At 44.6% G+C, this 71,562-nt stretch overlaps 1 protein-coding gene across 1 annotated transcript; it reads left to right on the top strand.

Annotated features, from left to right (window-relative positions):
* Positions 1–42,930: 42,930 nt before the first annotated feature.
* Positions 42,931–58,554, top strand: ENO1 (enolase 1). Its single transcript, XM_004385135.2, has 12 exons — positions 42,931–43,055; positions 45,656–45,749; positions 48,190–48,285; positions 49,647–49,705; positions 51,638–51,707; positions 52,056–52,189; positions 52,688–52,910; positions 54,071–54,268; positions 55,100–55,301; positions 56,023–56,131; positions 56,480–56,538; positions 58,136–58,554. The coding sequence occupies exons 2-12, from the start codon at positions 45,665–45,667 to the stop codon at positions 58,203–58,205; spliced, it is 1,305 nt and encodes a 434-aa protein (XP_004385192.1). The 5' UTR covers positions 42,931–43,055; positions 45,656–45,664; the 3' UTR covers positions 58,206–58,554.
* Positions 58,555–71,562: the final 13,008 nt, after the last annotated feature.

Genomic DNA, 71,562 nt, shown 5'->3' with positions numbered 1-71,562 from the left:
AAATGTTAGAGAGGCTGCAGGGAGACTGGAACTCTTCTGCACTGCTGGTGGGAATGCAAAATGATACAACCATTTTGGAAAATGATATGGCACCTCCTTACAAAGCTAGAAATAGAAATATCATATGATCCAGCAATCCTACTTCTAGGAATATATCCTAGAGAAACAAGAGCTGTCACACGAATAGACATATGCACACCCATGTTCACTGCAGCATTATTCACAATAGCAAAAAGATAGAAACAACCTAATTGCCCATCAACAGATGAATGGATAAACAAACTATGGTACATACACACAATGGAATACTATGCAAGAATGAACAATGATGAATCTGCGAAACAGTTCACAACATGGATGAATCTGGAGGGCATTACACTGAATGAAATAAGTCAATCACAAAAGGACAAATACTGTATGAGACCACTGTTATAAAAACTTGAGAAAATGTATCAAAGCAATCTTTGATGGTTACAAGGGAGGGGAAGGGTAGGGAGGGAAAAACATTAACTAGACAATAGATAGGTGATAACTTTGGTGAAGGGTAAGACAGTAAACAATACTGGGGAAGTCAGCACAATTTGACCAAGGCAAGGTCATGGAAGCTTCATAGACACATCCAAACTCCCTAAGAGACTGAATTACTGGGCTTAGGGCTGGGGATCGTGGTCTTGGGGGACATCTAGCTCAACTGGCATAACATAGTTTATAAAGAAAATGTTCTATACCCTACTTTGGTGAGTAGTGTCTGGGGTCTTAAAAGCTTGTGAGCAGCCATCTAAGATACTCCCAGGGTCCCACCCCATCTGGAGCAAGAGAGAATGAAGAAAACCAAACAAACAAGGGAAAGATTAGTTCAAAGGACTAATGGACCGCAACTACCACATCCTCCAGCCTCCTCCAGAATGAGTCCAGCACAACTAGATGGTGACCGGCTACCACCACTGTCATGGATTGAATTGTGTTCCCAAAAAGATGTGTATCAATTTGGTCAGGCCATGATTCCCAGTGTTGTGTGATTGTCCACCATTTTGTCATCTGATGTGATTTTGCTATGTGTTGTAAATCCTATCACTATGATGTTAATGAGATGGATTAGCGGCAGTTATGTTGATGAGCTCTACAAGATTAAATTGTGTCTTAACTCAATTTCTTTTGAGATATGAAAGAGAGAAGCAAGTAGAGAGACAGGGGGACCTCATACCACCAAGAAAGCAGCACCAGGAGAAGAACACGTCCTTTGGACCTGAGGTTCCTGTGCTGAGAAACTCCTAAACCAGGGGAAGATTGATGACAAGGACCTTCCTCCAGAGCCAACAGAGACAGAAACCCTTCCCCAAGAACTGATGCCCTGAATTTGTAGCCTACTGGACTCTGAGAGGATAAATTTTTCTTTGTTAAAACCATCCACTTGTGGTATTTCTGTTATAGCAGCACTAGATAACTAAGACAACCACTGACTACTCTGACAGGGATCACAATAGGGGGTCCCAGACAGAGCTGGACTAAAACGTAGAACAAAATTCTAACTCACAAAAAAAGACCAGACTTACTGGTCTGACAGAGACTGGAGAAACCTCAAGAGTATGGCCCCCAGACACCCTTTTAACTCTGTACTCAATCACTTCTGAGGTTCACCCTTCAGCCAAAGGTTAGACAGGCGTATAAAACAAACAATAACACATGTAGTTCAACCATGTATGCAAGACTAAATGGGCACACCAGCCCAGGGGCAAGGATGAGAAGGCAGGAGGGGACAAGAAAGCTGGGTGAATGGAAACGGGAAGCCCAAAGTCCAGAAGGGGAGAGTGTTGACACGTCGTGGGGTTGGCAACCAATGTCATAAAACAATATATGTATTAATTGTTTAATAAGAAATTAATTTACTCTGTAAACTTTCACCTAAAGCACAATTAAAAAAAAAAAAAACAGATAACCTGATTGGCTTGAAAAACAAAAAATTAAATAAAGAAAATAAACCAATGAAAACTCTGTGGATCACAAGGAACCTATCTCCAAGCGATCATAGGGGTGGCATAAGACTGAGCAGTGCTTTGTTTAGTTTTGATGGAGTTGCCTGGGACGGATTACCCAATAAACAAGGTAGGTGAAATAGTGCACTGCAGATTAGTAAGTAAGCACAAGTAAGCCCGTGTGTACCTTGCTTAATGTAAACATTTGCGTACCTTTCTTATTGGTTAATCCTCCCTGGCTGTTGTCATTAGTCAGGGGCCGACTCCACAGCAGCTGACAGCAACAAGTACGCCTAATCACCCAAGTAAGGGGAAGCTGAAATTCTCAATGACAGGAATGATTTACTTGTTTATCTTCAAACATCAGTAGTAGAAACCTCACAGATAAAATTCTGTAGTTTATTTTCTAAATGTAGCTATATTCTAGAAATAATCTTTAAATTAATTTCATGTAGAGAGAGATTTAACAAAATGAATAATATGGGATTAGTTATTTCCATGGAGTGTTTGTATGTAATAAAAGAATAGTTGCTTTTATGGATGATATATGATCCTACTCATTTTCACTTGAGAATTTCAATATTTAACCTGAGGACAAGATGTAAAACGAGACCAAGAGAAAAAGACAGAACTTTGTAATCACAGAATCATTGGTAATAAAGTCAAATTGCATCTCTGTTTTAAAAGCACACCTAATTCTGCTTAAAACTATTGTTTATAATGTTCTAAGGTTATGCTTTTAATGATGTACATGAAAATAGTTCGCAAAAGTTGGAAATTAATAAAAATCAAACTTGGTCTTGAAAAGAAATGCAAAAGTGTAAAATTAAATATTGAACTATGTTGTAGTGCTAAGCGTTGAGTATTGCAAGCTTGAAGAAATTTCTCTTACAAGGAAAATAAAACAGATGAGGGTACAGATCTAGAAAGAATTCTTACAGACTGAAGAGATTTAGGTGAAAAGAAACCATTGAGAGGGGATCCTCAAAGGCTGCAGAGATTTGGCTGAAAACTTCTTGGACGTCCTTGTCAAAAGCTGAAATTAGGTATTTCCAGAATTAGCGTTCCTCATCTTGTCTACAATCTATCCAGATCAAAAGCATCATCACAAGATAGCCAGCTGGGCAAAGTTATTAAGCCTATAATTCCTATATTGACTGATTGTCCAATTAACTAATAAATGTATTTGATTTAACAAAAAAAAAGTAAAAGGGTACAAAACAGACACACAGAAATTAAAAATCTTTAAATTTTTCCACTTCAGCAAAAGCAGACTAGCTTCTTTTATACCAACCCCCTCACCAAGAAAATTTAGAAATGCTCGACATACATACAAAATATTTTTTAATCTCTTTGAAGGCCTTAGAGAACCCCAGGCGGTGACATATAAAAAGGATAAAATATCACACAGGTTGGGTTTGTCCCAGGTATACAAAGCTGGTTTAACATTTGAAAATCAATGTAATGAAAAAAATATTAAAATAATTTCAACGTATGCAGAAAATTCAAATGATAGTATTCATCATCCAAAAAAAGGAAATAAAAATCCACCCCTGATTTAAAAAAAAAACTCTTAGGAAACTAGGAGAAAAGGGGGATTTCCTTAATTTAATTAAGATAGCTACAAAAATCTACAGCAAACATCATACTTAAAGGAGAAATTTTGAACATTTCACCTTGATATTAGACAAGATACTAGGATGCCTGCTACCATCACTTGTATTAACATTTTCCTGGAGGTCTTGCCCAGTGCAGTAAAGGGAGAAAGGTTTACGGATTGAAAAAGAAGAAATAAAACTGTCTTATTCACAGGTAACATAATTGGGTACACAGAAAGTCCAAAAAGATCAATAAATAAATTACTACAATTAAAAAGTGAGTATACAAAGTTGATATATACGAGGTAATAGACAAAACATAATCGGATTTCTATATAATTGTTGCTGTTGTTGTTAGGTGCTGTCAAATCAGTTCCAACTCATAGCAACCCTATGCACAACAGAACAAAACACTGCCCGGTCCTGTGCCGTCCTCACAATTGTTGTTATGCTTGAGCCCATTGTTGCAGCTACTATGTCAATCCATCTCCTTGAGGGTCTTCCTCTTTTTCACTGATCTCTACCAAGCGTGATGTCCTTCTCCAGGGACTGGTTCTTCCTGATAACATGTCGAAAGCATGTGACACAAAGTCTTGCCATCCTTGCTTCTAAGGAGCATTCTGGTTGGACTTCTTCCAAGACAGATTTGTTCATTCTTCTCTAGCAGTCCATGGTATATTCAATATTCTTCGTCAACACTATAGTTCAAAGGCATCAATTCTTCTTTGGCCTTCCTTATTCATTGTCCAGCTTTCACATACATATGAGGCAACTGAGAATACCACGGCTTGCGTGAGGTGCACCTTAGTCCTCAAAGTGACAGCTTTGCTTTTCAACACTTTAAAGAGGTCTTTTGCAGCAGATTTGCCCAGTGCAATACATCCTTTGATTTCTTGACTACAGTTTCCATGGCAGTTGATTGTGGATCCAAGTAAAATGAAATCCTTGACAACTTCAATCTTCTCCATTTATCATGAGGTTGCTTACTGGTCCAGTTGTGAGGATTTTTGTTTTCTTTATGTTGAAGTGCAATCCATACTGAAGGCTGTAGGTTTTGATCTTCATCAGTAAGTGCTTCAAGTCCTCTTCACTTTCAGCAAGCAAGGTTGTGTCTCTGCATATAGCAGGTTGTTAACGAGTCTTCCTCCAATCCTGATGGCGCATTCTTCTTCATATAGTCCAGCTTCTCAGATTATTTGCTATATAATAGTGACAATGATTAAAAATGAAATTTTAATTGTTTTATTTTAAAGTTGATATCATTTGGAAAAACTCTGTACTATCTGTAATTTTCCATAAATTTAAAACTATTCTAAAATAAAAAATATATGCATATATATATATATAGAGAGAGAGAGAGAGAGAGAGCGAGCCTTGGTGATAAAATATATTTAAAATATATGTATATATATCACTTTACAATGCTATCAGAAAAGATCAAGTGCCTATGAATAACTCCAATGAAAGATTACTTAGAGAAATTAAAGGCCTCAATAAATGAAGGAATTGGCAAGAATTTCTCAAAGAGGATTGCAAGGAGTTGAAATCCCTTGCAGTAAATATTTGGCCTTTGTTCCTGGTTCCTGAGAGCTGGACCACACCTGAGGCCAATGAGTAGGGGCTGATGGACCAAGAGGGATCACCTGGGGGATGATGCTAACCAAGCCTCAGGAGGCATGATGTGATCTATCATGGCCACATGGTGAAGACAATAAAAGGCCTTGGAAGACTGAGGCTACTGGAGCTTCCTGGGTGGTAAGGGTAAACACTTGCTCTCAGGAGGGGAAGTGTGTCCCCTGGGGACATGAAAGCTTTGTGCTGGGACCCCACCTGGACCTTGCCTTTTGTGTTTTTATCCTTTTTTTCTGTTATAGTTCCCTGGATTGTAAATTGTTCCAGAGAATTATCGAATCTAAGAAACAGAGGAGGAGCCATTACTCACTGACCTAGCCCCGGGTGAATGGGGATGAGAGAGAAAGGGCTGCATGGGGCAGCTAGGGGCTAGACTGACCAGGGAAGGGAAGCTGACATTTCCGCAGGACACAGGCAGTGCATGGAGTAGGATTTATTATTCACCACACATTTGGTGTCAGAGATCGGTAATCTCAGCCTCCCTGGACTGGTTTCTACGTGGGTGCTGTGAGCAGGGTCAGCTAGAGGAAACCACCTTTTTTCACTCCACACGCTACTAGCCTCATCTAACCCAACAACTCACTTGATGGGATACCTGCAATGGCCTCCACCTGGTCTCCTGCTCCTACTCTGTCCCCTTTAGTCTATTCTCCACCAGGCATCTAGAAGTTTCCTTCTCAAACATGAGTCACATCATGCACTGCTTGCTCAAAGCCATCTAATAGCTCCCATCCCACTCCGAGTAACCTTGAGTCTTCACCATGGCCTTGAAGACTATACTACCTGCCCCACTTTCTCTCCATCATCATCTCCTTTTGCTCCACCCTCATCTCACTGAGTCCTGGTGGTGCTGACCTCCTGCTGTTCCTTAAGCCAAGCAAATCAGTTCCCACCACAGGGCCTTTGCACCTGCTCTTCCTCTTGCTTGGAATGCTCTTTCCCCAGATATCCACATGGCTCTCTCCTCCTCTCATTCAGGTCACTGTTCAAGGGACATCTTTTGACAGACGTTTTCTCTAACCACTCATTCTAAAACACCACCTGACAGTCTTGGTCTTTCCTATTTCTTTCTGAGCTTCGTTTCTGAAGAATGGCCAGATCTTCTTAAGCTCTGAGTCTGTGATCTTTGCTCTGCAATAGAAGTGGTGGCGTTAAGGATGGGAAGAACTGGGTGTGTTCTCAAAGTAAAAGCCTATCCTCCCTTTACTCCTGGGTTCGCTCAGACGCTGGGCTGCTGCTTGACACCATTGCTTGTTAAATTGCCCATAGAAATAAAAAAAAAATTTTTTTAAAGATCTTATCCAAATTTGTGGATATTTTCTTCTGTTTTTATCCCCTTGACTCCAATTTTTCTTAAGCCCAGATTTTAACAGTTTCACCTTTATGAATGTGAATAGGCTTTTTTAAAAACCATTGAAATCCTCATAACTTACAGACAAACCCACCCTTGACTATAAATGACTCTGGTATCCTCTGAAGTGTTAGCTTTAACCTGTCAAGAGCCCCAGTTTGCTTTCTGCTTAATTCATCGACCTCCCTTTTTAATCTAAAGAAAAAGCACGTTAATGATGTTATTTTCACAGATGAATTCCCACAGCCAAGAGGAATAATCAAAGGTGCTGATTTGTATATTCAGGCCTCTCTGAACCACCCCAGCATAAGGAGGGAACCAAGAATATCTTTATCAATGAGAAAATACTAACCTCAGAAGTTGGTATAGCTGATAATTCCATAATCATACTGAACTCTAAAGTGTGATCAACTGTATTCAGGACAATTAACAAGAAAATTACTCTCTAGGGAAATAAATCACCACCCGTCTGTTAGTTTGTTATACTGTGATGACTTGTGTGTTGCTGTGATACTAGCAGCTATGCCACTGATATTTCAAATTACCAGCAGGGTCACCCATAGTGGACAGGTTTCTGTGGAGCTTCCAGACTAAAACAGACTAGGAGGAAAGGCCTGGTGATCTACTTCTGCAAATTAGCCAATGAAAACCTTATGAATCACAACAGAACATTGTCTGATTTGCTTGCTTTGGACACGTCATCAGGAAGGATCACTTGCTAGAGAAGGACATCATGCTTGGTGAAGTAGAGGGCCACCCAGACCCCCGGTGAGATGGACTGGCACTGTAGCCACAATGAAGGACTCAAATACCCTAGCTATCGTGAAGATGATGCAGGACTGGGCAACACTTCATTCTGTTCTATATAAAGTCATCATGAGTCGAAATCCACTCGATAGCTATTTATCTGTCTATAGTGAAATGAAAAGACAAATCATTGGAAAATAAGACAGTGATGCTGAGCATCTGTCTTAGTCATCTAGTGCTGCTGTAACAGAAATACTACAAGTGGATGGCTTTAACAAAGAGAATTTTATTTCCTCACAGTGAAGTAGGCTAAAAGTCCAAATTCAGGGCGTCAGCTCCAGGAGAAGGCTTTCTATGTCGGCCTTCTTCTCATCAGTGTTCCCCCGGACTAGGAGCTTCTCCACAGAGAGACCCCAGGTCCAAAGGATGCGCTCTGCTCCTGGCACTGCTTTCTTAGTGGTATAAGATCTCCACGTCTCTCTGCTCACTTGTCTCTTTTATATCTCAAGAAACTGCCTCAGGACACAGTCCAGTCTTGTAGATCGAGTCTTGCCTCACTAACACAACTGCTGCCCATCCTCCCTCATTAACATCATAGAGGCAGGATTTACAACATATAGGAAAATCACATAATACCGGGAATCATGGCCCAGCCAAATCGATACACACATTTTTGGGGGGACATGGTTCAATCCATGACAGCATCTGCCTACTAGTCCTGACTTTTATTTTATTGTGGTGAAAATATTCGTAACAAAACATCAATTCAACAATTTCTACATGTATAATTCAGTGATTATGTTCATCGTGTTGTGCAACCATCACCACTAGCCTTTTCCAAATTATGCCACCACCATTAACCTCAACTCAATGGCCCCTAAGCGAAAACTCACCCTTTCCTCCTATCTCCCTCCCCTGGAAACCACTAATAATCTTTGGTTTCAGTATATTTGCTTACTTCATATAAGTGAGATTATACAGTATTTGTCCTTTTGTGCTACTCGTCCTGATTTTAATTTGCCAGGTTAGCAGGTCCTGAGCTTGGCTGCTAACCAAAAGGTTGGCAGTTTGAATCCACCAGCCCTTCCTTGAAAACCGTATGGGGCAGTTCTATTCTGTCCTATAGGGTCACTATGAGTTTGGAGTCAACGCAACGGCAACGAGTTTGGTTTTGGGGGGTTTTCTGTTTGTTTGTTTTTTGTACTGTCTGAGGCCAAAGGGTTACAGGTCATTCACCTTTCTTGGCCAGAATTCTTGAGAAGCATCCCAAGAGCACCTGATTTTATATTTTGATTTTCATCCAGTAACTGCTGCTCCATTGAAATACTCTAGAAAATACAAAGAAGTTAGCGCTGTGCTGTTGCTTATCTTCAATTGCCTACACTTTGCTCTTCAATGTCTTGCTTGCACAAACAAAACGATTTGTGAACGGCTGGTTACTTGCTCCCTGCCCTCTGCACAGGCGCAAAGAGAACCATCGCTATACTAAATGAAGCTGCTTTCCTCCGGGTGCGCAGTTTTTCCACCTGAAACAAACGTTGTGCACTCATGACATCCAGTGGTCAGAAAAAGTACCGTGCAGATTTCTTACTTCTATTTTTTTTATTTCACACAAGCTCTTCCAGGGCGTAATCGCAGAGAGTTGGTTGGTAGAGGGCTGAGGGGTGGAAAGGTAAGAGAGCAGCAGGAAAGAGGAATGACCTTGGTGTGTCCCCACTACAATATCAAGTAGAGTGCACGCTGACCTGGGGAAACTCCTCTGATAGATGAGAAGAGGCCCATAAAATGTTGTTTGGATATTCAGAAAACCCCATTTCACAGGTCATCGAGTACTTGCCATCACATCAACTCAGACTCACGGCGACCCCACTTGTGTCAGAGTAGAACTGTGCTACACAGTGTTTTTGATGGCTGAAGTAGACTGCCAGGACTTTCTTCCAAGGCGCCTCTGGGTGGACTTGAACTGCCAGCCTTTCTGTTAGTAGCTGAGCGTGTTAACTGTTTGCACCAGTCAGGGACTCTGACAGATTTTTAGACTCCTTGAAATTGATAGAGAAAGAATTTCATTTAGGCCAGGACCAAATTTTCTCAAATAAACCGTTGGTTCCCTCCACCCACCTCCCCAGCAGTTTCCATCATTCATGTGTGTCTGACTTGTTAGCCCAGTACCCATGGGAATGAACGCAAAGAAGGATGAGATTAAAGAACCCATTCAGGGGAAAGTTAATTTGCTGAAGCATTCTCTATTGACATTTGTTGAACTTGCGATGACGGCTCAGCAAACAGAAATTCTTGCCCCAAATCTTTGCTGTGAACTCTGTCATAGCATTTTACTGGAAAATTTCCTCCAGACCGAGAATGAATTTGGACAGCCAGTGTGAATTAATTAAGCTGAAAAGAGCTCTCAAAACAATGGCTTCTCTGATGTGTTTCCATTCAGATCTTCCAGGTCACTAATTTGTGGTGTTTTCTTTAAAGGAAAAAACAGTGAGGAGTGTATTTGTTGTGGTGCCCCTCTGCAATAAAATAGCCTTGATTTGACATCCATGGAGATGCTATTTGGCATAAAGGAATGTTCCAGAAAATTCGAGCTGACTCCTTTAAACCCTCATTATAAATATGTTAACCATTTTGGACAAAAAGCTTTATAAAATGGAATGCTCAGTTTCCTGCCATCTTAAACAGAAGATGCTGAACATGATTACAAACATTTTATTTGTTGGACTGAGTTTGAGCTACAACCCAGTGGTCTCCTCAAGATCTAAGAGTTTGGGCAGGGTGTTCTAGTGTCTGTAATTTACTTTAAAATTCTTGCACATGCTCTGTATAAGTGAGTTAGGGTTTTTTGTTGGCTTGTTTTTTTGAGGGGGGAAGTAGGTTTTTTTAAATTATTTTTTAATGTTTTCCCCCAACATCTCGAGGCAGGTTTTAGGGAGCTGAATTCCTTTGGTGAATCAGGATGCACCGGAATAGATGAGTCCAAGTTAGTTAGTTTCAACCTGGAATCCCTGGGTGGGGCAGATGGATAACACACTTGGCTGCTTACTGAAAGTCTGGTGGTTCAAGTCCACCCAGAGGCACCCTGGAAGCAAAGCCTGGGCCTCTGCTTCCGAATAAAACCCTCCATTAAAACCTGAAGGGGCACAGTTCTACTCTGACACGCATGGGGTAGCCTCGAAGGACGTGGGGAAGGATTTTTGTCACTGGCCTCCACCCAGAAAGTCAGTGGCCTCCTGCTGCTGGAATATTGTTGCCTTCTCTGACCACACCTTTTGTGCAAAGGGCCGTGAGAGCACCTGCAAGGGCAGAGAGCTCCCCTGGGCTCACAGTCTGCAGGGCTGCCCTGTTCGACAGTCTTGCACCTGCTTGCCTGTTTGATCTAGCAGATGGCAGAACTCCGTCCGAGATTTGCTTTCTGTGTTGGGGCAGGCACCCATACCCTGCCCTATTCCTTTATTTCTTTCTAGCATTTGTGCATCTGCGTGTGTGTGTGTGTGTGTGTGTGTGTTAAAATACACATAACAACTTTACCATTGTAACCATTTTAAAGTGTACAATTCAGTGGCATTAAGTATACTCATAATGTTGTGTAGCCATCACTACTATCTATTTTCAGGCCTTTTTTATGACCCCAAACAGAAACTCTATATCCATTAAACAACAACTCCCCATCCTGCCCTGCCCCCAGCCTCTGATAACCTCTACTTTCTGACTCTATGAATTTGCCTATTCTAGATACCTCGTAGAGGTCCCTGGGTGGTGCAAATGGTTTGCGCTGGACTACTAACCTAAAGGTTGGCAGTTCAAAACCACCCAGCAGCACTATGGAAAAAAAGATCTATTCCATAGAGATTACAGCCAAGAAAACCCTGTGGAGCAGTTCTACTCCATAACACATTGGGTTGCCATGAGTTAGAATTGACTCGACAGCAACAGGTTTGGTTTATTTGGTTTAGATCCCTCATGTAAGTGGAATTGTCAATATTTATCCTCTTGCATCTGGCTTGTTACACTTAGCATAATTATCTTCAAGTTTCATCCAGGTTGTAGCATGCATCAGAACTTCATCCCTTTTTATGTCTGCATAATATTGCATTGTGTATCCGTACTACATTTTGTTTATCCATTCCTGTTGATGGACACTTGGGTTGTTTCCACCTTACATCTATTGTGAGTAGCGCTGCTATGAACAATTGATGTACAAGTATCTGTCTGAGTCCCTATTTTCAATTTTTGGGGGGCACATACCTAATAGTGGAATAAAGTAATTCCATTTTTAACTTTTTGAGGAGCCACCTAACCGAGAACTTTTTCACCACTCCAAATGGAAATCCAATACCCATTAAGTAGTCACTCCTCATCCCCCCCGCCGTTCCCAAGCCCTTGGCAACCACTTGTTGTTAGCCGCTGTCAAGTGAACCCCAACTCATGGCAACTCCATGCATAATGGGAAAAAATGCTCCCTGGTTCTGCACCATCCCCATGATTGGTTGTGAGTCAGACCACTGTGATCCATAGCATTTTCATTGGCTGATTTTTGGAAATAGATTTCCAGGCCTTTTTCCTAGCCCTACCTATTTCTAACCACTGGAGGTGACTGATATTTATCACCCCAAATCCTCCCAGTTATGGACCCTAATAATTGTGAACAGCACTTTGCCAAATCCTGATTCGTGTTCTGCTTCTAGGGATTTTCTGCATTTCCTGCAAAGTTGACAGTCACCTCTCCTGATAGCGTGCTTGCTCCTAGCGGCCTCCAATCCTCGGCCCCTTCCAGTGTTGCTTCTGATCTCCCGTGGACTAGAAATGCAGACAGCCAAGCTTGTTGGAGGTATGTCTAAATTAAGAATAAATGAGCTCTGGGAAGGGGGGCCTGCCTTTTCTGTGAACTCTAGCACACAATTTTTTGGCCTCTTTTTTTGTCTGATTGACCTTTTGTTGACATCTAGTTCCTGTCCAAGAAAATGGAAGTAAAAAGGTCAAGAAAGAAATGGAGCAAAAAACTGAAAGCTGCAACTGGCCAATAAACAGATATTCAAGAATGATTACCTTTTCTCTAATACTACTACTAATAATAATAATAAAAGGAGCCCTGGTGGTGCAGTGGTTAAGAGTTCAGCTACTAACCAAAAGGTCGGCAGTTCAAATCCACCAGCTGCTCTTGGAAACCCTATGGGGCAGTTCTACTCTGTCCTATAGGGTCGCTATGAGTAGGAATTGACTCGAGGGCAACGGGTTTGGTTTTGGTTTTTTTGGTGGCTCAACGGTTAAGGGTTTGACTGCCAACTGAAAAGTTGGTGATTTGAACCCATCCAATGGCTCCTTGGGAGAAAGACCTGGCGATCTGCTTCCATAAAGATGATAGCCAAGAAAATCCTACAGGGCAGTTCTCCTTTGTCACATGGGGTCACTATGAGGCTAAATCGACCCCATGGCACAACAACAACAATAATTATAGCAGCTACTTTTATTGAGCGTCTATACTAATAGCCAGGCCCTGTGCCAGGGGCATTACACACATTTTATCTCTCATCCTTGAAACAGCCCTGAAAGGTAGGGCATTATTGTACCCATTTTACAGATGAGCAAGCTAAGGCTCAGAGGCATTAAGTAACTTCCTCAAGCAACACAGAGGTATCAGTGGCAGCGCCAAGTGTAGTTGTTAATGTGGTCATACCCAAATCCGCCTTCTGAGCAGGAATTTCTCTGGCTGCTGACGGCTCACAGCTGTGTGCTTCATTGATCCAATGTTAGGATCAGCCTGCCCTCAGGGGGAAGCTCCACCAATGACTGGCTGATGCATAGATGTGAAGGCCCAAGCTTCTTGTCTCAATTTGGGACCAGAGTTTTTCCGCAGGATTGGCCTCAGTTGCAGCCACATTGGGGTCGACTTCTCCTTCTGTGCAGATCTGTCCCCTCTCTGCCTTAAGGCATCTCTCCAGAGAGACTCCACAGACAACCTTCTGCAGTGTTTCAAGGGAACCCAGTCTAGCCTTGAGCACTGTGCTCTTTTAAAGAACTATCTGTATGGGATCAAACAGCAACTCAGAAGTTTAGATAGGAAACTTGTGGGGCAGTGAGTTTATGTTCACGGGGAGGAGCAGTTGGGAAAAGGATAATGAGAATGGTGTACAACCTGAAGAATGCAATCAACGTCACTGAATTGTACATGTAGAAATTGTTGAATTGGTGTGTTTTGCTGTCTATATTTTCAACAACAATTTTTAAAAAGGAAAAAAAAGAGAACCCAGTCTGAGACTCCAGGACTCAACTCAGTCTCCAAAGCCCATGCTCTGGAAACTTCTCCCTCTTTGTGGGGCTGGCCTCTACAAATTTGCTACACTGCATCTCTCTGCCAGGTTAGGTCACAAGCAGGGGAGGAATATGTTCTGTGGGAAGCTGGGCAGGTGTTTCTCATCTGGAAACCAGGTATCAAATCATCCTTCATGTGCACCCAAGAGGGGATGGTGCCCTGCATCTCTGACCCTTTGCTCTTTAGAATCTGGAAAATATGAGTTCATTAAGAGAGCAAATGTAGGGTGTATGTTATCTGCATTTTTAGGACACACACATAAAGCAATCAACAAGAATAATATTGGGATGATTTCTGAAGAGTCCTCCAGGTAATAAAATGTATTTTTAAACTACTCATGAAAAATGGCAAGAATCTCTCATAGAATCCCAACTTTCTGGAGCCATTGAGGCTGGATGAACCCCTGAAACTATTGCCCTCAGATAATCTGTAAACCATAAACCAAAAATATCCACTGAAGTCTTCTTAAAACCAGTCAACAGTTTGGCTTAATTAGTAAAGACTGTCTGCCTTGAGCATTGTGCTGTTTTAAAGAACTGTCTAGATGGGATCAAACTGACAATAGCAACTCAGAAGATCAGATAGGAACCTTAGGGGGCAGTGAGCTTAATGGGGGAGGAACAATTCAGAAAATAAATAATGGCAAGAATCTTCGAGACCTGAATCACACTGAGTTTGTGCCACTTTCCATCAGCCAAACTTCAGAGATTGCAACAGCTGAGTTCTCAGTCAACCAGCCAGCAGGCCAGGGTCACCAGAGGAGCCACCCTGATGCAGTCAAGGCCCCTGGGTTAGCACAGCCACCCTCCCAGCATGAGACCCACTCAAGACACCATGTTTATGTAGAAGCTAACTTGAGAGGTCTTTCTGTGCTAGCAAAGACATTACAGACTTTCTTCTTCTTGTGGCTGTTGTGAATAGCCGTCAAGTCAGCCCTCAACCTGTGGCAACCCCATCCACAACAGAATGAAATGTTGCCCAGTCTTGCGCCATGCCCATGACCAGTTGCAGATTAAACTATTGTGACCCATAGGGTTTTTATTGGCTGTCTTCGAAAGTAGTTCTTCCTAGTCTGTCTTAGTCTGGAAGCTCTGCTGAAACCTGTTCAGCATCATAGCAATACACAAGTCTCCACTGACAGATGGGCAGTGCCTGTGCATGAGGTGCATGTCAAGAATCGAACCCAAGTCTCCTGCATGGAAGGCAAGAATTCTGCCACTGTATCACCTTCTAATGGAAGAATGAGGCATCTAATGAATGAAAACAATCCTATTCACCAAAATTTGAACTTTCTGCCCAAGGTGGTCTGCAGCCACTGTACACTTTATTCCCGGTATCCCGCTGGCTCAATTACATAAGGTTTCTTCTGCGTGATCAAAGGGACTTTTGGAAACATGTCCTGTCCTGTCCTTAACACCCAACTGGGGAAGACAAAGCAAAAGAGACTGAAGAAAGTGGATTGCTTTATTTCCTCAGGAGCCCTGGGGCAACTCTTCCCAGCAAGAAAACTAATCCTAAAACAAGCCCTTCCCGACAGATAGTAGGATGGTTGCACAACATGGCAAACATAGTTAATGTCACTGAATGGTGCATGTGAAAAATGTTGAATGAATTCTCATGAAACCCAGACTTTCTGGGGCCATTAGGCTGCATGAATCCTGAAACTATTGCCCTCAGATAATCTTTAAACCTTAAACCAAAAATATGCCCTGAAGTCTTCATTAAACCAAACAATAGTTTAACTTAATTAGTAAAGACTGTGCCTTGAACATTATGCTCTTTTAAAGAACTGCCTACATAGGATCAAACTGACAACAACTTGAAAGGTTAGATAGAAAGCTTGAGGGGCAGTGAGTTTATGTTAACGGGGCAGGAACAGTTGGGAAAAAGAGGGTGAGAATGCGTGCACAACTTGAAGAATGCGATCAATGTCACTGAATTGTACAAGTAGAAATTGTTGAATTGGTGTATGTTTTGCTGGGTATATTTTTTATCAACAATGAAAAAATGTTGAAATGACAAATGTTCTGTCATATACATATATTTATATAGTAATATATATATAAATATATATAGACATATGACCACAATTTAAAAAAAATACCATTTCCCACAAAAGAGGAAATAGCTCAGGTCAAACAGAGTGGACCCTCCTGAGTGCCACTGGGGGTCCACCTAGAAGGAGACTTATAACCCAGTGGAGCATGAAGGAAGGGAAGATAAAAACCCAGCTGGATCTCGTCGCCAGCTGCTTCAGCTCCATCTTCTGCTACACTCTTCTCACATCTGCCCCAGGGACACACAGGATATTGCCCCTTTTGCTCAGGTTACCCTTTATTGGACCCAGGCAAACGTGTGGGCTCCAAAAATTGTATACTACCAGTTATACATGTTTGTTGTAAAAAACAAAATTAAATTAAATGACATAAATAAAATGTTGTTGTTGTTAGTTGCTGTCAAGTAAGCACCAACTCACGGTGACCCCATGTACAACAGAACAAAACGTTGCTTGGTCCTGCGCCGTCTTCACAATCGTTGATAGGCTCGAGTCCATTGTTATGGCCACCCTGTATTTTCAGTGGTTTCCAACGTAGGAGGCTCATCTTCCAGCACAATATCGGACCATATTCTGTTGTGATCTGTAGGGCTTTCATTGGTTAATTTTCGAAAGTAGATCACCAGGTCTTTCTTTCTAGTCTGTCTTAGTCTGAAAGCTTCACCCATGTATAACTCAGCTGGTATTTGAAATACCGGTGTCATAGCTTCCAGCATCATAGCAACAGGTAAGCCACTATAGTACAACAAACTGACAGATGGGTTGTGGTCATTAAATGACATGAAATAAAATAAATTAAATAAGTAAATGAATAAATAAAATATACTAACCATGTGTAGTAAATCCCTCCATTTCCCTTCCACACTTAGCCCGCTCCCCAGAGGTAGCCACTGTTAACCATGTGGTATGTGTCCTTCTATTCTCTTGATACACAAACATACACACACACAATTGGGTTCATATTATGCATATGAATCCAGCATTGATGTTTTCCACTTAATATATTATGGACACCTTTACATGTTGTACATATGTCATAAATTACCTCATTCTTTTAATTATTGAAATATATTCCATTTTATGTATGTACTTTAATATATTTCTTTTTCAACTAGTTGTTGTCGTTAATTATAGAAGCAATACACACAAGTGATAAAACGAAATTCAAACACAGAAGTATGAATTGGAAAGTTAGTTTACCTCCCTCAGCCCCCCGCCCTATTCCTCAGAGGTAGCCACTACTAACAGTTTCTGGTGGGTTCCATTATTGCTTTAAATTATATCTCTATTATTTCTTTGGTTTATCAGTTTGAGACATCAGGGAAAGATAAAGAAACAGCACATTCCCATCCTTCTACGTCTGTTCTCCACCTTGGCACGCTCTCTCCCTTGTCTCAGCCAACTCCACAGCTTTAAATATCGCCTCTCAGATTTCTGTCTCTAGCCTGATCTCTCCTCCTAACTCTTAAGTCTTGTAATTCCAACCTTCTCAACATCCCCACCTGAATGTCTGATACCCTGAACCCTGTCGCTGTCTAGACGATTCTGACACGTAACCACCTTATAGGACAACGTAGAACTGCCCATACGGTTTCTGAGGAGCAGCTGGTGGATTTGAACTGACAACCTTTTGGTTAGCAGCCGAGCTCTTAACCACTGTACCAGGTGCCTCCAACCTGCCACCTCCCCCATTTCCAATTCCCTGCCCTCCAAACCTTTTCCATCTCACCAAATGAATGCTATCACCACCTTCAGTAATTCACACTAGTCATCCGATCTATCAGTAAATTCTGTTAGCTCTACCTCCAAAGCTGCATTCTGAATCCAACCACTGCTTATTGTATTCTTGGCTACAATCCTAGTCCAGGGCACCAGTGTCTTTCTCCTGAACACAACCAGGCACCTTGTCACCACTCCTATTCGCTATAACCAACCAGCTGCCATCAACTCATCTCTGACTTGTGGCAACCTCGTGTGTATCAGAGTAGAACTATGCTCCATAAGGTCTTCAATGGCTGATTTTTCGGAAGTAGACCTCCAGGCCTTTCTTCTGAAGTGCCTCTGGGTAGACTGGAACCTCCAGCCTTTCAACTAGCAGCCAAGCTTGTTAACCGTTTCTACCACCCAGGGACTTCATTCGACCCAGGGAAATCATTTTAAAGGTAAATCCTATTACACATCCCTCCTTAAAATCATGCAACGGCTTCCCATTAGAAACAGAATAAAATCAGACTCCTTACCATGGCCTACAAGACCTTATATGATCCGATCCTTATCTACCTCTCCTCCCTAGACTCCTTGAGTCAGTTGTGTCCTCCAGGGGGAGGGGCAGGATTGGGCAGAGCGAACCTCAGGTCATGGTGTACAGCCAACAGCCTCAGCTAACCCAGTGGGGAGCTCTGGAGCAAATGTGGCCCATCAGTGCCATCCCATTGGGCAGAGATGGCCAGGCTCTGCCATTGCTTGGGGCTGCCTGAAAGATCATGGCCTTAGCTCAAAAGCTGGAGGCTGTCAACTGAAAGTACTCGTTGCAACTGAATGACAAGTTCTTTCTTGAAAGGCAATCCAAGGGGCCCACCTCCATGATTCATGCTTATCTTGTGCCTCTCTCCCCCTTACTCACATTGATCCAGTCACGCTGGCTTCCTTTCATCCCTTGATGATGTCGAAATTAGAAAACACAGGAAGATAGCAGGAAATCAGTTCACAGAGGAAATGGGGGGTTCGGGGAACAGTACATGCTACAGTGCCTTGTAGGCCATGGTAAAACTTTTGGCTTTTCCTCTGAGTCATTCGGGAGACCTTTGGTGGGTTACTGACAGACTGGATTACCTGTGTAAACAGAGGACAACCATGGTCTGAAGATCTGACTAACTGAAGCACTGTGGCCACTGTGCAGAAAACAGGTTGTAGGGGGCAAGGGCGGAGCAATTGGGGCAGTTAACAAGCAATTACAGTAACACAGGCGAGAGACGGCCTGGCTTCCTGTTGTAAAGAACAGGAAGCGGAGAGAATTGTTTGGAGAAATATAAGGAACCTGAATCTGTTCTGAACTAGAGCCAACAGGAGTTGCTGATGAATTGGACATGGAATATGAGAGAAAAAGGAGTTGGTTGACCCCCAGCCTTTTTGTTTATTTTTTGTTTGTCTGTTTTTAATACCAGAACATTTATTGCATAACTAAATGTTGAAATCAAGATAAACTGGATGTTGCAACAGCTTCCCTCTTGGGTTTAGGGGTTGTTCCTTCATGGAATCCATGCTTAAATCTGTAGTATACAGTTTTAGGCATCTCATTCAACCAGGCTCAGCAAAAAAGAAGAAGGCCCTCAACGAGATGGATTGACACAGTGGCTGCAATAATGGGCTCGAGCATAACAACAATTGTGAGGATGGCACAGGACTGGGCAGTATTTTGTTCTGTTGTACACAGGGTCACTGTGGGTTGTAACCAACTCAACGGCACCTAACAACCTGACAACCTAATTCAGCCAGTACCAGTAGTATTTCATCTTTTAGCCTTGTCATTGTCTTGAGCTTAGCAGGGTATCCACATTTGCCACAGGTCAACTTCTGATGATAGTAGGCCTTAGAGCCACAACATGCGATAAGATGCACAATGTTGTGCATCTTATTACAACCCTTCCGAACAATGACATTCCCTTCGTCATCTAGCTTCTGTGGCCAAGACCAAAGAATGACCCTGAAGGTTTTGACCTGAGCAATTGGAAGGAGCCCTGGTGGTGCAATGGTTAAGCACTTGGCTGCTAACTGAAAGGGTGGTAGTTCAAACCCACCCAGCAACTCCATGGGAGAAAAGACCTGGCGACTTTCTCCCATGAAGATTACAGCCTAGAAAACTCTGTGGGGTAGGTCTACTCTGTCACATTGGGTCGCTATGAGTCGAAAATCTACTTAAAGGACCTAACAACAACTGGAAGATTGGAGCTGCTACTTACTGAGTTGGGGAAGATGGTGGGAGGAGCAGGTTTTGGGGAGAAGGTCAGGAGTTTGGTTTTGGACATGATAAATGAATTAGTGTGGGCTACCCAAAGACAGGGCTGTGGAAAGGACTTATGGGCAAGTGGCTTACTTGGGGGTGATCCCATGTAAGCAGAAGAAAGTGAGGCAGGTCAGGAATAATTATTCCTGTGACTCTGCATGGAAGCTCCATAGACACATCCAAACTCCCTGAGGGAACAAATTGCTGGGCTGAGGGCTGTGGGAACCATGGTCTCGGGGAACATCTAGCTCAACTGGCATAACATAGTTTATAAAGAAAATGTTCTACTTTCTACGTTGGTGAGTAGCATCTGAGATCTTAAAAGCCTCTGAGTGGCCATCTAAGATACTCTACTGGTCTCACCCCTTTGGGAGCAAGGGAGAATAAAGAGAACTAAAGATACGAGGGGAAGATTAGTCCAAAAGACTAATGGACCACAACTACCACGGCCTCCACCAGACTGAGTCCAGTGAAACTAGATGGTGCCCAGCTGCCACCACTGACTGCTCTGACAGGGCTCACAATAGAGGGTCCCAGACAGAGCTAGAGAAAAATGTAGAACAAAATTCTCACTCACAAAAAAAGACCAGACTTACTGGTCTGACAGAGACTGGAGAAACCCCAAGAGTATGGCCCCCGGACACTCTTTTTGCTCAGTCATGAAGTCAGTCCTGAGGTTCACCCTTCATCCAAAGATTAGACAGGCCCATAAAACAAAACGAGACTAAAGGGGCACACCAGTCCAGGCGCAAGGACTAAAAGGCAGGAGGGGACAGGAAAGCTGGTAATAGGGAACCCAGTGTCAAGAGGGAAGAGTGGTGACATGTCATGGGGTTGTTAACCAATGTCATAAAACAATATGTGTACTGTTTAATGAGAAGCTAGTTTGTTCTGTAAACCTTCCTCTAAAGTTCAATTTAAAAAACATTTCTGTGACTGTGCCTTGTTTCTCCTTGAAAATGTAAACAGATACACTCACACAAACACACACATACCTATTCATATCCCCTCTGCCCAAGTTACTTAAAAGATAGCATACTGTCAACCCTGTTCTATACCTGGTTTTGTTCACTCTACAATATATCCTGGTGACCACTCCATGGGCATGTTAGATCAAATGCCCATCAGACATCCAAGGGAGAGTTCAAGTTGGCCATTGGATGTGCATGACTGGAGCTCAGGGGAGAAGTCTGGCTAGAGATATAAATTTGGGAGGCAGGATGCAATCACAGGGGCATGAGTAAAGATAGAAAAGAGAAGCAGTTTGAGAATAGAGCTCTGGGTCACCTCATTCACAAGATAATATATATTTTCAAATTGTTCTAGAAACTTTCAAACCTATACAAAAGTAGAGATAACGGTACAATGAGCTCCTTTAGACCCATCATTCAGCTTCAACCATTATCAACACTTTGCCAACTTTGTTTTACAGGTTTCAGTGGAGCTTCCAATCTAAGACAGACTAGGAAGAAAGGCCTGACAATCTACTTCTGAAAATCAGCCAATGAAAACTTTATGGATCACAACGGAACATTGTCCAATTTATTTGCTTTGGATACATCATCAGGAGGGATCAGTCGCTAGAGGAGGGCATGATGTTTGCTGAAGTAGAGGGCCAGAGAAGGTGAGATGGATTGGCACAATTGTCTCAATAATGGACTCAAACATGCTAGTAATCATGACGATGGCGCAGGACCTGGCAATATTTCATTCTGTTGTACATAAGGTTGCCATTAGTCAGAGTCGGCTTGATGGCAGCTCTCTATCTACGCACATCTCTGCTGTTCAGTATGGTAGCCAGGAGCCACACATAGTCATTGAGCATTGGAAATGTGGTTAGTCTAATGTGAGATGGGTTGTAAGTGTAAGATGTACACTAGATTTGTGAAGAGTTGGCCCAAGAAAAGAAGGAAAAATTATTAATAATTTTTTTTATTGATTACATGTGAAATGATATTTTGGGTACATTGGTATCTTAGTTATCTAGTGCTGCTATAGCAGAAATACCACAAGTGGATAGCTTTAACAAAGAGAAATTTATTCTCTCAGAGTTTAGGAGGCTAGAAGTCTGAATTCAAGGCACCAGCTGCAGGGGAAGGTTTTCTCTCTGTTGTCTCTGGGGGAAGGTCCTTGTCATCAATCTTCCCCTGGTGTAGGAGCTTCTCAGCACAGGGATCCCAGGTCCAAAGGACGCGTTCTGCTCCTGGCACTACTTTCCTGGTGGTATGAGGTCCCCCTGTTTCTCTGCTCGCTTCTCTGTTTTATGTCTCAAAAGAGATTGACTCAAGATACAACCTAATCAATTAACATAGTTGTCTCTAACCCTGCCTCTTTAACGTCATAGAGGTAGGATTTACAACACATGGGAAAATCACATCAGATGACAAAATGGTGGACAATCACACAATACCGGGAATCATGGCCTAGCCAAGTTGACACACATTTTTGGGGACACAATTCAAACCATAACAGGAGCATATGGGAACTCTGTACTTTCTGTACCATTTTTCTGTAAACGTTAAACTGCTTGAAAAAAAAATAAAGTCTATTAATTAAAAAAAAAGCAGAGTGGACGATGACACATGGGAGCATAGGGACACACACATAAAAATAGCCACCAGTTGTTCATGAGTTCCCTTGATCTGACCACACAGATGAGGGCACTGAGGCACTGCACCAGGCCACCTCATGGTTAGGATTTACAACACACAGGGAAATCACATCAGATGACAAAATGGTGGACAATCACACAATACTGGGAATCATGGCCTAGCCAAACTGATACACATTTTGCGGGGGACACAATTCAATCCATAGCAGTTGGGTTAAATAAAATATAGTATTACAATTAACTTCACCTGCTACTTTTTGCTTTGTTTTGTGCGGCTACTAAATTTTTTTCATTTGTGGATCACACTGTGTATCTATTGGACAACATTGATGTAGACAATCATGCCATCTGCAAATGATGACATTTTGGTTTCTTTCAAATTCTTCTGTCTTTTATTTATTTTTCTTGTTTTACTGCATTAGCTAAGAACTCCTATTTAATATGAAACAGGATCAGTAATGGTGAAGATCCCAGTTATGTTCCTAATTTAAAAGCACAGTTTTTCAGACTAAAAAATTTCCCTTCTATTCCTAGCTTGCTAAGAGTTCTCACCATAAATAATTGTTGACTTTTCTCAAATGCTTTTCCTATACCTACTAAGAAGACCATAGGAACTTCTCCCTTTAATCTATATATGTCAGGCATATTCTCAGCTACTATATTTTCAAATATTGCCTCTCCCCCATTTTATCTTCTTCCTCTGGAACTCCAATTAAACTCATTTATTGTTGTTAGCTGCTGTCAAGTCAGCGTCATAGCAACATGCAAGCCTCCACCAACAGGAAAGTAGTGGCTGCACATAAGGTGCCTTGGCCGAGAATCAAACCCTGGTCTCCCTCATGGAAGGTGAGAATTCTACCATTAAACCATCGATGTTAGACTTTATCATTAGTCCTCCATGTTTCTTTCTCTGTCTCTCCGCACTGCATTCTTAACCAACTTTTTCCACTTAGTCTTTCAGGTGACCAACTTTGTTTAACAATCTGTTTTTCATTTTCTTTTCAAAAAATTCTATTTGGTTCTTTCCAAAAACTACCCGGTCATTCTTGGAAGTCTCTTCTTATTTGCTTTTTTTTTTTCCCAACATTTCATATTTGTTGTTGTTGCTAGTTGCCATCGAGTTGGCTCCAGCTCATGGTGACTTTATGTAAAACAAAACAAAACGTTGCCTGGTCCTGAGCCATCTTCGTGATTGTTGGTATGTTGAGTCCATTGTTGCAGCTATTGTGTCAATCCATCTCGTTGAGGGCTTCCCTCATCTTCATTGGCCCTCTACCAGATATGATGTCCTTTTGTAGTATCGATCTTTCCTGATGAAATGTCCAAAGTAAGCGAGTGGAAGTCTCGCCATTCTTGCTTCTAAGGAGCATTCTAGTTATATTTCTTCTAAGACTGATTTGTTCGTTCTTCTGGTAGTTCATGGTATGTCCAATATTCTTCACCAACACCACAATTTGAATCCGTCAATTCTTCAGTCTTCCTTTTTCATTGTCCAGCTTTCACATATATATGAGGTGATTGAAAACGCCACGGCTTTTGCTGACTAAGGTTCACCTTAGTCATCAAAGTGACATCTTTGTTTTTTAAGATTTTAAAGAGGTCTTTTGCAGTAGATTTGCCTGATGCAGTCTGTCATTTGATTTCTTGACTGCCACTTCCATGGACATTGATTTTTGATTCAAGTAGAATAAAATCATTGATAACTTCAATTTTTTTCTCCATTTATCATGATGTTGTTTATTGGTTCAGTTGTGAGGATTTTCATGTTCAGTTATAATCCACACTGAAGGCTGTAGTCTTTGACCTTCATCAGTAAGTACTTCAAGTCGTCTTTATTTTCGGCAGTCAAGGTTGTGTCATCTGCATATTGCTGGTTGTTAATGAGTCTTCCTCCAATCCTAACACTGCATTCTTCTTCATATAGTCCAGCTTCATGTATTATTTGTTCAGCATACAGACTGAACAGGTAAGGTGAAAGGATACAACCCTGCCACTTACCTTTTTCAATTTAAACCATGCAGCATCCCCTTGTTCTGTTAGTTATTTAATACTTTTTATCAGATCATGCCACTATATGAAATCCTTATATGGTCTACGTCTGCTGTTTGTAGGGTCTGCTGATTCTCAGTCTCGGTGGCTTGCTTCCTTGTGAGTTTGGTAATTGTTTTTCATGCGTTTATATTTAGTTGAATTTAATATGTGTAATCCAGCGGCTAAGTTGGGGATGCTTTCCTCCAGAGAACAGCGACTTGTAACACAATCAATTAGCTGCCAAATGGAAAATAACAAAGCTTCTGACTCATGGGAACCCCACATGTGTCACAGTAGAACTGTGCTTCATAGGATTAATGTCTGATTTTTCAGAGGCAGATCACCAGACCTTTCTTCTGAGGTGCCTCAGGGTGAACTTGAACCTCCAACCTTTCAATTAGCAGCTAAGTACTTTAACCATTTGTACCGCCCAAGGACTTCAATCGAGATTACAAGGGAAGCTAAAGTCCCTCTCTGAGTGCCCTACTGAAGGTATGTTCATTAGCTGCTGAGAAATCAATACGTTCCCTCTCCCCATTCAACTTCCTGTCCTGCAAAGAAAGGTGCAAGGAGAAATGCTTCCAAGAAAATGTGAAAGGTGTGGTGGATCCCCCAGGAAATAGCCAGGCCATGTACATGCCTTGCCATTCTTTAAGTTCAAAGTCAAGTCAAGAAGAAACTGATCGAGCACTGAAGTTTTTACAGCTCACTCCACACGCTCTGACATGTTTGGAGCTATGCCAATGAGCGCTTTGTAAATTGCTGATGAAGGGGAAAAATATTATCGAAACAGCAGGCCAGTGCCAAAACTTGCATATTACGGATGCTTGGCCAATGCTGCCTCGGGAAGCTTGCTGAGTTTCTGACTATTTTCATTCTTCAGGTCCCAGGAAGCTGAGGCTGGCTCAGTAATCCTGGCGGCTGCCAGAGCCCGGAGAAATCCTGCTTAGGCCACAGGAAGATGCAGGTGTCTTCTGTGATGCCTACAAGCAGTTCTCAAGGGGTTTTGGTGCCTATGATGGCCAGGTCTGTTTCTCTTTCAGAATCTCACAAGTATAGGTGGATTGCTGAAGAAGGTCAATACCTGTGTTCGTTTTCTAGGGTTGCCGTAACACAGTACCACAAACTGGGTAGCTTAAAATGACAGATATATATTGTCTCACAGTTCTGGAGCCTAGAAATCCAAATTCAGGGTGTCAGCAGGGCCATGCTCTCTCCAAACGCTCCAGGACCATGTTTCTCCTGGCTTCTGGTAGCCCCAGACATTCCTTGGCTTGTGGCAGCATTTTCCCATCTCTGCCTCCTTCCCTCTGTCTCTGTGCCTCTTCTCCTCTTTTTTAAGTACACCACTCATATTGGATTAGAATTTACCCAGGGACGGATTACCCAATAAGCAAGGTATGCAGGGGCTTACTTGTGCTTACTTACTAATCTGTAGTGCACAATTTCACTTTGGGTACTACAGATTAATAAATAAACACAAATAAGCCCGTGTGTACCTTGCTTACTGGTTAGTCCAACCCTTCCTCATGCTAAATTACTGATAACATCTTCAAAGTCCCTATTTCCAAACAAGGTCACATTTACAAGTACAGGGCTTAGGACTTCAACATATCTTTTGGAGGAAACCATTCAACCTATAACACCACCAAATCTCAGCATTGAAATACAAGGACAATGCAAGGAATAGGAGACTCAGAAAGTGGGTTTGAGAGAGCTAGTCACTCAGGTGGCTCAGCCCAGTGCTCTGCCAGGACACCTGGGCACAGGCAGGGCAGCAGGAATACCTGGTGGTGGTGAGGACGGGAAGAGTTACCATTGTGGAAAATCAAGGAACCAGCACATGGACCAAACACTCGTACAAGAATGTTCAGAATGTTCATCAGAGCTCTGTCTATAATACCAAAAAGTGAGAAACAACCCAAAAAATCCATCATCAGTACACCAAAAACAAAAGGTTGGATTATTCCTAACAATAGAGCTCTACTGTGTCGTGAAGATGAGTGGATTAGAACCACATACAATAACCCAGATGCATCTCAAAAATCCTGGCAAAGGCAGGGGCCAGGAATGGGGTGATACATTGAAAAAGAAAACATAGAGTATAATTCCATTCATACAAAGTTCAAGAACATGAGACTCTAAACAATATATTATTTAGGAAAACAAGCGCACATAATAAAACTTCAAAGAAAAGCAATAGAACGATAAAACACAATTCAGGATGGTGAGCATCTTGGAAGGGAGTGAAAATCAGATGGAATCTGGCCGGGCTCAGGGGTCTTCACAGAGAACCATCATGTTCTTTTTCTTCAGCCAGGGAGTGAGTACCAGGTATTCAATGCATCATAATCATTGTTTATATATCACATTTTAAATATCTTTTTGTTTGTAACGAAAATTTACTCAAAACAAAGAGATGTGAGCCTGTGTCTCTGTCTGCAAACGACTCTCTTCTGTTCCAGTCTTTTCTTTTCCTCCCCCATTCTAAGGTTTTTTCTGCTATGACAGGGTCAAAAGGGGTGGTTTTCAAGTATGTGCCTGTCTCAGTCATCTGCTGCTGCTTTAACAGGAATACCACAAGTGGATGACTTTACAAAGAGAAATTTATTGTCTTCACAGTCCAGTAGGCTACAAGTCCAAATTCAGGGCATCAGCTGCAGGAAAAGGCTCTCTCTCTCTTTCTCTGTCGGCTCTGGAGAAAGGTCCTTGTGATGCCTCAGTCTTTCCTTGGTCTGGGAGCATCTCAGCACAGGAACCTCAGGTCCAAAGGACGCACTCTGCTCCCAGCACTGCTTTCTTGGTGGTGTGAGATTCCCATGTGTCTCTGCTCGCTTCTCTCTTTTATATCTCAAAAGAGATTTCATTAAGACACTGATCTTGTCAACCTCATCAGTATAACCTCATCACAGTGATAGAATTTACAACACATGAGGAGATCACATATACTCTCAGCATAGTGGTAGAGTTTACAACACATAAGGAAATCACATCAGATAACACAATCATACAATACTAGAAATCATGACCTAGCCAAGTTGCTACACACATTTTTTGGGGGACACAATTCAATCCATGACAGTGCCACAAGTGTCCAGTGTTGCCATTCTGGACAATTTTTATCCTTAATAGTTTTTAATTCCAGAACTTCATTTTATGCATATTTTATATTCTTGGTGTCAGGCGTTTTTATACCCAAAGTAAATGTTTTTAAAAATAGAATTGAAAAGTCCCTAAAATCTCTTTTAGGAAGGCTGCTCTGTTGCCAGTTCAGGGCCCTCTGCCCCTCCCAAGAAGGTCAAAGGATCCCAAAGGCAGAGGAGGACAGAGAGGAGTTGAGCCCAATGTGATAACTCCATAAAGTGCTCCTGGCCCCACACTTAACACACAGTTAACGGCCCTCAGGCTCTCTGCAAGGAGAAGGGGCCTTTCTCCCTCACAGTGGCATCACTAGGGTTGGTGTCACCCAGTGTGGCAACTCATGGTGTCACCCTACGCCCACCAGGGGTTGCCAGGGCCAGCTGGCGAACCCCCTCTTTGGGCAGAGGGCCCCGCCCTGCCCCCACACCCCATCCCTCCTGCTGCAGCCCTGCTGCCGGCAGCACCCTGACTGGTGGGTGACAGGGGGTGAGGGGAATGGGGGGCCTGGGTAGGCAGAGGGATGGTGACGAGTTCCACTCTGGCTGACACCAACCCTAGTGACTGGTGTGTGATGGGGGGGTGGTGGAAGCAGGGTGGTTGGTGGTGATGAGTTACCGCTTCCTTGGGGACCCCTCACCGAACAGCAGCAGCAGCTCACCCGCAGACCCTGGGGTCATTTGGTGTCACCCTCTCTGACAACTGGGTGTGGTCTGCGCCCCCATATCCCCCTAGTGAGACCAGTGCTCCCTCCCACAGTGTTCTTGTTGGGAAGGGGCTCATTCTTAGGCAGGAAAATGCAAAGTACCCTGGGCTGAAGGGATCCAAAGCAAGTGAGTGGCCAGAGTCCCAATAACAAGGAATCCTTGCCAACTCCACACAGCACATACATGGGCAGTTTGTTGTTTGGTTTTATTATTAAAATAATACTACAAACATTATGCTGAGTGAAATCAGTCAGACACAAAAGGACCAATATTGTGTGATCCCACTTATATGAAATACCTGCAATAGACAAATACATAGAGAAAGACAGTCGCTGCTTAGGAGGCACTGAATTCCTATTGTCGTTGTTGTTCTGTGCCATCGAGTCTTATTCCTATAGCAACCCTATAGGACAGAGTAGAACTGCCCTGTAGAGTTTCCTATGCTGTAATCTTTACGGGAGCAGGTGGCCAGGTCTTTTCTCCCTTGGAGCCACTGGGTGCGTTCCAACCCCAATTGACCACCAGGTCTTTCTTTCTAGTCTGTCTTGGTCTGGAAGCTCTTCTGAAACCTGTTCAGCATCATAGCAACATGTAAGCCTCCACTGATAGAGCATGGGGCTAGCTCGGGACAGGCAGTGTTTCTTTCCATTGTGCATGGAGTCGCCATGAGTTGGAGGTCAACTTGAAGGCAACTAACAACAACAATAGAGGTCAGCGGGAACAAAATGCAGAACAGTTATCCCATTTTACTTTTTTTTAAGTACGTATCCATCTTTATATAAGACCACATACCAGACTGTTAACTTTTTGGAGTGAAATAGGAAGGGATGTGGAAGGAGTTCATGTCTGCTCTGTCTGAATTTTTTATAACAAGTATAGAGTACTTCTGAAATTTTAAACACAAGTAGTAAAAAACTCAATAACTTATTTCATGCCCTATTTTTCCTAAAAAAAAAAAAACTGAGTCTCTAAAAACATAAACTGATGGAATTTTATATTGAGAAATCATTGTATATGGGTCACATAACATACTGTACATACAATCCTCACCAGCACATTCTTCCTCATGTGTGTCAGAGTAGAACTGTGCTCCATAAGGTTTTCAGTGGCTGATTTTTCCAATGTAGATCACCAGGCCTTTCTTCCAAGGTGCCTTTGAACTCAAACCTCCAACCTTTCAGTTAGCAGCCATGTGTATTAACTGTTTGCACCACCCAGGGGCTCGCTCCCCCTTCCTCACCCTTCATAGGCCTTGCTTTATCCATCTCTGTTGCATTTACCACTGACTGACAATCTATATATTTACTTGCCTGTTTCCTGCACCAGAGAGTAAGCACCCTGGGGGCAAGAACGTTGTCTTATTCTCTGTTCTATCCCTAGCTCCTAAAACAGCACCTGACATATAATAGGTGCTGAATAAATATCTGTTGAATGAATGAATAAACCTTGACCATCAGAGGAATGGCAAAGTAACTTTTTTTAGACTGTGTAGCTTGAATCATTTTTCAACACAAAATCAGAACTCAGATGTGTTGTTACCTCAGTTATGGCATTTAATTTTGCATCATGCTTGCATCAGTGGAACATTTTAAGTAAATGTTGCTGCAGATATAGCTTTTCTGAATAGCTTATACATAAAGCAACCAAGAAGGGGACACTCTCTCCCCTACCTGTGTGTAAGAACACCCCCAAATTCTACATCAATGCACACAAGAATATACACTTTTTTCTTGGGAGAGAGCCCCAAATTCAGAAAGGGTGTGTTACCCTCTTAAAAAGGTAAAAATTACTGTCAGAGCTGGTAGAAATTGGTTTCTTTCCTTTTTGTTTACCCTCTGCTAGCATATTTATCATATATTCTGCCAAAGGCATTGCTCCCAATTAAACTGGCAGGGGGTGGGCTCTGCCTGCTAAGGACAGTGACCCTCTCCTGCCTCCCTCCCATAAGATGTTGAGCTAGGCTCCTGACTTTCTTTCTCTAGAGAGTAAAATCCCAGAATCAAAAAGGCTTTTGATGAAGGGGGAGTCCTGGGTGGTGCAACCGGTTAGCACACTCAGCTGCTAACTGAAAGGTTGGAAGTTCAAGTCCACCTAGAGGCACCTCAGAAGAAAGGCCTGGTGATCTACTTCCAAAAAATCAGCCAGTGAAAATCCTATGGCGCACAGTGCTACCCTGACACATATGAGGTCACCATGAGTCAGAATCGACTCAACAGCAAGTGGTTTCAGGTAAAGGAGGGGGGACTTCTGGGAAGCAAGATGAGAACTAACCAGAAGGGCCATGTTCCTTTGACTTTGATGTATGCTATCAGAACAACCCAACACACGTGAGAGGCACTACCAAGGACAGATCTTTACAAGGAAGGGCTGGGAGCCAGGGCTGACCCATGTGAGAGGGCCTCTCGATTCCTGTTTCTGTGGGCCCATCCAGAGAAGCTGGGAGGAGAGGAGAGAAAATAAATGAGTTCTTTCTATAATCCAGGTGACAGAGTTCCTGAGCATAAACTGGAAAGCTAAGTTTTAGGTCGGAAAAATACAACATAGCAACATTCTACAGAATTTAAAGAAAAGTTAAATAATTGCCCTCTCCCCATGGACATGGATGAGCAAAGACAAAATTGTTCAGGGTGACCCCCGGATCAATGGTCCTGTCTTAGTTATCTAGTGCTGCTATAACAGAAATACCACAAGTGGATGGCTTTAACAAAGAGATATTTATTCTCTCACAGTCTAGGAGGCTACAAGTCCGTATTCAGGGTGCCAGCTCCAGGAGAAGGCTCTCTCTCTCTCTCTCAGCTCTGGGGGAAGATCCTTGTCATCAATCTTCCCCTGATCTAGGAGCTTCTCAGCACAGGAACTCCAGGTCCAAAGGACATGCTCTGCTCTCAACACTGCTTTCTTGGTAGTATGAGGTCCCCCTGTCTCTCTGCTCATTTCTCTCTTTTATATCTCAAAAGAGATTGGTTTAAGACACAGTCTAATCTTGTAGATTGAGTCCTGCCTCATTAACACAACTGCCACTAATCCCATCACATTAACATCAGAGAGATAGAATTTGCAACACATAGGAAAATCACATCGGATGACAAAATGATGGACAATCACACAATGCTGGGAATCATGGCCTAGCCAAGTTGATGCACATATTTTTGGGGGACACAATTCAACCTATGACAGGTCCTTAATCTTTTTTGGGCCACAGATTCCTTCAGGAATTAAAGTAGAGCTCCTTGCCACAGAAAATGCACACACCACACTATGTTTGAGGCATTCCTTTGACTCCTCGAAGCTCCTTCATGGGGCTCCTAGCCAGATTAAGAAACCATGCTTTACAGTAAGTGGGACGTAGCATATCGACCCTTCTGATGAATGAGAATAATCAAACCCCTAGTATAAGAAGCACTGGCCCAAGGTAAGCTCCTGCTTGGGGAGCTGGTGTCTGCAGCCCTGGCCAGAGTAGTAAGAGCTCGGTCTTGAGTGAGCCCAGAGACACCACTGGGATGGGACCCAAAAAGGGCCCTGGGCACCGGCCTGGAAAGCTCCTGTCCTGCCAGGAATCTGTGCAGAAGCACCACGCTAGCGAGCCTGGGATGGTGTTCAAATGGGGCAGACTTTAATTGGAAGGTAACAGAAGCATCTTTCTTTCTTTGCTGAACTCCTAGATCCAAAACTCCATTTGTGCTGAATGGATAAGAGGTGAAACAGCCTGGGATGTTGAGTCTCAGTCTGTTTGGTTTGTGTGTTTGAGTTTTTGTTTTGGAGGGTTTTGGCGGTGGAGCGGGGTTTGGCACCCTGGTGGTGCAGTGGTTAAGAGCTCAGCTGCTAACCCAAAGGTTGGCAGTTCAAATCCACCAGCCACTCCTTGGACACCCTATGGGGCAGTTCTACTCTGTCCTATAGGGTCACTATGAGTTGGAATCGACCTGATGGCAATGGATTTGGTTTGTGTTTTTTTTTTTTTTTTTTTTTGGTTTTAATACTGAGGTTTCAGAAATTATCTTAAACGTATTCTAAAAATCTCAAATAAATTGAAAGTAAATTAATTTTATTTGCTTTAAGTATACATGGAGTCCCTGGGTGGTGTAAAGGGTTAAGCATTCGGCTGCTAACCTAAAGGCTGGACATTCAAGTCCATCCAGAGGTGCTTCCAAAGAAAGGCCTGGGCATCTGCTTCTGAAAAATCAGTCATTGAAAACCCTATGGAGCACAGATCTGTTCTGACACACATGGGGTCACCATGAGTTCGCAATGACTTGATGGCAACTGGTTAAATACATCACAAATCTCTTTTGACACAGAGGGAGCAACTGCAGCCCTCACACCCAGACTTTCCAGAACACCTGCTGACAGGCCCGGCCTCTCCTGATCAGCTCCCAACAGCAGGAGCTGCATGCCATTTAGAAAAGGTTCACTCTATTTTTATCCTAATTCGAGCCTCCCTCTAGTTATGGTCCTGCCCTTCCCTGACTCCTCCCATCCCCACTATAGTCCTGGGTCCTCCCCAGCCTGGTCTCCCCTGGGGGCCAGTGCAGGCTTGTTACTCAGACCTGAACACCATTCTCCAGAGCACAGCCTTCACACTGGATGTTACTCTTGTATTAATGCTAAGTATTAGTTGCCACATCACCCTGGACCCGGATTAGAGTCAGGCAAGTGAGGAACTCACCTGGGGTGCAAAACTGAAAAAAAAAAAACCCATTGCCATTGAGTCAATTCTGACATCATAGCGACCCTATAGGACAGAGTAGAACTGCCCCATAGGGTTTCCAAGGAGTGGCTGGTGGAGTCAAACTGCCAACCTTTTGGTTAGCAGCCAAGCTCTTAACTGCTGTGCCACCAGGGTTCCACAAAATTGAAGGGGGCACCAAAAAACTCAGCAATCGAGAGAAAGCATACTTTAATGCAATGTTTTTTAAAAAGTCAAAATTAATGCCAAAAATCACGATGAGCAAAATATCAAAATTTCAATTAAGAGGACCCATAACATTGGAGGCTGAAACAAAAGGAAAAATGTGCACCCAAACAGATGACTTTATGTAGTTTTAATGGTTGATTTTTTTCTAAAACATTAAAGTGATTGGGAAAATATCGAAAAATCGAAGTTTTCGTGTATTAAAACTCACATTATTTTAAGTTGAGATATTTTATTTACACCAAAAAATAATTTTTTACTCAGCCATAAAGAGACATGAAGTCCTGATGGATGCTCCAACATGGATGAACCTTGAACACATCGTGCTAAGTGAGATAAGTCAGTCACAAAACGACAAATATAGTACGACCCCACTTACATGAAAGATCTACAACAGGCAAATATATACAGATCTAACTTACTAGTAGTTACCAGGGGCAGACAGGGAAGAGGAGGAAAAGGGAATTCACTGCTTAAGAGACACTGAGCTTCTGTGAAGGGTGATGGAAAAAGTTGGAAGCAGATAACGGTGATGGTTGCACGCCATGATGGATACAGTTAGTGCCACTGAACAGTACACGTAAAAAATGTTGAAATGGCAAATGTTTTGTTACATACGTATTTACTACAATAAAAAAGACTACTAAAATTTTTACTTTCCTGGCTTTAGTGGAAACAAACTCATCAACAGTATTTTCAGAATCTATCATAATGTACTCAATGTTATTCTGGCCGACTGCACCCCTGATGCTGGCAGGGAGGTAAGTCCCCAAGCGGGACATCAAGTTCATGTGCTTGGAGGGTGTGCTACCCAAGGAAGCTGCCTCTGATGGGGATCTATTCCAATCATAGACATCTTTGGTATTTTGAAATTGTTGTGTTTTTATTATAATTGCATTGACTCCTATGATGAAAGCAAACGTCATGTCTTTTTCTAATCACTGCCACCCTTGTGGCAAAGGGCAGCCTGCATCCGAAGACTATTTCCGTTTGTTTATTTGTTTTTTATGTCTGGGGTTTTTTGCCCTCCCCTGTACACGTAGCCTTCATCAGGCTCCCGTCTGAAAACACCACATGAGAGACTCCAAGTGAGACCAACAGAAGAACTGACAACTGAGCCCCAACCAACCCACAGAATCATAAGCAAATAAAAAGACCGTTGTTCTAAGTCACTAAGTTTTGGGGTGGTTTGTTATGCAGCACTAGGTAATTGAAACACCCCCTAGTCTTTCCTCAACAGCAGCCAGAGGGATTCTTCTAGAACAGAAGTCAGAGCATGTCATTCCTCTGCTCGAAACCCACCATGACTACCCTGAAGGAGTAAAGCTATACTCCTTCCCACTACCCATGAGATCCCTCACCCCGCCCACTTCTGGCCTCAGGTCTAGCGCTCTGCTTTTGTTCATTCAATTCTACTGTTCTCTTTCATACTCAAACACACCGGGCAAGCTCCCCAGGCCTTTGCCCTTAAGGTTCATCTGATTGGATGCTCTTCCCCAGTGACTGGCCTCCTCAGGTCTCCACTCAAATGTGGCATCTGATAAGGTCATATGTATATTCACATCTATTTTTTTAAATTGTCTGTCTTCCTCCCGGAGTCCTTGGGTGGTACAAATAATTAGTGCACTCAGCTGCTAACCGAAAGGTTGGAGGTTTGAGTCTACCCAGGGGCACTTTGGAAGAAAGGCCTGGCAACCTACTTTCAAAAAATTAGTCACTGAAAGCTCTATGGAGCACAATTCTACTCTGATATCCATGGGGTCACCATGAGTCGGAATCAGCTTGACTGCAATTGGTTTATTGGTCTACCTCCTCCTACTCTGTTAGAACGCAAGTTCCTTGAGGGTAAGGCTTTGTTTGTTTTCCTGGCTATATACTCAGTGCCTGGCACATAGTAAACAAAAACCAAACCCATTGCCATCGAGTTGATTCCGACTCATAGTCACCCTATAGGACAGGATAGAACTGCCCCCAAAGGATTTCCGAGGAGTGGCTGGTGGATTCGAACTGCTGACCTTTTGATTAGCAGCTGAGCTCTTAACCAGTGCACCACCAGGGCTCTGGCACATAGTGGGGGCTCAAGTTATTGGATCAACGAATTCAAACCACTTTTTCCTCATTTGTGAACTTTGTCATTCTCTTTTCAATATCATTGAGTCAGATTTGGACCTACATTCAACTGGTCAAAATGAGTTTATTGGGCTCTTTCAAATTGCAAAGCGTAAGACTCATGCAGGTTCCTCAGCTATGGGGGCTTCTTGGCAGAATCACAGGAAAGTAGAGAGGGCAGGAATCAGAACAGCTGCACATCTAGCCTCCTGAGGACTAAAATGTCACTACAGCTCTGTATAGGGCAGCTTGGCACCCAACAGCAGTTCTTCCCATGCCATGAAGCAACCAAGCGACTCTGCTTCTCACTGTCTCATTGAGTGTGTTTCCTCATGGATTGTCTAGGCTTCTAGGCTGCTCTGTGTCTCTGTACATCTGTATTTTTCCACCATTGGATCATTCTCTAGCCATGAATAGAATTCAACTGGCTTAATGCTTAAGTGCTCAGCTGTTAACCGAAGGGTTGATGGTTTGAACCCACCCAGTAGCTCCGCAGGAGAAAAACCAGTTATCTTGAATCCAGACTTCCCAAAGGAGAGACTCCAATTGGTTGGCCTGTCACCCACAGTCCAGCTCAGCCTGAGAAATCCTTCCAAAGGGGCTGTGGTTGTGGTAGGCACCCCGAAGTCCCTCAAAAGGCCTTTGTCTGGCCCTTGCTTGGCCAGTCTAGTGCAGATTGCAGTGCAGTCAGACATTCCCAGCGTAGCTGTCCTGACCAGCTCTGACGGCCTGTGACCTTTTAGCAGCATGCCATCACCTCTTCCAGGACAGTGCTGGAGATCTGCCCCTCCCCAAGTCCCAGTCAACCAGTTATAAATCTACCCATTCACTCTTCCCTTCAGTCTCCATTTCTCTTCCAGCTCTGACCAAGGCTGTGCTCAAATCCACCCTCTCCTCGGCAGCTTCCTGACCAGCAGGAAACAAACAAACAAAAGGAAGATCAGTCGGGAATTCCACTGAAGGACACCCAAGGGCCTCACTTCAAGGACACTATATGGGGTTTGTGGAAAATCAGGGACAGTTTATCTCTTTGTGCAGGAACTTTCAGAAAATGCCATGGCCGCTGTGAGATTAGGGATATTTTGTAACTGAAACTCAAATGGTGATACAATGTATCTGGCCTCTCTGACTCTGTGCAAGGGGCTTGATCCTCCCAGCAGCAGATTTGTTCTAGAGAGGATACTTCATCTAGTGGATACGAAGGCTTCATGAGTAATGTTTCTCAAATCCTGATGCTCGTTGTTGTTGTTAGGTGCCATGGACTCATAGTGATCCTATGTGACAGAGTAGAACTGCCCCACAGGGTTTTTTAGGCTGTTGCTATGAGTCAGAATCCACTCCACGGCACATAACAACAACAATCTTTATGGGAGCAGATCTCCAGGTTTTTCTCCCGTGGAGCCACTGAGTGGGTCTGAACTGCCGACCTTTCAGTTAGCAGTCAAGCAGTTAACTGTTGCTCCAAATGAATTGTATTTATGGCTATATTATAGTGTAGCTATGCAAATTATGGGATGGCTCCTTGGACTAAGTTTAGTGTTGTGGCATCTTATCCAAATCCAGGAACTAGGTGAACTTCATCTTGGAGGAGCAGGATGCTGGGAGCAAGGGCTGGGGAGCCAGACTGGGGAGCCAGGCTGCCTAGGTTTGTCCCCAGTGCCTCCACTCACTGAGGACTTGGGCAAGTCAGTAAAACTCTCTGTGCTTCTGGTTTCCCTACGTGAAAACTGGAGATGATCATAATGGAACCCGTTCATGGCCTTGTTGACAAAACAAATGAGTTCCACATATAAGCAAAGTGGTGCCTGGTAAGAGATAAGGAAGGCCTCAATAATATTATCTATTTGTGATAGGTGGAGGAAGAGCTTTCTCCCTATCTTGTGGTCCATGTGAGGCCTCCATGGAAACCTTTCTCTGAGTGACTCACATGGAGTTAATTCCCTTCTGAAGGAAGAACTCAGCACTTGCTTTTCCTTTCAGGGCTCCTGCTCTGCATCATCCTACCTCTCTTCTTTTCCCAGTGACTCTCAGGTTGGAGCGGGCAATCCAAGGGTCCTGTACCTCTAGTGGGCCCTGGCCCTTTCCTCAAGGGAGAACCTTAAGGAGTCTAGGAAAAGAAAGGCAGAAACAGATAGACATGAAAAGAAAAATGCTGGGCTCATCCACTGCATCCGCTACTCAGACTTACAGATATGTCCTAGCTTTAAGCAATGATTCCCAAACTGATGATAAGAGCCATGCAGAGCTGTTACAGCTTCAGACCTCCTTCCTCCTAAAGCTGGCATTATTGCACCCATTTCAAAGACTATGGAGCTGAGGCACTGTCATGGATTGAATTGTGTCCCTCAAAAATATGTGTATCAATTTGGCTAGGCCATGATTCCCAGTATTGTGTGGTTGTCCTCCATTTTGTGATTGATGATATTCTCCTACGTGTTGTAAATCCTAATCTCTGCCTGTGGTTAATAAGGCAGGATTGGGTTATGTTGAAGAGGATTAGAGTGGGATGTTTAACACCCTTCCTCAGATCACATCCCTGGTCCAATGTAAAGCGAGTTTCCCTGGGGTGTGGCCTGCATCACCTTTTATCTTACAAGAGATAAGGAGAGAGAAGCTAGCAGAGGGAGGGGACCTCATACCACCAAGAAAGCAGCACTGGGAGCAGAGCACATCCTTTGGACCCGGGACTCCTGCACAGAGAAACTCCTAGTCCAGGAGAAGATTGATGACAAGGACCTTCCTCCAGAGCCAACAGAGAAAGCCTTCCCTTGGAGCTAATGCCCTGAATTTGGACTTCTAGCCTCCTAGACTGTGAGAAAATAAACTTCTGTTTGTTGAAGCCAGCCACTTGTGGTATTTCTGTTATGGCAGCAATAGATAACCAAGATAGGCACCGAGAGTATCCCCGAGGAGCTCTTTGATACCAAGATAGATTCTTTCCTCTGGCGCCTGTTTGGACTGATTTTCCTGAATGTAATCTCTCGCCCGCCTAGCGCCCCACTCAGTCCTCACTTGGTTCCCCATCATTAGCTCCTCCAAAGGGAACTCTGCTCTGTGGGTGCCTGCTCCTTGCTTTCCCGAGCCCCTGGGTCCCCTTGACTCTGTTCTTCTTAATCTCCTCATTTGGGCACCCCTGACAAATGCCTACCTCACATGACCTTGTTTAAAAACTATACTGTGTTCTCTCTTCTGTCTCCCCAAATGTATGCTGAGTTTCTAGGGTAGCCTTGCCCAATCCCTACTTCCTACAGCTGACTTTATCAGCTTTGAAGAAGGCACAAGGGGGCACTGTTGACAGTAGGAAGTCCTAAGAGTTGCCCCAGAGCCACTGTAGAGTGTTGATGGTGATTTACCGAGAGAAAAAGTAAGTTTTTTTTTTTTGTTTTTTGTTTTTAAGTGAAGGACTTGGAAAGGGCGGTAAATTGAGAAACAGAGGGGGTTTAATTTGCAGAAAAAATTGCAAGGAAAGAGCTGAATTTGATTTTTTGCTTTCAAAGCGGATCAGAACTCATAAGCTGCTGGTGGGAGTACGTAGATATACCAACACTTTAGAAAATAAAGGTGAAGATATCCACACCCTACAACCCAGCCATTCCATGTCGAGGCATAGGCCCTAGAGGAGCGCTTGCATCTGCGCTCAGGAGACATTTGCAACCAAGTTCATAGCAGCATTATTCACATTAGAAAGGGGAAAAAAACTGGCAACAACCCAAATGTCCATTGACGGGAGAATGTGGGATATTCACACAATGGACAGCTATGCAATACTGACAAGGAACCATCTACACCTTTACACCTACAGGGATTCACCAGGATAGATCCCACAAACATCAAGTTGAGCAAAATAACTGTAGCAAAAGACTACACACAGTGTGAGGCCATTCATATAAGGTTCAAGAAACTATTAACAAGCCATAAAGAAAAGCAAGGGAATAATAAACACAAAATGTAGGTTAGTTTACCAAGAGGGATACATAGGGGGCCTTAACAGCACCGCTAATGTTCCATTTCTTAAGCTAGTGGCATGTACACAGACGTTCATTTATTACCCATGAGTCAGAATAGACTTTACGGCAAACTAACAACAGCAACAAACCATATAAACCTTATATAGTCTTTGGTGTATATGAAATATTTAATGTCATGGATTGAATTGTGTCCCCCAAAAAATGTGTGTAGCAACTTGGCTAGGTCATGATTCCCAGTATTGTATGATTGTGTAATCTGATGTGATTTCCTTGTGTTGTAAACTCTATGATGAGGTTATATGTGATCTCCTTATGTGTTGTAAATTCTATCACTGTGATGAGGTTATGCTGATGAGGTTTACAAGATTAGATGGTGTCTTAATCCAATCTCTTTTGAGACATAAAAGAGAGACGCGAGCAGAGACACATGGGAACCTCATACCACCAAGAAAGCAGTGCCGGGAGCAGAGTGCATCCTTTGGACCTGAGGTTCCTGCGCAGAGAAGCTCCCAGACCAAGGAAAGACTGATGTATCACAAGGACAAGTCCTCCAGAGCCGACAGAGAGAGAAAGCCTCCTCCTGGAGCTGACGCCCTGAATTTAGACTTGTAGCCTACTGGACTATGAGAGAATAAATTTCTCTTGTTCAAAGCCATCCACTTGTGGTATTTCTGTTGAAGCAGCACTAGATGGCTGAGACATTTAATGATAAAGAAACAAACATGAAAACCTTATGATTATGAAGAGGGACACAGATGCCTCTGAGGCCCTTCTGCGCTTATCTGATCTCCTACCTCCCTGCCTCCCTGGGCCCCTCATCCTACCCTGAAGTTTCCTATCTGGCTGGAGACCTGCTTTCAGAAACAGTATGTCCCTTTCTCAATAAACCAGCATTTTCCAACCAGTGGTACACATACTACAGATGGAATCAGTAATCCAGATGGGTCGTTGTTAGTTGCTGTGGAGTTGACTCCAACTCAGTGGCATCATTGGGGGAGGGGGGTGCAGACCACACTGGGTGGCACTGTCAGAGGGGGTAACACCAAAATGACTTGTCTATAAAATTTTTGTGTAGTGTTTCAGCAGAAATTTATTATTTTTTATAAAAAATATCCCTGTAGTTATAACAACAAATACATTTTTCATAAAACCAGCTGACATGTATCAATATACCTACAAGGCTAAAACTCTATGCTTATTTACGTTTTGAACCTTCTAATGCACACCAGTCAGAGCTGTCATTATCACCCAGTTACAATGATGCTTCGAATCATGTGGTTTCGTAAGTTACAAGCACATGCTGTTGTTTTCATTGCTGCTGGTGTTTTTACAGTTGATGATTTTGTCAGATTTGCTGGTGTTTTAGCTACAATATTGTGGTAAGTAGTATTTGTGAACCTGTATCAATAATTTTTTCGAGAATGAAGTAGTAAATTTAAGGAGAAAAAATCAAAAAAGCCTTCCACTTTTTAGTAATTTAATAATGTAATCCAATGTAGAAAGATTTTACAAAATAATTTTTTTAGTACGCATATAATCTAAGAAATTTTACATTTAAGCAATATACAACTATATTTATCACATATTCTGTGATTAAAATTGAGGTCCGGGGGGGATGACACCATGAGTTACTGGGTGACATCAACTGTACTGATGCCACTGTTCCAACTCATGGCAACCCTACGTGTACAGAATAGAACTGCTTCACGGGGTCTTCAAGGCTGTAACCTTTCAGAAGCAGATCGTCAGTCTGTCCTCCAAGGCATCTCTGGGTGGGTTCAAACTGCCAACCTTTTGGCTCATAGTCGAGTGCTTAACCATTTGCACCACAGGTGGGTCATATGCTGCTGCAGATTCACCCTCCCTCCATCCCAGTGTCTACCTGCAGATCTCCTGCAAGGCTAACTGCAATGCTTCAGGTAGAGTATGCTGACAGTAACCTGGGGCACCACCAGCCAGGAGAGTGCCTTTGATATGCCACTGCTCAACAACCTCACTCTAAGGGCATCTGTAGTAATCATTAACGTTTGAGCTACAATTGAAAGCCCAAGTGCTGGCTCAGAACGCTGTGCTGTGGCCTCCAAGAATCTTCCAACAGCAGCTGACTCAGATCATGTTCTGCATTTGGTTTCCTGCTAGAGTCACTGGTTCTGGCCAGCAAGCGTTATGAGAGCCTTGTCTATCTTTATCTCTAACAATGTTGGTACAAATTAAAAGGGATTGTTTGGAGCCCTTTCAGGGCCACGCCTTAGAATTGCTCTGAAAATAAGAGCTCTAAATGTCTGATTTCCTTGGAAGCCTTCTAAGGCTTGAGAGATGTTGGCTGCGATGTTAACTGCTGAGTCATGGGGCTCAGATAATTGGTTTTAAGCAGCCAGAAATCACAGTGGTGAAATCACGAACTTTGCTTGCAAAATTCATATAATTCTTTAGTGAACCATTTTACAATCGCCTTGTTGTGTTTTTGCTTAATTTAATCCCAAAATTTTTGTTTCTTAGTCAAAGTAAAACAAACACTGTGGACTCCATAGGCCCTCACCTTTCCAATGCTTTGGAAACCTAAGCTTGGGAAGAAAGATGCTAGAAGTTAAGGAAGAAAAGCAGTTTTTACAGCTGACCAGAAGAAATACTAAATTCAATGCACGTTTGAATATTTCTATGCAAGGCAGTATGGGAAATATGAAAATGTATTACATTAAGTTCTCACATTCACAAACCAAGAGGGCCATGGAGAAAATACAAACGTAACTGTATTAAAATACGAAGTGATCATCTCAGCCCTCTCTTCGGGTGGGGGAAATGTTACAGAGCTAACTTTTTAACGGCCTATCAGATCTTTCTAGATCACAATGGCAAAGTCACTCCACCTACTGCTCATTTTTTATTTGCTGGACCACCGTGGGATATTACCTACTGTTTAGTACTTTGAGAAATTCCCCTCCCAAATCATTCATAGTTCGCACGAATCCATCAAATCCCGTAGATGGAAAGGGAGAGATACGTAGTCTTAATAACAAGTACTAGAGAATGAATTAACAGCGGGAAAGCATAAGGAGATATCCCTGGCACAGAGGAAGAATACTTAAGTATTGGCTATAATTTAAGGAAAATGAACCTTCCTTTCAGCTACTTTGTCTCATCCTCAATGTCAGGCCAGCTCATCAAGGTGAAAGCGGCAGGGTCACCTTGGGCTTGGCACGCGTGGGGCGCGCTGCGCGCAGGCGCAGGCTGGCGCACGTGGCGGCGGGCCTCGCTGCGGTCAGGTCCACGTTGTGGGGGTCGTGCGCCCCGCGCGGCCACTCAACGCCTCAACTCCTGGGCACCGAGTTCCGCGGTGGGGGAGACCCGGGGGACAGCCTCCGAAAGGGTGTACCGCGAAGGTCGTCACCAAGGTCGTGGCCGGACGTGCGGCCTGCAGCAGGAACTACGCCGAGTGCGTGCGAGACTCGGAGTACGTGCCGGCGCCCCGAGCCCTCATGCCCGCCGCTCCCGGGCCTCGGCTCCCCAGGTCCCCGCTCTCCTCAGGGGGTACCCACGGGCAGGGGGGCTTGCCACGATCCGGGTACAGCCACTGGGGAGTCAGGTCCCCGGGGTCCCCAACACGGCCCCGCGTCCCCAAGTCGTCGCCCCCAATTCGAGGTCGCTGCTGCAGCCGTAGTCCTGCCTCTGCCCGGGAGGCGAAGGCCCGAGGGACGGCGCACTTAGCCAATGGCGAGGCGGCGCGGAGGGGGCCGGCCCGGGAGGCGGGAAGTGGGCGGTGCCTCCCGGGCTAGGCAGGAAGTTGGGGGAGGTGGCTAGGAGAGGATCCCGGTGAGTCGGCACGTCGGCAAGTCTTTGGCCTAACCCTCGCGTTGGTGTGTGCGGCTCTCACCGCTGCTTTCCTGGGCAACGAGAACCGGCGGCTAGGTAAGGACTCCCGCCGAGGGAGCTCTCGGGCAGGTGGCGCGTGGATTTTCCTCGGCCAAGCTTGTAGGAGCTCCCTTCCCTCAGAGACGTGGCGTGCCCGTGGGCTCGGGTGCGGACGGGACCGATCGGCATGTGCGCGCCGACTTCCAGCCGCCCTCTCCGGCGAGTGTCTCGGCGCACGCCGCAGATCGAGCTCAGTCCGCTCCCGGATGCTCAAAGTCCCGCGGTGTGCCCTGGCAGGACCCAGTGTTCTTCCTGCGGCCCAGAGGCGGGGGCGCGGCGCCAGGCGCATGTGTAAGGGTCCGGATTTCTTTCGAGGGAGAAGGTACTGATCAACATGTGATTACGGAGTCAAAGGGCCAAATAGCTGTACTTGGAGAGTCCGGACTAGAACACACAAGCCGTTTATGATAACTGGCGTCGTGGGTGGAAGATGCTTTTCTATCAGTAGCCAAGTAAAGGTTTTTGGGGAGGGAGACAGACTTACCCTGGGTGATAATTAAAGCCAGGCTCTTTCTAAAATGGAGGAAGGGGCAGGGGGAAGAAAAGATGCCCAGAAAGCTGCAGTTCCCCCTCTCCCCACCAGTGGCCCCTGCGTCCCACTGGTGGCTCAGGGCCTGAAGCTCGGCGTCTGGGTGTCCAGCCCATCGCCGCTCCGTAATAAGAAATGGCTTATATAACTTCTAGAAGGTGCTTATTGAGGAAACTGCAGCAGTGCCGGTGGATAATTGGGAAGCCTCAGGCGACCTCGCCCAAGTCATGCAAGAACTGTGCCCCGCTCCCCGACTTAGTCCCTGAGGGGGCCCTCATGTGGCATGAAAAGTGTTTTGTTTTTTCCTTTTTAAAAAAAAACTTCTTGTTTCCTCTGCACTGCGGTCTGACTACTGGGAGGTGTGTTCCTTTGGTTGACTTGCTCCAGGTCACTGCCCGGTCCACTCGTTCTGCGCCTGATACGGGGTTCAGTCCAGACAGAAGTGATCACGAGCAGGTTTGGTCTCTTCTGTCTGTGCTCCCTGAACTTCAGTTACTTCGGAGAATGGCTTTTCTACAAATTTAAAGATGTGTTACGTTTTATTTGCACGTCAGGAAATGAGTTAATTACCTTGTCACTGAAATTAGATCTTAACAACTGTACGCTGCAGTACTGTATTAAAGAGGTGTTTAAAAGTGTGCTTAAAATCTACGGTGACAAGGCATATCAGTGGTTGCCTGGGAGTGAGGGAATTGATGGCCAACTGAATGAAGAAACGTCTTCAGGATGGTGGAAATGTTACACAGGTGTATAATTTGTCAAAACTCAGTCAAACTGCACACTTAAAATGGGCATATTTTATTGTATGTAAATTATTCCTCAAGTTGACTAAAATTTAAAAACTCAAAAATACGTTTAAACAAATTTGCCCTTTTGGATGATAGTACATAAAATCTAGATACTTTTTTAATTGGCTAATGAATAAATCTCCATTGTTACACAGAAGGGACTTCAGTATGTAATTTTGAAACTCAAAAACATATGATGCCAATTGCTACTTCAGAACATTCCAGAGAAGATGTTGGAAGGAAGCCCAGCTAGATAATGGTTTCTGAATACTAATTCATTTCTTCTTATCCACTTCAGTTGTTTAAGTTGTTGAGTTTCTTTCGTAGCCCCTGAGGGGAAAAGTAAGAAAGAGACTTCCTTTGGGGACTTGCTATTTGCTCTTTGTGGCTGCAGTTCCTTTTGGTTGTTTTTTCGGGTGTGGTTTCAAAGGAAGCCCCTTCCCTTGGAGTATCCTGGCGTTCAAAGATAGAATCTTTCTTCTATTTACAGGTCATAACATTTCAGAATTGAGTTTTTTTTTAAAGGGGTAAAATGCTAATTAGAAGTCATTATTAATGTGTCCTATATAAAGACCCAGATACTATGAAGTTCAAAAGGCCCATAAAGTGACGGTAACAAAGAGCCCAGACCAAGGAGCTCATCATTCCTGAACTCCAAACTCAACATTGCAATGGGGTATCGATTGAACATTGTACTCCTACCTGAAACACTGAATTTAATGAGTTATGCCCTAAGCTTTTAATTCATTATTCCACTATAAGCCTGGTCTTTCTCCTGTGCCCCCACCTTTTTTTTTTTTCTTTTTTTGGCCCTGGCCTAGGTGGTTTTTCTTGTGAGCTTCATGCCCTTTCTTCCTTTGCTCTTTGCTCTTGACTTGACCCTTTTCCATTCCCATGCCAAGCCTCATTGTTAACTATCAACCATCACCAGTTTCAAACTCCTCTCACCCATTCTGCATCCACCACATTTGTCTTTCTAGGTAGATTTGGTTTCTCCCTGGTGTGCACATTTTTTGGCCGCCTTTGCTCTGCTTACAGGACGAGACCTGAACTGCTGGGTTTCGGGCCTTCCAAAGCTGAGGCCAACCTACCTTTCTAGGAGCAATGACTGCTGCTTTCCAGCAGACATTTTTTTCTACTCCAGCTAGCCTTCCTACCTACAATATTTAGTCCAGTGCAGCCACCTTCTAGTCCAGGAAGCCTCAGAGGCAATCCCTTGAATGAATGAGTAATGGGCGCATTCTGGTTTATGGAAAATATGTACTGTGTTTCCCCTACAGAAATTCACCATGTCTATTCTCAAGATTCACGCCAGAGAGATCTTCGACTCCCGTGGAAATCCCACTGTTGAGGTTGATCTTTACACCGCAAAAGGTATGTGCTACATGGTTTCTTATTTTTACCAGGCTAAAAAGAAAACCACTGCCATCAAGTTGGTTCAGACTCATAGCAACCCTATAGGTCAGAGTAGAACTGCCCCATAGGGTTTCTGTGGCTGTAATCTTTACGGAAGCAGGCTACTGTATCTTTCTGCAGCGGAGTGGCCCTCAAATTTGAACCGCTGACCTTCTGGTTAGCAACTGAGCACTTGAACCACTGTGCAACCAGGGCTCCTACTGGGCTGTAAGTCCCCCTAAAGGAGCACTGGTGGGGAAGTGGTTAAAGTGCTCGGCTGATAAGTGAAAGGTCGGCAGTTGGAACCCACCAGCTGCTCCACGGGAGAACGATGTGGCAATCTGCTTCCGTAAAGATTTCAGCCTTGGAAACTGTATGGGGCCCTTCTACGCTGTCAGAATCGACTCAACAGCAATGGGGATTTTTTTTTGGGTAAGTCCCCCTAGGAGGAGTTTTCCCATGTGAAAAAAAGAAGAGTAGAGACTCTTACAAGCTCCGTCCTTTTTTTTTTTTAGTTTCAGAAGAAAATTCAGCCCTCTGTAGCCCTGTGTTCTCTACAGCAGTGTCTGGGGGAGATTGAGAAGTAGCTTCAGGCAGAATCACCGGTGGTGCTGAGCTCACCAAGGCCTGCCAGTCAGGGCTGAGTCACAGTGAGTCACAAGGCTGCTCACCATCCCCACCCATCCCACTTAAACAGGAAAAGAAGAATTCTGAGTAGACTCGCTGTGGTGAGCACACATAGCGAAGTTTCTTCTGAGCATGTGCTCTGTGGCTAATGCCATGGGTTCTCAAAGGAGCTGAGAATTTCCCTTCATCTGCTGAGACTGCCCTGCTTAGTCCGGGGGTGGAACTTTCCATGTGGGAATTAATGGACTTAAATGAGCAAACAGAAAAGACCTGTACATTAGAAGATTTCAGGAGGGGAGCATATCTAAACATGAAAGAAAATGATATTTTATTTGGAACACTTTAAAATGACTAAATTAATATTCCTTGAAATTTAAGTAAATGGAACTGTCTTGTTCATTTATCTTAATCCTTTTAAAAAAAAAAAAAAAAAAACATGAAGGGTGGATTTGTTAAGAGCCTTTCACCGCTTCCTCACTGACCTGGTGCCTGATTGGTACGTAGGCAGCTGGTGCATGTTCTGAGAAGAATGTGTGTCCTTATCACAGACAATCACCCCAGTGACACAGGCGACTAACAGGTCATTTGGTTGATACCTGATTGGTTTTTCCCTCTTTGTTCATTTGCCTTAACGTCCCTCCTCCTCACCAGCTTTCACACGCCTTGGATGGAGCAGTTCCTTACGCTTCAGAGTCGGTTCAGATGGTTGCCTACACTCCCTGCTCCCCTAAACTTGTCTACTTTATGTAATCCGCTATCCGCAATGCCTTTCTTTGCACTGTCTGTCCTTCTGCCTTCTCCAAGGTTTGCCATTTTCATGGTCCATAGGGTAGCTTTAGCCAGATGGCTGGTTTCTATTTCTGCAAGACTACGTGATTCAATGCTTAATTGTGTCGAATATTATTAAACTTTGTAACTTTTATTGCCTTTATTCTCTACTCCCCTAAGCCATCTTGTTTTCTGGCTTCCTGTTGTGCAGGGAACCCCCAAAATAGTACTTAGCACTGTCCAGACTGAAACAAACAGGCTGCAGAGATTGCTCTGTGAGCACTTGAGCCAACACTTTCAAGACTCGAAAGCTGGCAGCCTGATTTCAGGGCTGCCTAAGGGCAATGCAGCAACAGTACTCGAGTGTTCCACTGTTCATGGGGCAGCTACTGCCCACACATGGTCATTGACCACTTGACAGGTGGTGTATGAAGCATGAAGTATACACTGGATTTTGAAGACTTAGTATGAAAAATAGAATGTAAGCTATCCCATAATATTTGTATCTCCCACGTGTTGAAATGATAATATTTTGGATATACTGGGTTAAATAAATTTATTTTCCCTGCGTGTTTTTGCTTTTTAACATAGCTCCTAGAACATCTTAAGTTTCAAATCACATAAGAGGCTCGCGTTGTAGCTCGTTGGACAGTGCTGCCCAGGTGTGGTCTGCAGAGCAGCTGCAGGCCACCCACTGCAAGCTCACCAGAGGTGCGGACTCTGGCCTCCTGTATCAAGATCTGCAGGTGATGTGTACACTCTAGAGAATTTGAGAAGCCCTGCTCTGGAGCATTTCCATTAAACTTGAGAAATTCATCAGCTTTGCAGTTGGGTCTGCATCGCAGAATGGTAGAAATGTGAAGTGCGGGAAGAGCAGACCGCTTGAGTCAGTTGGTAGAAGGAAATAACAGTGTTTCCTAAGGACGGATGCCATCTGTGAGTGGGAGAGGAACTTGGGCAGATGCTCTGACTGTATTTCTTAATCAATACTATTTTTTTCTTTCTTCTCTCTTTCAACTTCCAGGTCTCTTCAGAGCTGCCGTACCCAGTGGTGCCTCAACTGGTATCTATGAGGCCCTGGAGCTCCGGGACAATGATAAGACCCGGTATATGGGGAAAGGTAAGAGTTGGACCCATAGCTGCCTCTATGGAGGATGGCTGCAGGGCAGCTTCTATGCCTCCACTCCCTCTTCTGGCCTTTTCACAGCCTGTGACCTCAGGGCCAAGGGCTTCAGTACTTGTTCCTTTGCAGTTTGTCTTCAGTCTCCTTCATAATTAGGCCAGGGAACCTAAGAATGAGAAGAGGGCCTGTTATCTGATAGTAAAGAAAAGCCTCTCCTTCTCTCCAGAGGGCTCTGGGGGTCTTCCAGGCCTTCTGCCTTCTTCAGGGGTCTAGTCTCATGGAAAGGAAGTGTCTAAGGAAGGTCTAGTAGTGGTTTACCACTCTGGTGACCTACAGGTCAGTTCTAGTTTGATCTGTTGACCAATTCACAAAAGCACTACTTTGTGGCAAAACCAGCCGCTGGTGGGCTAATTTTCATGTTGACTTTTTACTGTATTTATAACTTTCATTTTTCTATAGATAGAACCTGTATGGCTAAATGACAGAAGGCAGATGGTGCTAGAGCATGCATTTTCAACAGGGATGATGTTAGATACTTCAATATTTTGTAGCTCTCCAGAGGTACCAATATCTGTGATATGAAAATTTCATGATGGGGTGATTAGGAAGAAAGTCTAAAAAGGCTTGCACTGGGGTGGGGTCAGTAATAAGGCTGAGAAATGCCGGAATAGGGTTTCAGTATTTGTGCTGTAGGAAGGTTGTGTAAAATGATAACTTATCCTACTGTAAGGACTACAAAGCACTTTCCCATACATTATCATTGCTTATAGCCTACCTGGGCCTTTGTCTAAAGCAGGAGAGCGCTGTGCCTTGACTGTAATAAATACTTAGCAAGAAATAAACTCATGGTCCCGAAAATATTCTCCCCTGCCTTCCTGTTTTCTCTCTTTCTTTCACTCAGAGTTCTTCATAGCCTGTTCTCTTCTGAGTCTTTTCTTTTTTCCTTCTCTGTCAATCTCTACTGGTCAGGTGTCTCCAGACCCGTTAAGTATATTAATGAGTTCCTGGCGCCAGCCTTGTGCACCCAGGTAATACGTGGGACATCCTTTCCGTCTTTCTGCAGCTGGAGTCTCCAGTGCATGGCCTTGCAAACTAACTTCCTTCAGACATTTCTGAGGTGGTTGCTCTGTGTTTGCATCTAACCCATTGGGGTCCTAGGTCAGAGCACTCAGATTGGGCCAGAAAGTCCTCTGATTCTGGGGGGGAAGAGGGAGATGGGGACTTTAATGAGATACCGTTGAAGGTCCTCTGGTGGCTTCTGAATATCTGGTTAGCATCTTCAATAAGTCTCTCCAGCAATGTTGCTCAAGCCTGTTTTTTAATTAATGTCAGTAATTTGATGTGATTGTTCCTTCTAGGTGTCTCAAAGGCTGTTGAGTACATCAATAAAAGTATTGCTCCTGCCCTGGTTAGCAAGGTAGGAGCCTGCCTGCTAATAACTAATGTATATTAATGTCATTAGAGCATTTCCCAGGTCAGTGGGCTTCCTGTTTATTGAAGAGCTTACTCTGAGAGCTAAAGGAGCCAGGTGGATTCCCTGTCCAAATGCATGAGAATAGTTTCACTTTTTCTAACCCACCCCCCGTCTGTGTGTCCACGTCTAATAATGCATGGAATTGGATCAGAGGGGCAGGACACTGTCTTAGAGCACTGACGCTTCCCCTCAGCTGTCTTGACATTTGGGAGGTGAAGATCCAAAAGTTTTGAGAGTATCTCTGTCAGGGGAATTGAGTTAGTATCCATGGTGATGGGCTCATTTTTCATGAACTGTGGAGTTATTTACTATATTTTTACTGACATTTTTTTAACAGAATCTTTTTAAGTAAAATTTTACTTAGAACCACTATATATATGGTAAACAGATCAAAATGGAGCTACTGTAGTTAAAGTAGGACTGGCACACCCTACAGCCCTTTCCTCGGTAACTCTCTGTGATGCTTCCCGAAAAGGGAATGATTTGAAAACTCCTGTCTAGAGAAGCTTTCTCAAGTTCGAACACAGCCACAGCCTGGTTCTGTGCTTCCTAGGATTCATCCTGTCACCAAAGGCAAATGGGTCCTCGTTGGTTGTCTCCCTCCCCTGCTTATTTATTTTAGCCTGGCCTTTGTGGCACTCTAATTGATCCCTGCCCGATTAGTCCCCAGACTAGTTCCTCATTACTGCTCTAGGGCGTACACCATCCACCCCAGCCTCTGGGCACCTGCATACACACCATGTTCTTCCCCACACCCTCACATGGCATGACTAGCATCATGAATAGGGCTTTTGTTTGCTTTTTTTTCCCCTTGGGGGAATCGTTCAACTGAACTGTCAGTGAGGATTCACCTCTGAAGCCATCTGCTTGTGTGACTTTATTTTTTCCAAAGATGCCTTGTTAAAAAAGTAAAGGACTCCAAATTGTTAACCTGGCATGGGAAGGGGAGTTATGGGTACTTTTCTTTTCATATTTTAGTTTTTATCTAAAGGACATTATGTAAAATAATAATTGTGTGATTTAACTATAAAGTTTTTAAAGTGATGCCAACTTTTATAGAAAAAAATTATCTTGAGCTAGTTTTCGAGACTTAACACCAGTTTCAGTATTTTCATCTCACCAAAAATATTCATTTTGATCAATCATCAAACATGCTAAATGATTTTTGGCTACTTGCAAAAATCATCTCTCCAATGAGAGGATGGCAATGTGCCGTCATTGGGGAGAGCCCAAAGTGGCGGCAGATGGTTGAAGGGCACACCACACTTGAGCGAATGATGAGAGTGAATACTGTATTTTTATGTATTTATTCATTTGTTGTCCCAAAAGTCACATTAATCTGTTGCCATAGAGTCGATTCCGACTCGTAGCGACCCTATAGGACAAAGTAAACCTGCCCCGTAGGGTTTCCAAGGAGTGGCTGGTGGGTTCAAACCGACAACCTTTCAGTTAGCAGCTGAGAGCTTTAACTACTGTGCCAGCAGGGCTCCAAAGTCACATTACTTGGTAGTAATACCTTACGTAGCGTGTACTAGCCAGTGTTGTTTTATGTATAATGTAGCTTTGAACTCTGTCAGGGGACTGTAATCCCCTTCATGACACAAGGACCTTGTCTTGTGCCTTCCTTATGTGTTTGATCGTTGGCTCCCTAGTGCTTAGAGCGATGCCTAACACCCTTGAGGTCTCCCTGTTGCTCTCCCTTGTTTTCGTTTTTTTTCCCCTTTTGTGCCTGTAAAACAAATGTGTAATCCAGAGCTGATTGTGACTTTGCCCAGTTCATAAGGTATTATAGACTCTGACAGGAGTGCAAAGGTAATGCAGATAGAGTGGCCCTAAGTCCCTCCCAAGAGGCTTACCTTCTCTTCTGCCTTGTAGAAACTGAATGTTGTGGAACAGGAGAAGATCGACAAACTGATGATAGAGATGGATGGAACTGAGAATAAATGTGAGTGGCCTGAGGGAATTAAGTTTCAGGAGCATCACCAGGTGACAGCAGCATGTCTAGGGTTACTCAAAAGAGGTTTGCCCTTTATAGTCAGGCACTTTCTGGAATTTGCTATAGTTCCATTAACCAGAAAAAGGGCTTTCTCTTAGGGGGGAAACCAGGTGGGTCCACATGGAATGCTATTTGCATCTTAGCTTGGACACTGAAAGTAAGATCTGAGGAGGAGAAAGAGGTCAGAGTACAGTCAAAGATACAGCCCAGAGTAGTGGGACTTTCAGGGGAGAGGCCAGTAGGAGAAAGCAGGGAGAGTGAGAAATGCCATCATTTAACGCTCTTGTTCTGTTCTAGCGAAATTCGGTGCAAATGCCATTTTGGGCGTGTCCCTTGCTGTCTGCAAGGCTGGAGCTGTTGAGAAGGGGGTGCCCCTGTACCGTCACATTGCTGACCTGGCTGGCAATTCCGAAGTCATCCTGCCAGTTCCTGTGAGTTGCTTATTTGAACTTACCAGGTGGGGAGTTGAGGTGTTAGCAGGGGGCCCCAAGACCTCCCATGTCTTGATCTCTTCCACGTGTGCCTCTCCCAGCACAGCGGATAAGGGTGGCTCTGGCAGGCCCAGCCTCAAACACCTTCTCTGCCACTTGGCTAGGAGTGACCTTGGACAGGTGACTCAACTTCCCTGGGCTCCAGGTCCTTCGTTTGTGATGGGGGATGATAACCATACTTACCTCATTAGGGTGAGAGCAGCATTAGCTGACATAACAGCAGGTGCTTAGAACAGTACACGCTCATCATGATGACTGGATTACTGTTATCCAGAGAGCTGGGGAGCCTTTCGTGGCCACACCTGGCCTCACAAATGCTCCTCCGAAGACCGAGGGTCAGGCCCATCTGTGAGCTGTGTAATTGGGCAGGAGGAACTCGCTGTTCCATGGGGTTCTTTGGACTGGGTGCTGAACCTTCTCCTTTCTGCCTCTTCCCAGGCTTTCAATGTGATCAATGGTGGCTCTCATGCTGGCAACAAGCTGGCCATGCAGGAGTTCATGATCCTGCCCGTCGGAGCAGCAAACTTCAAGGAGGCTATGCGCATCGGAGCTGAAGTTTACCACAACCTGAAGAATGTCATCAAGGAGAAGTACGGCAAGGATGCCACCAACGTGGGGGATGAAGGCGGATTTGCCCCTAACATCCTGGAAAACAAAGAAGGTACAGGCTCTGTGTGGAGTCCCGAAGTTCTGCCAGCCCACAGCACTGTCACCACTCTCTCCAGATGGATCTTGTCCACACACTGCTTTGGGGACAATGGTCTTTCTAACTTCTTTTGATCATTGAGTATAAAAGTGCAAGTCTGTAGACAGGGTCTTGGGGAGGGAAATGGGAGCTACCACTTCATTGTTTACAACGAATAATAAGGAATTTCTTTGTTAATTTGACTTGTAAATGACGAGAGAGGCGATTTATTCCTCTCAACATTCGTGCTCCATCTTGCAACTGGAAAGAGTTGAAATCATCTGTACATGGAGATGATTCAGCTGTTCAGGGCTGTGGTCAATAACTGCCTGCAGTCAGATCTAAACAGGCCTTTGCTCTGTTTTGCCTTCTGCTTTGACTCCTTTGGGCAAGAGTTAAATGTGAGAATTGAGGAGAAAGTCACAGCACGGGAATTCACTGGTGAGGTTTGTGATTTAAAAGGAGAAATAGTGCTCAAGCGTATTCCTGTTGTCTTAAAGGGCAACTAACAAAAGAACGAAAATCTCCATTCTGCTCTTCAGTTCAGTCATGTGAAATTGCTGATAGTCAGCCATTTTTGACCTGGGATAATAGCACTTTGACCTGGTTTAACCCAGTGGCTTGGGAATCTGGTGTGAGACTAGAGCCAGGTGTCTTTGTCCATTACTCATCTGGGCAGGGCAACACTGCCCTGTAAGGTGAACCCTGAGGCTGAAACCAGAAAGCAGAGCTTTGCGCAAGTCCTCCCTGTCCAGAGCTCCCCTTCCAAGGGCTTGCTCTTGGCTTCCAGCCTTGGCTATTTAAAGCCTGTTCCTCGGGACACCTGATCTCAGCTGATCACTGTAACTGTATCTTGGCCAACACATCTCATCCTGGGTGCTAAATTTGGGAGCATTTGTCAGTGAGAAAGACTTTCATTCGAGTTGATATTGAATTCTCCACTTGCTGATGCACTGGGAGCCATGACCAATAGTTTCTTGCCCCAAAGTAGAAAGAATAACTTGATGACTCAAACTGATGGTAGGGGCGGAGTATCCCTCGCTCTTCCTGTTACAGTGCCCGTTTGGCAGCCGTTAAGGGGAGATTTTATCTTTACCTGCCTGCTTTCTAAACATGTGGCCACCTTCCCTTTCCAGCCCTGGAGCTGCTTAAGAATGCGATTGGGAAAGCTGGTTACTCTGACAAGGTGGTGATCGGCATGGACGTAGCTGCCTCGGAGTTCTTCCGGTCTGGGAAGTATGACCTGGACTTCAAGTCTCCTGATGACCCCAGCAGATACATCTCACCTGATCAACTGGCAGACCTGTACAAGTCCTTCATCAAGGACTACCCAGGTGAGTGCTCCACAGGCCCACTGACTCGTAACCATGCAGCTGAAGCATTGGGCTAATCGCTGCTGGTCACAGGGATGAGATGGGGGTGGGGGGCTGTCGGGGGCTTCTCTGGTGATACAGCACACAGTGCATGTGGGGCCTCACTGAGGCTTCGGGTGCAGCAGGGGAGTCAGGAAGTAGCTCTTCAGGTGCTGGCAACACCATCTTTTGATAAGTTACTTACAAGATATGGCTACTTTTCTGTCACCATCACAGCAACTGCCCCTTGTTATGCTTACTGTGAGCTGAGCGCTGTTGTAGGCTCTGCGCATTATTTAATGTGCCCAGGTTAGGGACTGTTACTACCATTGCACAGGACAGGAAACGGGGGCAGTGAGCGGTTTAATAACTTGCCGAGGGCAGGCAGCAAATGGGGAAGCAAGAATTCAGGCCAGGAAGTCTCATCCCAGAGTCCCTGCATTTAACCATTATGGTAAATAACTTGCTCAAAGTTGAGCCAAGACTCATACTCAGGTCTTCAAACTTCTCAGTCTACAGCTCTGTTCTTATTCTCTATGTCAATAAACCCAAACCACCCTGGACAGGTAAGTATCTCTTTTTTAAAAATTTAGGGCCCCCAGGGTAGTGGGTGACTTGTGCCCAGCTGCAGGAGCAGGTTGGCAGGGGAAAAGTTTCCAGGAGATGAGTTAGGGAGCTGTTACTAGCTTACGTAGGTGCTAGCATGTGAGGCCAGGTGGGCAGCAAGTCAGGAAGGAAATGAGGCCACATGGGTATTGGAGTGCAGCATACCTGAAGGGTCACACTTTGATGAGACATGTCTTCTTTCCTCAGTGGTATCTATCGAAGACCCCTTTGACCAGGATGACTGGGAAGCTTGGGCCAAGTTCACCGCCAGTTCAGGGATCCAGGTGGTGGGAGATGATCTCACAGTGACCAACCCAAAGCGAATTGCCAAGGCTGTGAGCGAGAAGTCATGCAACTGTCTCCTGCTCAAAGTGAACCAGATCGGTTCCGTGACCGAGTCTCTTCAGGCGTAAGTGCCCCCTCAGGATAGCGGCTTCATGAAGAACAAGATTTTTCCAGGGTTAGGGAGTCCTGTGATGGGAACTTAGGATACCCTGGAAGTAGCTTTTCAAGTAAGCTCCGTACTAAGGGCTAGAGTACTGAGCCCTTGTGACCTAATCATGACGACTTCACAGCCCTAGCCACGGACGATTTAATTGGAAGGGAATAAACGTCCACTCTTAATTTCACGTAACAGCGATTGTGAGGCTGGCGAGGACCAGGCAATGTTTTGTTCTCTTGTACATAGGGTCACTATGAGTCGAAACTGACTCGAGGGCACCTAACAACAACAGCTTCACATGGAGAACGTTATCATTTCTGATGCTCTGGAAGGCTCTGTCAGAGAAGACTGGTCTCCCCTCAAAGGAGGCGGAACCCAGTTTTTCAAACATGACTAGAGGGCTGACAAGGTCCTAGGGGCTGTGTGTGTTCGGGGGTGTTCCTTGTATGGCTTGGCCCTTCCTGATTATTTTCCCAAGTTCTGTGCTCCCAACAAAGCCCAGAAGTGGAGCACCTCAGCTCTCCCTCATGCCCCTCTTGATTCAGACCCTCCCAGGACTGATGAGTAATGGCGTCAGGAGGACTTCCTCAGGCAGCCAGGTTATCGGCCTGGTTATGGTACTTGGTAGAAGAGGCAGCTGTACCTGAGAAATGGAGTCATGCTGTCTGGATTTTTTTCTGACGTTTAGGTGCAAGCTGGCCCAGTCCAGCGGGTGGGGCGTCATGGTGTCTCATCGTTCTGGGGAGACTGAGGATACCTTCATTGCCGACCTGGTGGTGGGACTCTGCACTGGGCAGGTAAAGAACTACATGGAAGAAAAGGTGCCCTTACTTCTTCTCTCTGATCTCCACTTCCTGGGAAGACCCAAAACCTTCAGGTGGTGGGAGGTTCTTCTTAAGCTCGATGAAGCTCATCAGAAGTGGGCCTTGTGTTTGTTCATTCTTTCTTCTTTTCGTGTCCCATGTAGTTGCCATGGTTTACATGCCTGAACAGACTGGGGTCACAAACGCCTCCCCACTCCTTCCTAGAGTCTGGTCTTCCTTAAGTTGATGTCTCTCTGCCACAGCCCCCTCCCCCTGCCCCCGGAACACCCATGAAGATTCAATATCCTCTGCAAGCACATGTGACCTTTTTTCTCCTTCCAGATCAAGACAGGTGCACCTTGCCGATCTGAGCGCTTGGCCAAGTACAACCAGATCCTCAGGTAAAGAGGTGCACGTGATAACCACAGGCCTGTGACTCAGCCCAGGGCTCTGTGCTGAGTGTGTGGGCACCACCTTTGTAAGGGCTTCTGGCTGTACAGAGTGCACAGTTCAGGGTCCCTGAACCTTCTGCAAGCCAGCTGGCAGGGAACCTGAGCAGTTCTAGGTTGAGGCAGAGTTAGGTACAGTATCTTTACTACCTACAGTGCTTGGCAACCCCACTCCGAGTGTCCATCTGCCTGGATCCTCTTCCAAAAGCCTGCTTTGTACGGTGCTGCCATATATTGGTGGAAAGAGAGCAAAGGCTCCTCTTTGGACAATTTAACCTTAAATTTTTTAGAGCTAAAAAGAGCTATCTTGGTGGTGATCTAATTTAGTGTCCTTGTTTTGTGGTTAAGGAAACCAGGGCTCAAAGAGATGAAGAAACTTGCCCAAGGGTAAACAGCCAGGGTTACCCTGTTCAGGACCATTGGATGTTCTAACTGCCTGCTTTCCTGTCATGATGTCTCCTTGGGAAGCCCCTAAACACAGATTTGCTCCTTTTTTACTTTTTTCTAGTTTTCATAAGTTGTCCCACATTGAACCTGCGGCCATTGAGTTGATTCCGACTCACAGAGACCCTATAGGACAGAGTAGGGTTTCCAAGACTGTAATCTTTACAGAAGCAGACTGCCACGTCTTTGTCCCGTGGAGCGGCTTGTGGGTTCAAAACACCAAGCTTTTGGTTAGTAGCCAAGTGCTTAACCACTGTGACACCAGGGCTCTTTTGTCCCACATTAACCCCTCTTTAAAACTATCTTGAAACTTTTCAAGCATAAAAAAACAACAGTAGAATGTACTCCCTCATATCTGTCACACTCAGCTGTAACAGTTAGCAGTCTTCTTCCATTGTTTTCTCTTTACAGCCCACTTTCCTATTTTTGCTGGAGAATTTTAATGCAACTCCAGACACAATTTCACTTGTGAATACTTTAGTATATATCTCTTTCAGATAAAGACTTACACTTTAGCATAACCACTCTGCTATTATCTTGCCCAAGATTAATAGTAATCCTATAATATTAATACCAAGTCTATTCAGTCTCCTCCACTTGTCTCAAAATGCTTTTTTTGTTTGTTTATTTATTTATTTGATACTAGGATCCGAAAAGGTTCACACATTGTATCTTTTAATTTCCCCCTCCTTTTTTCACTATGCTATTTATTTGTTGAAGAAACTGGATTGGCTTTTCATTTAAAAAAAAAAAAGTATTAGGGTTTTTATATTCTAAGAAGTAGCAATCCTCTAACATTTCTCCTAGTTTGCCCTTCAATATATTGAGGGATGTGCAGGTGGAGAGGAGAGGGACAGATGGACAACAGCTTGCAGGGTGACTTGGGAGATGCAGGGAGCTCAATGCTCTTCTACTCCTGCTGTCTTAGTTGCTGGTTGAGTTGGACAAACTGGAAAAATTCTGGCTTCTCAGCTTCCTTGAGAACCCAGAACTTCCTGGTAGGAGTGGGCTGAGACTTTGACCAGATCGATGGGTGGGAAAACTTCCTACATTGAGATTTGACTTTTCTTCCTTTCCCTTTGTCTTTGTCCTTCTGCTTGCCAAGAATTGAAGAGGAGCTGGGCAGCAAGGCTAAGTTTGCCGGCCAGAAGTTCAGAAACCCCTTCGCCAACTAAGCTCTGGGCAGTTTAGCCCCCAGTCAGCTAGTTAGACCTCTGTTCCTGATGCAAATGGCAGCTCCAGGCTCAGACCAGGACTGCGGGGCCTTCGGTAGTTAACTCCCCTCTCAATCCTGGTGATGTTCTCACTGCGTCATTAGAGCTGCTATAGATGCCAAGCTTGACCATCTGGAACCCTGTTGGAAACCGTAGCTGTGTAATCCTGTGAGCAGCCCAAACCATTGTTTATCTCATCCTGCTTCCCACCAAGTATTGGGCCATGTATACTACAGTGTGATCCCCGAGGTGTCAGCAGGCAATGTCTTCAGTGGTTTTGTGTGCAAAATAAAGCATCTGTAGCCCATAAGAGTGCTCTCTCTGCGTTTGTATACAGTGCCATTCTGGGTTAGTGTGTCACTATGTGTCTGTCTTTTTGTGTGGACTAAATGTCCATCCATTTAGTGCTCATGGGGCATTGCGGGAGCGTGTACCCGAAGGCCGGTTTAGGCAAAAAGGTGGGAGAATGGTGGTATTGGGGGTGGTCTCAAAAGAAGCTGGCTCAAAACAGAAGGTCTGATTTGGGAGGCAGAGCATGGCTTCAAATTCTGACATCTTATTTGGAAGAAAATACAAATGCAGTGCTATTTCTGATAATCTCAAGGGCAGTGGCTTCAGGATGGCTGACTATAATTGTCCAAACTCAGGGGTTACAGGAGTCTTTGGACAAAGTGAAATTGGTTCTCTGTTCTAGGGGAAGCAGGTAAAAGAATGATTAAAAGGTGGCTCTGGAGAGTTAAGAGGGCATCTAAAGGGTCTTGGAACGCTGTTTAATTAAAATTAAGTTCAGCAGCCTTCAACTACTCAACAGCCACACGTAGCTAATGGGTGCCGTATTGGGGAGGCAGATGGCACAGTTGCAGGGGCATGCTAAGCACTGTGAAACAGTACTTTTATTTAAAAGTGAGAACACCATGGTTGCTCCCTGCCACTTGAAGAAGCCTGATATTTTATTAACGTATTTTTCTTTCCCTATAGTAACTTGATCTAAGTCCGTTGAATCCTGTATGTGTGTGTAATCAGAGCTGTGAAGCCCTCTCTGAGGACATCCTTGTTCATTGCTTTATTTCTCTGTCAGGCTTGAAACAGAGAAGCATAACCAGTAGGAGATACATACATTAAGAGATTTATTACAAGGAATTGGCCTAGGTGATTATGGGAGCCAGCTAAGCTAATCTGTAGTGCAGCCAGTCCAAAGGGCAGATGAGCAGCTGGACGGAACTCCACAGGCATGGGCCAAGCTGTTGTTTCACAAGTGGAATTTCTTCTCTTGGAGAAACCTTAGCCCTGCTTTTAACACCTCCAGCTGATGGAGTCAGGCTCACCAGATTATCCAGGATAATCTCTTATTTAAAGCCAACTGATCAGTGGCTTTATTACCTCTGCAGAATAGCTCCACAGTAATAAATACCTAGATTAATATTTGATTAAATAACTGGAGACTAGTCAAGGTGACACATCACAAAGGCCGCCCAGTACACCTCTTGTTAACTTGATGCCCACACACATCTCCTTACACCATACATAACCTCCAAATAATGACAATAACAAAGTCAGACCTTCCCCTAACATGATAAGCTGTCTTTGTCTGTACGAAAGCATGCTAACCCTTTCCAGATTTTAATGACTAGTTTCTCTGAAAATCGACTCTGGAGGGGAGCTGGGTTGGCAGTCTTACTGTTATGTTTATGACAACATGTCATGGATAATAACGTGACAATATGTGTTTTACAGGTTTATCCCAACTTTCAAGCAGCAAGTTTAATTTTTAATTAAATACTTTAAAATTTGGTTTAACGTCAGCATTTCCTGACACTTAGCTCTTAAAACAATGACTGGCAGATAAAGACAGTTAACACTCTAGGAGTTGGAAGGCAGGTGTAGGTAGGAACCCTTTCATATTTGCTGGACCCTGAAAAGGCTGCCAAGCTGGCTGGTGGCATTTCTGTTGCACGTGGGTCTGAGTGTCTTGCCACACTGGCCTTGGGCACACAGAGGCCCCAGGTAAGGAAAGCTGGCTGTGGCTGAACTTCCTGTTTTCCGGGGACCCTCTCTGAAGCAGAACAGGCAACATTAAGTTTCCAGAAAGGCATTCTTAGTGAAACATTTAAGATGGTCCTGAGATGTTAAATATGCCTTTGGACCACATCAGTTTACAGGGACTTCAAGTATTTTAAAATAAACAGCTATCTTAGCACATGTTAGTAGCCTCTGGGCTGGCTTTGTGTTTTTTATCCTTTTTCCTCTTTTTTAACTTCATATTACAAATGTTTCTCATGAGGCATGTATTCCTTCTCTGTGGTTGTTTTCCAGCCTCCAAATTCCTGGACCTCTGGCATTAGAACAAAAATCTCTTGACAGTTTGAAACCGTGGTTCTCGAATGTAACCATACCTTAGAATCACCTGGGAAGCTTTTAAAACGCCCATTGTCCGGGCCTCGCTCCAGATCAGTTAAGTCAGAATCTCCAGGGGCGGAACCCAAAGCTTCAGTATTTCCATAGCTCCCAGCTGACTCGATGTGCAGCCAAGCTTGAGAACCATTGGTGTAAAGGGAATGGGTTAGAGGTTTGGTGGTGACCAGGCAGGGCTGTAATGCCAGCTTTTCAAGGAGACGATGCGAAGCAGCCAGGCTGCCCTAGAAAAGCCCCAATCCCTGGTAATTTTCTTCTTAATGAATGCATCCGAGCAGGAAGATGTCAGCTGAATGCCATCAACACAGTCCACAGAGCTGCACCATGTCGCGGCGTAGCGGGGTGTGTTAGGAGCCTGCTTCTTGGCTAGGAATTCCATGCTGGGGCCTGTGGCTAGTGGATGCAGCCAAGTCAGCTTTCCTCCTCAAAGCAACGGGATCCCAACACCTGTTCTCCATGCCCCTCCCCACCCCACTGTAGCCAGAATTGCAGGCATGGTGACAGATACAGAAAGAGCTGGACTACATGGGTTTGAATTCTCGCCCTTCCACTTACCAACTGTGCTGCAATCTCCCCATCTGTAAAATGGGGCTAATGTTAGTACTACCTCATGGGTTATTACATATAGTGAGTACTATAAATGATCACATCAATGGCTTCCACTCTGAATAATATGAATTACACTGAACAGGCGCTGATACAGTACAGACCTAGGTAAGCGGTGGTACAGGGCAGAGGGAAGGGGGGGTGGGTCTCTAGCGCACATGAAGCCCTGTGGTCTTGTTAACATTCAGACTGATTCAGCAGGCCCCAGCGCTTTCGCAGGACCCCGGGAGCTCTCCCCACTGTTTCCCCTTTCTGTCTCATCAACTTTTTGGAGGTGCACTTTACATTCAGTAGCAGGCACCCATTTTAAGTATACAGTCTGATGTGTTTTAACAAATATATATATACACCTGCAAAACCAGCTCCACAATTAGAACATAGAACATTCCAGCACCCTAAAATTTCCCTTCTGCCCCTTCCCAGGCAATCCTCACCCCACCCCTGGCACAGACAACCTACAGTGTTTTTTAAAAAGTCTAATTAGTTGCCAACATCTAAAAAACAGATTTCTTGTGAAAATTCGAATGTCTGGGTTCTACTGGATTGCAATGGAGTCCCTGGGTGGAGCTAACAGTTAACATAGTTGGCCGCTAACCGAAAGGTTGGAGGTTCAAGTCCACCCAGAGGCTCCTTAGAAGAAAGGCCTGGTGAGCTACTTCTGAAAAATCAGCCACTGAAAACCCTATGATGCACAGTTCTACTCTGACACACATGGGATCACCATGAGTCGGATTGGGAAGTGGACAACCCTGGGTGTGCCTTCCCAGAAAGCAGCAGTTGGCCGCTCACTCTGATGGCAGCTGCACTCCTGTTCGCCACAATCACACCTGCCTGCTTCACACATTTCCATACCTGCCTGTCCGGCCCTCCAAGGCTTTTGAGCCTGCAACCCGTGGTCTTTTCTGCAAACTGATATGTTTCCAGGTTTTTCCTTTTTTGTAAAACCCTCTATCCCCAAGGATTCCATGTCCAGGTCCTCCAGGGCATTTCTGCCATCTACAACTGGTCTCCCAAGTGCCTTCAGGTAGCAAGGTCTCCCCCGACACGACCCTGAACTCCACAGCTCACCTAGACCCAGTACATGGACAGCACCTCTGGCCCTCCCTTCCACTGTTAGTGGGAGGCCAGCCTGGCCACTGGCATCTGGCTTCTCCCTGCCAGTCTTCCTGCAAAGTGTAATCAGGGCTGCTATCCACTGGGACCAGGAATGATAGCAGACTCATTTGCATATGTGACCTAAGACAGTAATTAAACCCAGGCGCCCCAGGGGTGAGAAGTAAGCACATTAATTCAGAAGCAATTAAAAACCCTCCAGTGTCACCTGTCACACCGCCACCACTTTTGAGACTGGCTCTAACTGATGACAGTCACCTTCAGGGCGCCCTCTTTTGGCCATCACCAAGGCTGCATGATTTTAAGGAGGGGAACGCTCAGACTAAGGGGTAGCAGCTTTCCCAGGCTCTCAGGGCCCACGAGGCTATCACGGAGACGCTGCTGTGCAAAGCGGGGTCCCAGTCTTCCACGCCAATCCTTTCAGTTACTTCTCACACACAATGAAGTAGGCATTATAATCATCCCTATCGCGTAAAGAAAGGAACACTGGTGGTGAAAAGGTTAAGCAACCAAAAAGGGTGGCAGTTCGAACCTACCCAGCCACTGTATGTAAGAAAGACCTAGTGATCTGCTATTCTAACAGTTACAGCCTAGAAAACCCTATGGGGCAGTTCTACTCTGTCACATAGGGTCACTGTGAGTCAAAAAATTGACTCAGCAGCACCCAACAACAACAGCATTGTGTTGAGAAACTCTCAGGCCTAAACAGGTGACTAGTAAGCTGGTGGAGCCCAGGCGGCGTGGTGGTTAAGAGCTCAGCTGCTAACCAAAAAGTCATTCAAATCCACCAGCTGCTCCTTGGAAACCCTGTGGGACAGTTCTACTCTGTCCTATAGGGTTGCTATGAGTTGGGACTGACTCGATGGCACCTAACAACAACAAGCAAGCTGGTGGATGTGTTGTCACCTGCAAGGTGATGCTGCAAGTCCTCTTTCAGGCTGACAGACACAGAAGGTATGAATTCTGGTACCTTCACAACCTCCAAAGCAATGTCAGGTGATGACGTGCCAGGCCTCCAGTAATCAGAATTCCAAAGCCAGAGGTGTCCAGGAGAAAGAAGGGGATCCCCAAGCAACTATGATCCAGTTAAGGACAAAAAGTTCCTTTCCCCAAAAGGCCATTGGCACCTCCCCCCAGAGTGCTTACAAACTCCCTTTCCCTAAAGTCTGAAGCTGCCCTCTTCCCATCTCAGCTAACCTTGACCTTACAAGAAGGAATCCCTGGGCTGTTTGTGTCTGACTGTGGCTCTGACCCACGTGAGGAGTCCTTCTGAGAAAGTTTCCATTTCACCGGCTCTCTGCAGAGTCTGGACAAGTCAGGATTGTTAACCAGTTCCTGGACATTAGGATGCTGGGGCTCTGACGTTTTGAGAAACACTTCCAAGGAAAGAGGGGCTGCTGTCTCTGTGAATGTCACATGCATACCTGCTCCAGCCCCTACTCCAGCCGATACTCTAGCCCCCTACCCTGCTTTATTTTTCTTCAAAGAACTTAACATTGCCTGAAATATTATGTATCTGCTCTTTATTCTTCCTCCACTAGAATGCAAGCTCTGTGAGAGCAGGGATTTTATTTTGCTCGCTGTGGGGTATCCTATGCCAGGTGCCCAGGAATGAACAAACGAATGGACAAACCCCACAATCCACACAGATGCCCTTAGGTGCCACACATAAGGCACACAGCGTCCTCTGCTGGTGGGACCTTGGTTGATTCTGAAGTTTGGGTGCTCAACATGAAAAAGAGAGGGAACCTTTGTATTTGTTTTGTTTTGTTTTTAATTTTGCAAAGATGTTTTTCCAAAAAGGTGGTGGTTGACTGACTGCTCTGACGGGGATCACAATAGAGAGTCCTGGACAGAGCTGGAGAAAAATGTAGAACAAAATTCAAACTCCCAATACACGACCAGACTTACTGGTGTGACAGAGGTTTAACCTTCAGCCAAAGAGTAGACAGGCCCATAAAACAAACAATAGTATGTAATTCAACCATGTATATGAGACCAAATGAGCACACCAGCTCAGGGGCAAGGACAAGAAGGCAGGAGAGCACAGGGAAGCTGAATGAATAGAAATGGGGAACCCAAGGCCGAGAAGGGGAGAGTGTTGACACATCGTGGGGTTAGCAACCAATGTCGCAAAACAGTATGTGTATTAATTCTTTAATGAGAAACTAATTTGCTCTGTAAACCTTCATCTAAAGCACAATTTAAAAAAAAAAAATGGTGGTGGTTGAATCCCAAGGGCATGATCTCAGAAGCAATGAACTAGAGAGGGATCCCCCAGGCCTCAAGGTATTTACACAAGGAGGGGTCATAAGATCATGAGGAAGGTGAATGCCTTGGTCCTGGGAGATGCTGAGTTAGTTCCTGGATCCCACAGTTCTGGGCTTCTCCGAGCTGCAGGAAATGGCCTGGGGCTGCTGGGATCCTCACAGGCAGTGATAACCTTGGGGAAGCCAGAAACTTCCAGACCAGGAAACTTAGCAAAAACAAGGGCAAGACCAGGGAAATGACTGCAGCCACCTCAGGAGCCTACTTGCTTTCTGGGCCACCCCACAACAAGAGGAGCCCTAGTGGCAGAGTAGTTAAGAACTATAGCTGTTTACCAAAAGGTTGGCAGTTTGAATCCACCAGCTGCTCCTTGGAAACCCTATGGTGTTGCTCTGAGTTGGAATCAACTTGATGGCAATGGGTTTTGGATTTTGTATAAAAAGAGGCCTAGCCAGGCTTTCACATCAAAGGGTGTGAGCCTAGGGCTGTGAGAGGACGTAAAAAGGGGACTACCCTTTGGCCACCTAATCCAGGTACCTCATTGTTCTCTCTGAGGTCTTCTCATTTTTCCATTGAGATAAAACTCACCATTTTAATTATTTTAACATGTACAATGTAGTGATTTTTAGTATATTCACAAAGTTGTGCAACCATCAAAAAAAAAAAAACGAAAAAAAAAACCAAACCCATTGCCATTAATTCCAACTCATAGCGACCTTATAGGACAAAGTAGATCTGCCCCAGAGGGTTTCCAAGGATCAGCTGGTAGCATCCAATGGCAGACCTTTTGGTTAGCAGCCAAGCTCTTAACCATTGTGCCACCAGGGCTCCGTGCAACCATCACCACTATCTAATTCCAGGACATTTTCATCACCCCCAAAAGAAACTCCACACACATTAGCAGTCACTCCCCATCCTCTGTTCCCCCAGCCCCTGGCATCTACAAATCTGCTTTCTGCCTTTACGGATTTGACTACTCTGGACATTTCATGTAAATGGAATCCGACAATTTGTGGTTTTTTTGTGTCTGGCTTATTTCACTTAGCATAATGTTTTCAATGTTCATCCATGTTGTAGCATGTATCAGTACTTTATTCCTTTTTTATGACTGAATAATATCCCATTATATGAGTATACCACCTTTTGTTTATCCATTCATCAGTTGATGCATATTTGGTTTGTTTCCACTTTTTTGGCTATTTTGAATAGTGCTGATATGAGCATTTGTGTACAAATTTTTGGATGAGGCAAATTCTTTCAATTCTTTTGGGTATATACCTAGGAATGGAATTGCTGAATCAAATGGTAACTATGTTCAACATTTTGAGGAACTGCCAGACTGTTTCCCACAGTATCTGCACCAATTTACATTTCCACCAGAAATATATGAGGATTCTAATTTCTCTACATCCTTGTCAATACTTGTTATTGTCTATCCTTTTGATTATAGCCATCCTTGTGAGTGTAGGGGCCCTGGTGGCTCAGTGATTAAGAGTGACAGCTGTTAAAGGTTGGCAGTTCGAATCCACCAGCTGCTCCTCAGAAACCCTATGGGGCAGTTCTACTCTGTTCTGTAAGGTCATTATAAGTAGGAAACGACTCAATGGCAATGAGTTTGGTTTGTGAGTGTGAAGTGGTATCTCATGGTGGTTCTGATTTACATTTCCCTGATGGTTAATGATATTGAGCACCTTCTCCTTGGCCATTTTTATATCTTCTTTGGAGAAATGTTTACTCAAGTCCTTGGTCCATTTTTAAATTGGGTTGTTTATCTTTTTGTTGTTGAGTTGTAAGAATTCTTTATATATTCTGGATACTATCAGATATATGATTTGCAAACATTTTCTCCGGTTCTGTGGGTTGTCTTTTACCTTTTGTTTTCTTTTGCTGGTTGTGCTTTTAGTGTCATACTTAAGAAATCATTGCCTAATCTAATGAAGATTTTCACCTGTTTTCTGAGAGTTTTATACTTTGGGCTCTTAAATTTAGGTCTTTGATGCATTTTGAGTTAATTTTTGTATAAGGTGTGAGGTAGGGGTCCAACTTTATCCTTTTGAATGTGGATATTCAGTTAGCTTGGCACCATTTGTTGAAAAGATCTAACCTCTTTTTCGTCGAGGTTTTAACAACTATCACCAGATCACCTTAAAAACTGTTGAAAAGGTGGCAGTTTTAGAGAATGTGTTCACGGGCTGTGGCCATCCTCAGCACCCCACCCACCACCAGGTATGTTTTCGTTATCATTAAGCAAAGAGCCCTTATGGTGCAGTCAGAGCTGTCAAAATTGTTGCCTTATCTGAGCTTAAACCCCAGCTAGGTCTGGGAAAAACTGAGCCCCTAAGCCAGTACTGAACCTCCCACCTGTCTGCTATTGTAGGCCCACAACTCATAGCCAGAACATACTATGCCTGAGGGCTATGGGGCTAGAAAAGTGACCCTCAGTTCTTCCCAGCCTTATGCTAGTGCAGCTTCTGCCCCCACTGGTATGACAGTGAGGGGTCCCTCCATCCACCATCCTAGGGCCACAGTCAGGGCCAGGACTAGGGTGAGGCAAGAGAAGCACCGAGGGGGCAAATGGAAGGAGGCACTCATTCTCACTAGCACTGGCCCTAGTCAGGGTGCTCATCTTTGCTACTCCTCAACTGGGCAGTCCACCACTACCTGTCAGTTTGTCGTACAGCAGTGGCTTGTGTGTTGCTATGATGCTGGAAGCTACGCCATTGGTATTTCAAATGCCAGCAGGGTCACTCATGGTGAAGAGGTTTCAGCAGAGCTTTTAGACTAGGAAGAAAGACCTGGTGACCTATTGCTAAAAATTAACGTATGAAAACCTTATGGATCACGTCAGAACATTGTCCAGCTTACTTGCTTTGGACGTGTCAATAGGAGGGATCAGTCACTGGAGGATATCATATTTGGCGAAGTAGAGGGTATGGAAGACCCTTGGTGAGATGGATTGGCACAATAGCCGCAATGATGGACTCAGACATGATGGAGATTGTGAAGATGACACAGGACTGGGCAACATTTTGTTTTTTGTTGTACGTAAAGTCGCCATGAGTTGGAGTGACTCACGACAGTTATCCAATTGAGCAGTAGGTAAGCTAATGGTCTGGGGACCTGGGTGTAGGAGTTTGCGCAGGAGCGTGCCTTCAGCAGCAGGGGGCGCTGTGGGAGCTAGCCGGAGCTTTTGGCGGCTTGTCCTGCTTGCTGGCCCTGCCTGGCTGGCTTTGCCCTCTGGCCCTTCTATCCAGCCCCTGGGACAGCTGGCTGGCATGGTTTGCCTTCCGAGCTGCCTGTACCCTGTGGCTCACGGAGGTTCTGAGCCAGGGGTGAAGCCAGCCCAAGCTCCGGACGAAGCTTGGTGAGGCAAATGGAGCTGTTATTGGATAAAGGGAAATTCCTGGACAGCAAGTCCGTGTCAACACCTCTTCTCTCTATCACCGCAGACACTGCGGCAAGGTGCCGAGCACTCGCCCCCGCAGAGGCAGCCTCAGCACGCACAGGGGACAGTGAGGTGAGACCCCCTCCTTGGCTTCCTCTAGTTTTAGACCTCTTAGGAAGCCCCTCTCTCCCTCAAATCTTTCACGTGTTGAGGACTTTTCAAGGAACAAAGGGAAAGAGAAGGAAACTGAGTCAAAGAAGGAGGAAATGGTACGCCTCCCTGCCCTTTCCACTCCGCCACCGTTTCTGTGCAGACCGTAAAACCGAACTCTGGGGTCTTAAAGAGGTGGGTCTCCTCTTGCCTCCCCTGCCTGCTTGGAAACAAAGCAGCGCTGAAGGTGCTGAGCTGGGCCTGTCCTCCAGCACAGCTGTGTTCGGCATTGCCGGCCACGTAACAGAGACACAAGCAAACAAGGGCTCGGAAAAGGACTTCCTGGGACCAGCCCGGCACTCTGAAAATGAGCGGGGCCAAGGTAGCCACCTAGTAAGCTCTCAAGTCCATGTGCACCTGCTTTGAAGCACACTAGCAGATACAACGCAAAATAACTGACTTGGAGGCTGCTGTGGTCAGACTAGGGTCCCTGGGTGGTGCAAATGATTTGCTCTCAACTGCTGACCGAAAGGTTGACTATTTGAGCCCACCCAGGGTTTCTACAGAAGAAAGGCCTAGCAATCTATTTCTATAAAGATTAGAGCCGATAAAACTCTATGAAGCAGTTCTACTCTGTTGTCAAGAGTTGGAATCCACTCAACTACAACGGGTTTGGCTTTATTTTTTGTGGATGGTCAGTCATGGAGTCTCTGGGTAGTGCAAAAGGTTAAGGTGCTCAGCTGCTAACCAAATGGTTGGCGGTTTCAGTCTACCCAGAGGCACCTTGGAAAAAAGGCCTGGCAATATACTTCTGAAAAATCAGCCATTGAAAACCCTGTGGAGCACTGTTTTACCCTGACACACGTAGGACTGCCATGAGTCAGAATCGACCTCCTGGCCGCTGGTTTTGCTGGTCATCAGACTGAGACTTAAGTTGACAGCTTCCCACAGGTGCCCTATGCCGCCTCCTGTCCCCACCTGAGTGACAGCATCTGTTTCCAGAGGCGCTCTGGGGTCTGATTTCTAGGCTTGAAGGCTGGCTCTGCCCCAATGCTATTCTGGGTTCTTATTCAATTCAGGGGGTGTCAGTGACCTGATACAGGGCAGGGCCCTGGTCTCTGTGCCGACCTGTCTGGGGAAGAACAGCAGAGATGGAGGTGAGGGAAGTAACCAGATGCTTGTTCTTTTCTCTTGGTCTTCCTGTTCATGTCTTTGCCCTGTTTTTGTGGAATGTTTGGCCTCATCTTATCCTCCAATATCAAATAAATACCGTTAGCCTCCAAAGAAAAGAGGCTAAAGTACTTGGCAGAAAGAACCTGTGGTGTTAAAACGCCCTTGTAAATCTCTGGCCAGGGCCTCTGATGTTGTTGTGTGCCACCGGGTGGATTCCAACTCATAGCGACCCTATGTGACAGAGTAGAACTTCCCCATAGGGTTTCCTAGGCCATAATCTTTATGGGAGTAGATTGCTAGATATTTTCTCCTACAGAGCCACTGGTAGGGTTGAACTGCAGACCTTTCAGTTAGCAGCAAAGTACTTAACTATTGCGTTACCAGGGCTCCTTAGAACTCCTATAAGCCCTAGATAGATTAGCAGCAGAGAGATAGGAACCCTGGAGCAGAAATAGAGACAAAGGCTGAAAAAGCAAAGGCTTGGCCTACCCTTCTCTGACTGCAGTGGAGGCTGTGTATTGAGGGGCTCTCAGCATGGGTGTGGCCCCCTCCTCCCAAAAGAAGTTCCCTCCATCAGTACTGGATCACACTGATAAACACAGAACTGATGTCTCCACATCCAAGTCACCTCAATTCAAGTGACCAGAAGTATAGAGCCTTTGTATAGAAATTAACCACTGACCTCAAGTGTTTGAGTCACCAACCTTATGCTCTTGTCTGCTGGGTATCCTTTGTCCTAACCAATCCCTGCAAAATAGCAGTGCATTTACTGCATTTCCTTGCCAGAACCTGAAGTCCATGGACGTGGTGGGGGTGGGGCAGGGGCTCCACAGGGTTGTTGGTGTTCAAGGTTCGGGAGAGCAGAATCCCTCAGGAACCTCACACAGGCCAGGGAGATCAGGGAGTGACGTGTCCTCAGACAGTGCAGGAGACCTCTCGATTTGGCTCTTGCCAAAACCAATGTCTGTCACACATAAGCCCGCAGCAGAGCAGCTGCATTTTTCACATCGACAGGGCTGTCAGGAATTCACACAGAGACAGTCACAGACCAGCCCCTCACTCAACTTTCCTCGCTTGGTAAGGGATCTCTTTTCTTTTTAAACCATTTTGATGACTAAGGTGCGCCTGACCCAAGCCATGGTATTTTCAACCACCTCATATGCATGTGAAAGCTGAACAATGAATAAAGAACACCAAAGAAGAATTGACACATTTGAATTGTGGTGTTGGTAAAGAATATTGAATGTACCATGGACTGCCAGAAGAATAAACAAATCCGTCTCAGAGGAAGTATAGCCAGAGTGCTCCTTAGATGCGAGGATGGCAAGACTTTGTCTTGATTATTTTGGACATGTCATCAGGAAGGATTAATCCCTGGAGAAAGACATCATGCTTGGTAAAGCAGAGGGTCAGCGAAAAAGAGGAAGACCCTCATGAGATGGACTGACACAGTGGCTGCAACAGTGGGCTCAAGATGCCTAATTTGTGAGCAGGAGAGGATTAACTCGTAAGCAAGGTATGCATGAGCTTATAGTAAACAAAGCATGCACTGGCTTAATTGTGTTTACTTACTAACTGTAGTGTACAATTTCAGATGTAGTAAAAAACAAGTGAAACTGTGCACTACAGATTAGTAAGTAAGCACAAGTAAACCTGTGTGTACCTTGCTTATTGGGTAATCCATCCCTGATCGTGAAGATAACGCAGACCCAGGCAAGGTTTCATTCTGTTATACGTAGGGTCACTATGAGTAGGAGCTGACTCAACAGCACCTAACAACAGGAAGAAACATCCATGGTATAACAAAAGTGCTTATACACAGAATGGAATATTACTCAGCCAGAAGGAGAAATGAAGTTGTGATACATGCTACGAAACCACAAAACCAAACCTGTTGCTGTCCAGTCGTTTCCAACTCATGGTGACCCCATGTATTTCAGAGTAGAACTGTGCTCCACAGGATTTTCAATGGCTGTGATCTTTAGAAAGTAGATCACCAGGTCTACAACATAGATTAACGTTGAAAGCATTATGTTGAGTGCAAAAAGTCTGTCACAAAAGGACAAATATTGTTTGATCCTGTTGTTAGGTGCCATTGAGTCAGTTTCAACTCATAGCGACCCTATGTACACCAGAAGGAAACACTACCCCCTCCTGCGCCATCCTCACAATCGTTGTTATCCTTGAGCCCGTTGTTGCAGCCACTGTGTC

The sequence above is a fragment of the Trichechus manatus genome, unplaced genomic scaffold (genome assembly GCF_000243295.1).
Source record: "Trichechus manatus latirostris isolate Lorelei unplaced genomic scaffold, TriManLat1.0 scaffold00133, whole genome shotgun sequence".
Classification (NCBI taxonomy): Eukaryota; Metazoa; Chordata; class Mammalia; order Sirenia; family Trichechidae; genus Trichechus; species Trichechus manatus.
This window is presented reverse-complemented; position numbering and strand designations above follow the sequence as displayed.

Bases quoted from the DNA above. Each gene is read 5' to 3' on its own strand.
- ENO1 (XM_004385135.2), top strand. From the start codon at position 45,665: ATGTCTATTCTCAAGATTCACGCCAGAGAGATCTTCGACTCCCGTGGA. The intron at 51,708-52,055 runs GTGAGTGGCCTG...GTTCTGTTCTAG, and splicing joins GGATGGAACTGAGAATAAAT to CGAAATTCGGTGCAAATGCC. The intron at 52,190-52,687 runs GTGAGTTGCTTA...GCCTCTTCCCAG, and splicing joins AAGTCATCCTGCCAGTTCCT to GCTTTCAATGTGATCAATGG.